General features: G+C 37.5%; 1 protein-coding gene across 1 annotated transcript; it reads right to left on the bottom strand.

The window, feature by feature from the left end:
• Positions 1–231: 231 nt before the first annotated feature.
• LOC308695139 (uncharacterized protein) lies at positions 232–35917 on the bottom strand. Its single transcript, XM_081373125.1, has 9 exons — positions 35734–35917; positions 34160–35364; positions 21621–21869; positions 17862–17984; positions 17205–17796; positions 16677–16881; positions 16027–16105; positions 8115–9352; positions 232–1461 (listed from the first exon to the last, which is right to left on the bottom strand). The coding sequence occupies exons 1-8, from the start codon at positions 35789–35791 to the stop codon at positions 8453–8455; spliced, it is 3411 nt and encodes a 1136-aa protein (XP_081229251.1). The 5' UTR covers positions 35792–35917; the 3' UTR covers positions 232–1461; positions 8115–8452.
• Between the last annotated feature and the right edge of the window lie 25031 nt (positions 35918–60948).

The raw sequence follows: 60948 nt of genomic DNA, 5'->3' as shown, positions 1-60948 counted from the left end.
TTCCGATACTTCAAAAAATTCCACGATACGATTCGATTCGATTCAGGGCTATATTGATCGATATTTAGATTATGTTCACACAACCAGTTACGTTTTTGTTAACTCACAAATGCAATCAAAATATATAACATGAACGTTTAGTTAAACTCTTTGAAAATTGCACACCCTCTCCCAATTGGGACATTTATAACAGAAGTGGTCATTTGCAAGTACTCCGTTCTTGTTCATTTTCATAAATCATGTTTTTTATTATTGTGCATCCAAGTAATATCAATCAAACTGCAGCTGGGTTGTTTTGATAATAATAATAACTTAAAACTTTTTTTTTTTTTTTTTTAGCAGAGCAGATACATTCACATTTCATCTTTCTGAGTCAAACAAAACCAAGTAATTGCTATGATAAATAATACAACACTCGGTTAATCTTCATAACGTTAATCTCCTCAGCTGACATAGACGCCTAACAAACTTTGTTGTTGTGATAAAGTACACGCAATACAGAGAGCTTTTCCCTCACCACTAAACGAGCTGCTTTAGTAAGGTTCCGTGAAAATGTTTCAGGTTTTATTTTCCTTTTAGGCTATGCCCTGAAGAAGATATCACGAGTTCATTGAAATTATCCATCCTCGATCACTTTTAGTCAGCTTTGACGAAACTCCTCTTAGCCAGCGCGTCTTTTCAAAGTGACATCTGACCTGAGTACTGCGCGCTGAGTCGCTAAAACGGACTTATCGTGTTGTGTTCACCAACAAGGGTGCGAGTGCTTGTCTGTTTCTGCTGTAAAACATAAACTCGCGATGCCTTGACAGCGGACAATACCGGCTTTTTTGAAAAAAAAAAACTTGTTTAGGGTTCAGTCAGTCTTTTCAGGCGTCTTTTTCAGATGAGGAGATTAACGTTAGCCTACACACCGGCAGGCAGTTGGTGAGTAAACGAAAATGTGCGCTTTGGCGGAAGGATGCTACGTGAGAATGTGGAGAGTGTCAAAATAAAGGTGTGTATCGATATTTTAAGTGTGGAATCGATGCATCATATCGTTAAGACGTTATATCGATGCATCGATCCATATCGATGTATCGTTACACCCCTACATATTATGGTAGCCCTGTTTGTGCTAAATAGAGTGTAATTACACCTTTGCCATTAATATGTTTATAAGCAACTGAAAAAAGCACAACAGGGCATGTCAGAACATCTCAAGGACCCCAAAAACACCTCAGACCCCAGAGGGTTAATGTCATGATGATGATTTGTGTTTTAAAACACTAGTTTGGTAATGAAACAATGTAAATCTGGTGAACATCAGTATGTTCTTCATCATGATGAATGAATGAGGAATCAAGAATAAACACTCTTTAATAAACTCAAACTTTGTTCTTCAGTATCATGATGTTTCATTCTGCAGGTTCTGGATCACTGGCGTTCTCTCCGTCCTCTCCTTCCAGATGCTTTCTGGCAGTTCTGCTAAAAACAAACAAGTTTAATTTCTAACCGACATGCTACGAGAGGAATAATCAATATTTCAGACACTGAACTAAGTACTAAGGCTAATCACACGTTAGAAAAAAAGTGACCGTGATCATGTAATTTAAGATTCTCAGGTTTTGTCGAAGCCACAACAATACAACAAACAAAACAAACTTAAACTACCTAGTAATGTAACAACTAATTGATGAAATTGCTGCAGGAAAGTGCTTCATATTCAGCGATTCAAATAAACTCATAAAACATAGTTTAACACATCATACAGATGCATGTGATGTTTACTCTGATGTGGTATTCCCTTTGTGTAACTTATTAACCTTTATTTAACCAGGCAAACCACTGAAGAACAAGCTCTTATTTTCACCAACAGCTTGACAGGAGAGTTAAAATCTCATGAAAGACATTCAAACATAAGTTACAATACGCACACATACAAATTCATTTAAAACATTTACAAGCTGTGATAAAAACACTCACTAGTAGTTTTATTAAATGCAGAGATTGAAATAAATTATTGCAATTTCAATGACTTTTGTAGCACATTCTTATATTTAATGGTTATATCCTTATCAGTAAATGTTAGAAAGTCGTGTGTGCATTTCCATTGTCCTTCAATGCTTGTCCCGAGAGCAAGTGAGTCTCTGTTCAACTTTACAGAACGAGCTCCAGGACCTCAAGTTGATGAAGAGCAATAATTCTGACTAAAATATACATTTGTTTATTCTACAGTACATTAATCTACATTGTTCATAGAAGATTAACATGAAGGATTTAAAACCTACATTTAAACAGAAACTGTAACTAATGTGTCATATAAACAGAGATGAGTTCTCTTACGAGAGGTCTCTCGTACTGCGTAAGTAGCTTATGCTAGGGGAAAACCTCTTTTCCACAAGATATTGAAGGCAAAAAATTATCCTATAATTTTGTATTATTGCAAAACGCGTTGCGGCAGCATGCAGTCATGGGCGAGACAGCTCGCGCGCCCATTGGCTGCTCTGCGGCAACTGCATCAGCCTACCGAGCGAGGCCTGAAGTGACGTCATGCCAATGAGGGCGCTCCGCGCCCTCTGTGTCACGTCCCGCCTAGGGCTGCAGCTATCGATAATTTTTGTAATCGCTTAATCTAGCACTTAATCGATCGATTAATCGAGTAATCGGATAAAACATTTTTGTGTGTTTTTAAACAACCAAAACAAATAATGCATAACGAAAATGATGTGGCTGAAAAACTCCAACATTTGGCTTCAAAACTAAGCCTATTTATTGTAATTTTTACCCATTTAGCTTTTATAAGTGCCAGAGCCAATAATTATATAACAATACAGTTAAGTCAACTTTATACTGTAAAACATGTATAACATGTAAAACTATGAATACAAACTTAAATAGTAAAGGCCATTTGGTCTTAGTTTTGTCTTCTTAATATAACATTACAAAAAAAGGATTGCACCTTCTGCAAATTACCCACCGGAGAACAAAAATAAATGAAATGAATATAAAATATCAAGCCAAACAGGTACACAATGTATACAATTTATATAAAAAAATAAGTGTAGCTTTGAAAAGGGGAATGTTTTATTGCAAATATGCATTTTGTTAAATAGAAAAAGAACAGCATTTTGTTTTTCACTTAAGCTAGTTGAAATATATTAGCACGTTTTGTAGTATTATATTTTTTTGTTAATTTAAAATGTTCTATGCTCAATTACTTTGGTGGCCGATTATGTCTTCCCCAAAAGGACGAGTGGATTTGGAGAAGCAGGCTGGTGGAGAGTTTCATTTTTTTGTTGTTGTCTGTAACTATTTGGTAGACGTGACATAGCCTACAAACAAGGTCTCGCAAAGACTGCAATACAATATTTGTTCCTCCATCACGTCTCTGTGTATACAGTGAATGCATGCTGAAATTATTGTTGCGTTGCTACATAAAAGTTTAAGCATATGTGATGCATTGCCGCAATTGGTCTGACTGACGCGTGAGAGAGACGAGGGTGCGTGTGTGTGTGTGTGTGTGTGTGTGAGTGTGTGTGTGAGAAGGGGTTCTTTCTTTAGGCTATACGTTTACTTAAAAACATCAAAGCTAAACATCATATCTAGTCAAACCGCATCACGACATCACTACAAATACAGTATGGGATTAAAATCAGCGAACATCAATGTATAGGCTTAGGCACGGGCGGAAATATTGGCGCTGGGTCAAAAAAAGTGCGGGGGACAGAATCGTTACCTTGTTTCAGCGACGCTAAAAGGAAGCGATCCCAAACTTTAGACATTCTCTGCCGTTTATGGACATCTCTCTGCCATCGCGCCAAATAAATTAAAAATGTATCACGCCCTATGGTGTGCTTCCTGAACATTGAACAACGGTCCGTGTGAAATCAGATGCATGCGCGTATAGTGCGCGTCATAGGAATTTAACGAGGCTTCGAGGCAGAGTTTTTGCCTCGAGGAATTTTTGTAATCAAGTAAATCGAGTAACTCGATGAATCGTTGCAGCCCTAGTCCCGCCGAAACGGACGTGGCTTAGTCCTATAAAAGGAGGCTCGGGCAGCTGATCCCTGATTTTTCATCTCTTCAGCGAAGCTCACGCATCGTTGGATCCCGAGAGAAGCCGCGAAGGGGGGCTGTACAGCAGATACTTCCTGGTTCCGAAAAAAGACGGGGGTCTCAGACACATACTGGATCTAAGACAGTTGAACAAAGCATTGGCAAAACGCATTTTTAAAATGCTCACAAAAAGAAAACTCCCCATGCAAATTCGCCGAGGAGACTGGTTTATGTCGATAGATCTGAAGGACGCGTATTTTCAAATACAGATAGCGTCAAGTCACAGGCGATACTTGAGATTCGCCTTCGAGGGCCAGGCTTATCAGTACACAGTCCTAACGTTCGGTTTGTCCCTAGCACCCCGTACATTTACGAGGTGCATGGACGCAGCGCTCGCACCCCTCAGACTCCGAGGCATGCGAGTGCTGAACTATTTGGACGATTGACTGATTCTAGCTCAATCACGCTCAGAGCTCGAAGAGCACAGGACCATTTTACTCGATCACCTCGAGAATCTAGGTCTCAGAGTCAACTGGGTGAAGAGTTCTCTGAACCCCAGTCAGACGATATCTTTTCTGGGCACAGTTCTGGTTAAAAGCGCGGGTCACGCGCAGAGCGTGGCCATCCGGTCAGCTTCGTCTCAAGGTCGATCAGATTTGCGTTTCAGCTCTGAAACCTTGGAAAGCAAACGACTGGTACCAATCAGTTGTAAGCCTGGGGATTTCCTCGAGGGTGAAAGTGGTGTCGACGGATGCCTCCACTTCGGGATGGGGAGCGTTGCTCGAGGGCAGACCATTCTTCGGCCAGTGGTCAGAACGGGAAAAGCTTCAACATATCAACTGCCTGGAAATGTTGCCAGTAGACAACGCGCTGACGCGTTTTTGTCCTCAGATAAAGGGCCACCACGTCTTAGTCCACTCGGACAACATGTCAGTGGTGTCCTACATAAATCGCCAAGGCGGTCTCAGATCCCGAAATTTATACAGGCTGGCGGAATGCCTCCTGGTATGTGCTCAGCGCAACCTGCGCTCGCTGAGAGCAGTGCACGTGCCTGGGCTACAGAATTTGGGGCCAGACAGACTGTCCAGGAACAACATTCCGGCAAGCGAATGGTCTCTACACCCACAAACAGTCGAACTGTTGTGGGTGAGATTCAGCAGAGCGAAAGTGTACCTGTTCGCGTCTCACGAAAACACTCACTGCCCTGTGTTCTTCTCCAAGAGCAAGAGCGCGCTGGCCCAAGTGTGGCCGCGCTGCCCGCTCTATGCTTTTCCCCCCGTCTCTCTCCTGCCTCAGGTGATAGAACAGATCAGGGAAGTGAGATGCTCAGTGCTGCTCGTAGCGCCGCTCTGGAAGAACCAACTGTGGTTCCCAGTTCTGATGCAGCTAGCGGACACTGCCCCATGGCCAGTGCCATTGAGGAGGGACTTCCTCTCTCAGGCCAAGGGTTCGATTTGGCATCCTCACCCGGAGTTGTGGTCCCTTCATATATGGGCGCTCAGTGGCTCAAGAGTCATACTCAAACCTAGGCATGGTTACGTTCCAAAATCCCTCAACATGCCGTTACGGGCTCAGGTCATTTCCCTGTCCGCCCTACCGGTCTCTGACAAGGAAGGGGACGCAAGCTTTCTTTGCCCAGTTAGGGCGCTAAGAACTTATGTGTCTCGCTCATCTGTTTTCAGACCGATAGAGCAGCTGTTTGTTTCGTTCAGCAGACGTTCCAAGGGACTGGCTGTTTTAAACAGAGCCTATCCAGATGTATAGTTGACGCCATAGCGCTGGCGTACACTGCCAAGGGCTTACAGTGCCCGTGGGGTGTCAGAGCGCACTCCACGAGAGGTGTGGCCTCTTCGTGGGCTTGGTCTAGCGGGATTTCCTTGCAAGACATATGTATGGCGGCGGGCTGGGCCTCACCGTCTACATTTATAAGGTTCTATAACCAAGCTGGCTGTCGGTATAGACGAATCAGTGCTGTCTGTTTAGCTGATTCAGGACACTGAGGTCGCTGAGCGCTGCGTGCCGCCGACTGTTTATACTATGGGCAGCATTGCATAAGACCCGCATTTCCCGCATCAGTTCAGGCCAGTTCCGCCCTGTCTGTGTGATGTCACGTTAAACGTTTGCGTCTATGACGCTGCTGCATATGGATAGAGTGATTCCCCCTCCTCTTCCAGGACTCTCTGCGAGTTCCCCTGGTGATTGTGCACTGTAAGTCCTGGGCTTCGCCTTCAGGTTTATTAGTGTTAGATCCCAGCACGCACAGCGTTTTGCATTGGGTCCCCTAGCGTAAGCTACTTATGCAGTACGAGAGACCTCTCATAAGAGAACGTACTCGGTTACTAACGTAACCTCGGTTCTCTCTAGAAGAGGGAACGAGTACTGCGTATCTTGCCGTGCATGCAACACACTCTGGTTCGCTTCGGCGATGAAAAACCAGGGATCAGCTGCCCCGAGCCTTTCTTTTATAGGACTAAGCCATGCCCGTTTCGGCGGGACGTGACGCCTCGCTCGGTAGGCTGATGCAGTTGCCGCAGAGCAGCTAATGGGCGCGCGAGCTGTCTCGCCCATGACTGCATGCTGCCGCAACGCATTTTGCAATAATACAAAATTATTGGATACTTTATTGGCTTCAATATCTCGTGGAAAAGAGGTTTTCCCCTAACGTAAGCTACTTACGCAGTACTCGTTCCCTCTTCTAGAGAGAACCGAGGTTACGTTAGTAACCGAGTACGTTCTAAAACATTATCAATAATTCTAATAACATGCCAGATGAGATGGACTTTGTAATTGCGATGATGTATTTGTTGTTTTGTTTACTTTTCTGAAAATACATACATATATATTACAGCGAATATTCCAGAATATTCCATTCTCTTTACTCTTCAGTATTACACATAAGTATTTTAAAACTGTTTTAAATCTTCGGTCTACTGTTTTCCTACACTTTGAAACTTTTAGTTTTACAAATGGGGACAATCTTTTAAGGATGAACAAATCATGGTTTTGGTCATCACATTAAAAATAACATTAAAACTGGATAATATTTAAAAAAAAAATTGAAGTGCTGGAAAAAGTGTGAAGGACTTCAAAGTCCTTGATCAGTGCTTGGATTTTACTATCAAAAGAATGTACAAACCCTGAAATGAATAATGTAAAAACTTTTGTCTATTTCTGCCACAATACCATGGTTACAGTTAGCTTTACTACATTAAATCCATAGGGAATATTTGTGATTTGTGGAATTAAGCCTTATAACTTTGTTCATGGCACAATGTTTCACAATGAGAGAATTGAAAATAACCAGTATGCATAAGCAATCCAAAGTGTCAAAATACTGTATGAAACAAAGCACCATTATGTGAGGTTTGACCAATAGAGAATACATGTCTAACTGTGCCAGGGTCACCAGGCGTGACAGAGGGGAAGAGATAGATTTGAGGGTACTTGATGATATGAAAAAGGTATAAAAAATGAGTGAAGGAATGAAAATTATAACTTCAGAATGACATCTGGCTTCTCCTCTATTGTTTGTACGATAAATTTAATTCTTAAATTTAAAAACCTGGAACCTCGACTCTGAGAAACTTCTTTAAGACCTGAACCAAAAAGAACTTTGAATTTGCCACAACAGTTTGTTTATCCTGGTTTCCAAGTCAGTGCCCATAATTTACTCACTCTCAAGTCATCCTAGGTGTGTATGACATTCTTCTTTTAGTCAAATACAAACGGAGTAATATAAAAAAACAATCTCCAGGCTCTTCCAAGCTTTAAAATTGATTATAATTAATTTACATTTACTTGCAGTCTAGAGCCCTGTTTAGTGCTTTTTTCTGCTTTCACATGAGCACCACCTACTGTCAGAGATCAATTTTTTTTTTTTTGCATTGATCTGAACTGACAAATTACAGATTCCTGTTGGTTGAACACAAGTTAATAGATATCAATCAATCAACAAAATGTCCTGTGCTCACCACACACCGGCTATAGGTGGAGAGGAGAGATTTGGCTATAGAGTTAAGGGTTGGCTAACTTACACAGAAGAGACTTTGTTGCTCAGCACATGAACATAAACTACTTACTGTGATTTCAGTGTTGATGTGGTTTCTCCACTGCATGGATCTTCATGTGACGCTTCAGGTGAGTTTGAATAGAGAAACTCTTTCCACACTGATCACACGTGTGTGGCTTCTCTCTGCTGTGGATCCTCTCATGTGTTTTCAGACTTCTTGACTGACTGTATCTCTTGCCACAGTGTGAACACTTGTAAGGTTTTTTTCCAGTGTGAATTCTCTGGTGCAGTTTTAAATGTTGAGCTGTAATAAAAGTCTTTTCACACTCAAAGCACATGTACTCTCTCACAACAGTGTGAAAATTTCTCATGTGTATGTAAAGTTTGCAGCTGTGAAAAACTCTTTCCTCACACAGAACATGAATGTGGCTTCTCCTTCGAATGAACTCTCAGGTGTGACTTCAGGTCTGATGCCCTAAGAAATGTTTTGCCACACTGATCACATGAGAATGGCTTCTCTCCGGTGTGGATCATCATGTGTCTTTTAAGGTATGAAGATTGACTGAAATCTTTCCCACATTTATTACACTTAAACGACTTCTCTCCAGTGTGGATCATCTCATGTGTTTTCAGATTTGCTAACTGAATAAATCTCTTGTCACAGTGTGAACACTTGTAAGGTTTTTCTCCAGTGTGAATCCTCTCATGTGTTTTCAGACTTTCTGATCGAGTGAATCTCTTGACACAGTGTGAACACTTGTAAGGTTTTTCTCCAGTGTGAATACTCTCATGCCGTTTTAACTTGTCCGCTGTAATAAAAGTCTTCTCACACTCAAAGCACATGTACTCTCTCACACCAGTATGAATTTTCTCATGTCTATGTAAAGTTTGCCGCAGTGAAAAACTCTTTCCACACACAGAACATGAATGCGGCTTCTCCTTCGTATGAACTCTCAGGTGTTCCCTCAGGTTTGATGCCCAGAAAAATGTTTTGCCGCATTGATCACATGAGAACGGCTTCTCTCCAGTGTGGATCCTCATGTGATGCGCAAGATTTAGTTTACATGAGAATCTCTTTTCACACTGATCACATGAGAACGGCTTCTCTCCTGTATGAACTCTCAAGTGACGCTCAAGACCATCTTTGCGTGTGAAACTATTTCCACACTGAGTGCAGAATTTCTTGGCTCCTGTTTTCTTTAAAAATGTTTTTTTAGTGTTTGAGCGACTCAAAGGTTTTTCTCCAGGTTTGACATGATGTTCCTCCTCCACTTCACTCAGTTCTTCACTCTCCTCGCTCTCTTCCATCAGGTCTGACATGAAAGAAAAATGTATTAAATAAAATTGTCAGTACATCAAAATAATTCCTTGAGAGAAATATAAAGTGAAAGGACATGAAAGTGAGCCCTGATGTAATGGTAGAAAGTAGACAACTGTTATAAAATATTATAATAATTTGATGCCTTTTTATAAATTGATTATTTAACTTTTCATGAATGAGGTAAATTTATCTGACACACTCAGTGCTGATTCATCAACACTGTTATCAACGTTACTGTAAGAAGAATCTTCTAAAATTCTGGTAACGTTGTTGCAAATTGGGAACCAGATGTAAAATAAAACAGTTAAATTAATATTAGCTTGATCTGATGTTGACAATCAATATAAACATTTCTCAAACCTCCCTTTACTGAACATTTGTTGAAGAAAAAACCCCGAACATTCTGTACCGTTTCATAGTTTAACTGTTTATCTAAAAGTGATGAAGTGCTTGAATGTTTCTAACATGAATGTTCTTCAGCATCATGAATGAATGAAGAATAAACACCAACCTCTTTGTTCTTCAGGATCTTCAGTGTGTTTCATTCTGCAGGGTTCTGGATCACTCATGTTCTCACTGTCCTCTTTAATAAACTCAGTCTTTGCAGATTTCAGCTCTTCCTGATGCTTTGATGCTCGTCTTCACTTGTAGCTGATGGGAATTTACAGCATTTATTAGATAATTGATGGGGGAGGAGCTTCACTGACCATGTGACTGATGTGGGAGGAGCTTTGCCAATGATGTGACTGCTGTGGGAGGAGCTTCACCGATGATGTGCTAGTCTGGGAGGAGCTTCATTGATGATGCAATTGGTGTGGGAGGAGCTGATCTGCCCAAAATCTAAATCAGTTAACGAATCTATATCTAATCTATATCTATATCAGTTACTGAGTTTTTTATACTAAATGACACTTCTATGCAACAAATAAATGGAACTTCTAAAATATTATGATCATTTGCAGAATGCATTTTTATAAATTGATTATATGTCCTTGAAACTTTCCATGAATGAGGTAAATTTATCTTACAATTATTATTTTTTAAAACATTATCGAATCTGAATCCATGCATGAATCCCATTGTTACAATACTGCCATATTTTGACACCAACCTTGATATTGATATTTATTTTACTAAAAACGTTTTGAATTATTAATGGCCGTTCACACTTTTCCTTGCACTGACTTCCATTCATACGCATGTGAAAGTGGTATCACCTCTATGCACGGGATGGGCTCTGGAACCACACTCCTCGAGAGAGGATGGACTCTTCACCACTCTGGAGTTGCCCATGGTGAGAGGCGGCAGGCTGTTGTTGGTTTGCTTATAGCCCCCAGCTCAGCCACCATGTGGTGGAGTTCACCCCGGTGAACGAGAGGGTCGCTGGTTGGCTTGTGGGACTCCTGAGGCAGCTGATGGGTACCGACAGGCCAAGTGGACTGCAGCCCGGGTGGTTGTGAAGGCAAAAACCCAGCGCCTGGGAGGAGCTCGGTGAGGCCATGGAGAAGGATTATCGGCTGGCCTCGAAGGAATTCTGGCAAACCGTCTAGCGCCTCAGGAGGGGGAACCAGTGCCCTACCAACGCTGTCTACAGTGGAGGTGGGCAGCTGTTGACCTCAACTGGGGATGTCGTTGGACGGTGGAAGGAATACTTTGAGGATCTCCTCAATCCTGCCGTCACATCTTCCTTTGAGGAAGCAGAGGCTGAGGGCTCAGAGGTGGACTCATCCATCACCTGGGCTGAAGTCACAGAGGTAGTCAAGAAACTCCTCGGTGGCAAGGGGGTGGATGAGATTCGCCCTGAGTACATCAAGTCTCTGGATGTTGTGGGGCTGTCTTGGCTGACACGCCTCTGCAGCGTCACATGGTGGTCAGGGACAAAGTGCCTTTGGACTGGCAGACCGGGGTGGTTGTCCCTCTCTTTAATAAGGGGGACCAGAGGGTGTGTTCCAACTACAGGGGGATCACACTTCTCAGTCTCCCTGGGAAAGTCTATGCCAGGGTACTGAGAGGAGAATCCGGCCGATAGTAGAACCTTGTATACAGGAGGAACAGTGCGGTTTTCGTTTAGGCCGTGGAACACTGGATCAGCTCTATACCCTCTACAGGGTGCTGGCGGGTTCATGGGAGTTTGCCCAACCAATCCACATGTGCTTTGTAGATTTGGAGAAGGCATTCGACTGTGTCTCTCACGGCATCTTGTGGAGGGTGCTCTGGGAGTAAGGGGTCCGGGGTTCTTTACTAAGGGCTGTCCGGTCCCTGTATGACCGGAGCAGGAGCTTGGTTTGCATTGTCAGCAGTAAGTCAGACTTCTTCCCAGTGCATGTTGGACTCCGGCAGGGCTGCCCTTTGTTGCCGGTTCTGTTTATAATTTTTATGGACAGAATTTCGTCTCTGCTCTTTGCGGATGATGTTGTCGTGTTGGCCCCATCAGACCTGAGGGTTGTTCCATAAAAGACGCTTAGAAAAGCGGGGATTAAACTTCAAAACCGGACATGAATGAGCCTAACAAATAAGTTGGGGCTAAAGTGGTTCCATAAAAGGTAATTGAAGTTCACGCAATCTCACTAATTTGATCCAGGTTTATCAAGTCTAGATAATTGCGTGTGCACGCGTTTCTGAAGCAGCCCTACAGGTCGATCGTGGATCAAATCGATCCACCATCAAACAGCTTATATTTTGTGCTGTTTTATGCGGTTGTGACATGTTTTTTTCCCCTCAGTGCAAAACTTACATTTTACAGTTATATTTTCCATCTGTAAATGTTAGAAAGTCATGCAAATGTATCCATTTTACTGCTAATCTTCATATTGAATGAGCGCTGCTGCGCGCATGCGCACCAAATAGGAGTGCAATAATTCTGACTAAAATATACATTTTGCTTGGAAAATTAACATGCGATATTTTATATAACACTAGAAATATCTTCTAATTATAATAATTAATCTTCTAGCGAACAGAAGTACTTCAGTGAACAGAAGTAGCCTAATTCAGGGAAGATTATTTTTTTAAGAAACTAAATATATAAGATACAAATTATAGTTTTGGGTATATCTATGCTACTTAATAAAGATGATGTATACTTATCTAGAATGCTGAGAATTACAGCTGCAATAATGTTTTGGAGAGAGCAAGAATCCCCAGTTTTAAATGAGTGGTTAGATTTAGTTTCTAAAGTAGCCTACATTATGGATAGGATAACATGAAATTAAGAGCAAATGTATACATTTTGAAAAGATATGTGCAACTCTAAAATCAAAGAATATTCCATAAAATAAAGGAATATATATTAGCCTACATTAACTATATTTTTATATAAGGGTAGTTGACGTGACGTGGCTTTTTCACCGTCACAGAAGATAAAAAATAATCTATTTCACATTTTCATCATTTAGAATACTATAAATGGTTAAACATTTTCTTGTTTTACATGAATTTGTTGTTTGAATACCTGAGTTATTTTTTATTTTTTTACAAGCATTGCTATACATTTAAAATTAGTTTAATATTTTATATCTATTAAAATTGCAGCTTAATAACATTTAGATTTTTAAATCAATTTAATCAAACACTGGTGAAACAACCACTTATGTCTGTAATGGTGACTTGATAGCTAGGACTGTAACTGTAGCTAGTTGAGAATGGGTGACCACTGTGGTGCATCGGTAAGATTAAGAATGCAATCGAATGCTCTAATGCTCTTCAATGGATTTATTCATAGATGCCACCTACGTCACTACAAATAGAACGCCGCCATATTTGCGACCGACTCGCCCGGTATGGCTGCCCAAACTGCCCATTTGAATGAGAGAGAGAGACAGAGATACCTGGAGAAAATTTCTATTTTAGGCTCCGATCCTTATTTTTTACCCCCAGTTTTCTTTAGTCCATTATTATCTGCCCCAGGCTTGCCCCAATTGGCCTTTCATGATATAGAAATACTTAAGTCATAGAGCTTCATGGCACGAGTTCATGAGAGTCGAGGCGATGTCAAGAATGAATCTATGAATCCGCAGCTGTTCGGCTGGCATGAATGAATCTATCTAATCCGTCCATCAGCACAGCCAGAGACATCAGCCGAATATCATAAAAGACTGCCATATCTGTCCGAAAGAACAGATGTTCAATTACAGAGAGAAGGTTTAATACACACAAATATCAAAATGAAAGAATCTTTCGAGTCGAATCTTTTTGAATGATTCGGCTGCGATTAAAAGCTATCAAGAGGTAATAAGCTCAGTGATTATAATATAACGACTTAAATTGCAGTTTGTTCGTCACATAAAGCTATCATATGAATAAATAACGATATAACGGACGAGTCGTATTAGATCACTTTTATGATACTTTTGTGATGGTTTTTTTTTTTTGTCTTTTATTATTATGATTATTTGCGTGACAGCCCCCAGTAGGCTAATGTTACTCATTCACTTCCATTACATCGACAAGAAGAGTCTCCATTAGGCTACATATTAAAAAAATTCCCTTTGTCTTCCACGGAAAGTAAACTTAAGGATTTGCACATGAAGGTGAGTAAATGACGGCAGAATTATCATTTTTGGAAGAACTAGTCCTTTAATATGCATTTCAAGGCTGAGATTATGCATCGTCTGCAGAGCTAACGTTAACGTTACTTACACAAAATAACATATAAAGCGCATGTGACGAAGACAATATCTTTATGAACTTCAGAAAAATATTTATTAGATTTAGGTAGGTATTAACTAACAGACAGACAGACAGACAGTTATTTTCAAAACAACCCCAAATCTTACTAACTTACCATGATAAAGTGCATTTAAACAGATCCAACAATAAAATGAAGACAAAACATTATCTGTCGATTTCTGTCTATAATGTTGGCCACTGAGAGTATAGGATGGAAATATAATTAACCACAAACCAACATGAGACTTCAAGTCTTTTAAATAAATTATTTTCTCTTCTCTCTTCTTTTGGTATAGAATAAAATACCAGTTCAGGGTTCCTCTTTCGGCTGTTGTTGCAGCCAACTGCACTACATATGGCATTACTTGAGACCACCGTGGTCGCAAAGATGGTGGCGCAAAGCTACAGTGACGTCATGTGAATCGAATGAATTGACAGCCAGCAGATGATTATCTGTCTTCGTGAGTGTACAGTATGTGTGGTTCTACAATAAACAATACAAAGGAAAATATCAGCATGCAAGTAAACGACAGTGCTGACATGATGCAACAAGTAGCCTAAAGCTAATAAATGCCAATTAGAACAACTTTCCCTTCAAGTAACTTTAGCTGCTTATATCAAATAACCAAATAATACCAGATAACACTAGCTCCTTATTAAATTAAAGAACAGCCTTTTACTGCTGGGTCAGTTCAGCCACCCAAAAACATAGTTCTCTATTACACAACCATTGTAAACACTCTAATAATAACTGTACAATGTTAGGTGAGTACACACATAAACAAAGTAGTGTAACACTAGTAGCCTAATAGGTATTAGCATAATGCTAGCGAACTTTATGCTAACATACTGCATTTAACTGAGTATCCCAGAATAGACAACACTCATAAAAAAAACTAAGGCACCAAAATACACATATGTAAGTTACACCAGGGTACTCACATGTCTCTGAACGCACACATGCACAGATAACGACACAGACGACAACTATGCACTTCAGAAATATCTACGATGTGCTGCCCGTGGTCACTCTCACTACTAACTCAAAACGAAACATTTCTTCTTCTTCTGTTAAGTTTTATGACAGTTTACAAGTGTATTACCGCCATCTACTGGACTGAGGTGCAATCGAATGGATGTCATTAACACACACACACACACACACACACACACACACACACACACACACACACACACACACACACCCACACCCACACCCACCCACACACACACACACACCCACCCACTCCCACACACACAAAAATCAAATCCTATTTGCTAGTTGTGTTTCTTTGATAAATGTTATCATAGCATTAGTGATGTTTTTTGGTCTAGGCTCACATAATACAGTTTCTAAAGAAAATGTGTTATTTACTGCATTCACTTCCCTCTTCAGTTTCTCTCTGTCTGTATTTAAACTAGTATATTCTCAGTCTTGTAAACCAAACATACACACACACACACACACACATATATATATATATATATATATATATATATATATATATATATATATATATATATATATATATATATATATCATCCTTTATCAAAAAAAGAAAATAAATAATATATATTTATGCATATTATGAAATATTATCAAATATATTGTATAAATTGTATATTGCGAGACTAACTAAACAACCCCCCATCTAAAAAATGTTTTTTTTATGGTGAAATTTCTTTTATATTGGGGACCCCCATAAAACTTGATTCAGTTCGACCACTGGGTAAATTTATCTTCCAATTATTATTTTTAAAACATCCCGAATCCCATGTTTCTTTAGCAAGAAATATTAAATATATTTGATAAATGAATATATGATAATATACATATGATAATATATATATATATATATATATATATATATATATATATATATATATATATATATATATATGATAAATATACAATACTGCCATATTTTGATACCAACTTTGAGATTGATATTTATTTTACTGAAAACTTTTTGAATTATTAATGGCCGTTTACACTAGACTTTTCCTTCCACTGACTACCATTCATACGCATGTGAAAGTGGGACACCAGAAACAAGCTCAAGTGAACAACCCTGTGAGAAATAACACAAGTGTTATTGTTGTAGAGTGGATTGTTTTTTTTTTTTTTTATTAATTTTAATTATTGGTTACATGTTGAATTTATGTTTGTAAAAAAGCTGCAGCAGAGTTTGACGTCATTTCATGACCATTGCAGTGTGTGTAGAAATTTCACATGTTAAAAGAGTGGCCATGGCTTTATCTAGTTTTAAATTCATAATTTTTATCAGATCCTACATGTTTCACTCAACCCTGTTACTCCTGACATGATTTTCCTTATTTTATAAACAGAGCATTTCTTAATTTTTTTTTTTACACAAACAGTACAGTGCTGATTCATCAACCCAACGTTACTCTAAGAAGAATCTTTATAACTATGAATAACATGATATTTGACAAATACAACTTTATCAGATAGATAGATAGATAGATAGATAGATAGATAGATAGATAGATAGATAGATAGATCTTTATTGTCCCCTGGGGGAAATTCTTTTTCACAAACACTGTCAGATACAAACAACATGGACAAATACACACACAACACATCTGCAGCTTCCCCGCTTCCACCGCAAAGTCCTGTACCTGCGGCCTGAGGGCAGCAGACAGAAGTGGCTGTGGAGGGGATGATCTGGGTCTCTACTGACAGTCCGGGCCATGCGTGCGTTGGCTTTATTGTTTTGGTGGGCGAGGTCTATAATAGGCAGGCTGATGATGTTTATTTCTATTGGTGATGGATGGCATATTATAGTAACAGGGGGAGCAGTAAAGAAGGATGGGTTGGATGATGCTGGTGTATAACAGTAAGAGATGTTTAGGGGTGACACAGAGGGCACGGAGCTTGCGGAGAAGGTAAAGTTTCTGCTGGGAACGTTTATGAGTATTGATAACATGTTGCTCAAAGGTAAGTTTATTATCCAGAATGAGTCCAAGGTATTTGAAGTGGTTGACACGTTCAACTATTTTGTTGTAAATGATAGTAGGTGCCAGATCCGGGGTGTGGGCTTGGGTGTGGATGAGTAGCTCCTTGGTCTAAATTTAGCTCCAGGAAGTTATCGGAGCACCACATAGTGAAGTGGGTGACAGACTGGTGGTAAGCAGTTATGGAGTTACTGTCCTTGAAAAATGCCAGAATGGCAGTGTCATCTGAGTATTTGAAATATGTGGTGACAGGGAAAGGGCTGGTACAATCATTGGAATAGAGTGTATACAGGAAGGGGCTAAGTACACACCCCTGGGGAGCGCCGGTGTTGGTGATTATGGTGGATGAGGTGACTGATCCGATTCTGACAGCTTGTGGTCTATTGCTGAGAAAGTTGTGAATCCAGTGAATGAAGAGTTGGGACAGATTGAGGGTTTGGAGCTTCCTGATCATTTGGTGCCGTTGTATTGTATTGAAGGCTGAGCTGAAGTCGATGAAGAGGATAGATGCAAAGGTACCAGGTGGCTCAAGATGTTGCAGAAGGGGGTGGAGGAGACATGCCACGGCATCCTCCGTTCCCCGCTTAGCCTTATAGGCAAATTGATATGGGTCCAGCAGAGGTCTAACAGCAGGGAGGATGGAGTGAAGGATGAGCTTTTCCAGGCACTTCATCATGATGGAGGTAAGTGCAATTGGTCTGTAGTGATGTGTCTCAGATGGACGGGGCTTCTTTGGGACCGGGATGATCGTGGAGGTTTTCCAGGCTGTGGGGATGTGTGCCGACTTGAGAGAGTCCCAGAAAATAGTGTTGGTATTGGGGACAGCTCCATAGCACACAGCTTAAGCACCCTGGCTGGAATGCCATCTGGACCCGATGCCTTGCCCATTTTACACCTGCTCAACTGCTGGCGTACATCCTCCACTGTAAACGGAGGCCGAGATGGGGGGTCTAGTGGCAGGGCACTGAGCAGCTCATCACAGAGAGCAGAGTGGTCAACGGTATCAAAGCGTGTAAAGAAAGAGTTCAGAGAGTCAGCAGAAGTGGCAGGATTAGTTGTTATGCTGTGCCCGGTGTTAGATGCTTTACCAGTAAGAACTTTAATTTTCTGGTAAGCCTGTCTGGTGTTCATACAGCTGAACTCCTGTTCAATCTTGTCTTTATACCTAAGTTTGGCCTTGGTTATGTCATTTTTAATCTGTCCGTTTAGTGCAGGGTTCACCAATCTCGGTCCTGGAGGGCCGCGGTCCCTGCAGAGTTTAGCTCCAACCAGCTCCAACACACCTGTTTGAAAGTTTCTAGTATGCCTAGTGAGACCTTGATTAGCTGGTTCAGGTGTGTTTAATTGGGGTTGGAGCTAAACTCTGCAGGACACCGGCCCTCCAGGACCGAGATTGGTGAACCCTGGTTTAGTGTGTTGACAGTGTTCCAGTCCTCACGCTGGAAGGCTTTGAGCCTTTCTTTCATTGTAATTTTAATATGTGATGTGATCCAGGGATTGGAGTTGGGGTACTTCTTAAATGTCCTTGTGGGTATGGTAGATGATATGCAGAATTTTAAGTAATCTGTGATTACCAAAGTCCTGTGCTCCAAGTCTCCTTGAAAAATATCCCAATCAGTGCACGCTAAAGATCCCTGCAGCAGTGCAATTGCATCCTCCGACCAGATTGCGGCGTTATGGATGGTGGGTTTAGCGCGTTTCAGTTCCGACTTGTAAAGCGGAAGCAATAACATTGTGGTCAGAGTAGGGGTGTGCGATATGACGATTTTTGATCGTGGGCGATTAAAATGTCTCCACGATCTGCTTTTGAAGAAATATCGTAGAATCGTGCATTATATCTGTTCTGGCGCCTCTGTCCCAACATACCGAACAACGCAACGTATATTCACATAAAATGTTAACGCAGCGGAACAGGAGACTGCAGTTCACAAAAGTTCATAATTTGCATGTGCGTTAATGCCTTGTCTGTTAAACATTTAATTCGCGTGCTGATGCGCTGTTCTAACGTATGCGTTTCTCAGCGCGTAGCCTAAGTTACATGTGAAGCTCACATGCACTAAAAGCCTGTCTACCAGTGCCTGGATACTGGACTAAGTTAAGTTATCTTTCGAGTCTTATTGTGCTTATAGTATACTGTTAAATACACACAAGGTTTACATAAACAAAGTCGGTTATGTCTAAAGTGAAAGCAAACTTGAGAAAATTGAGAGAAAATCTGCTTGTCAAATGCGTGTATGTATATTAGACGCGTCGCGCGCAGCTCTAAAGAGACAGTAGCAATAGTAAACACGCTGCCGCTTGTCCTTAAAGGGATAGTTCACCCAAAAATAAAAAAAATCTCATCATTTACGAACTCTAATGTTGTTTCAAACCTGTATTAATTTCCTTCTAATATTTTCTAATATTTTTCTAATATTAATATTTTGAAGAATGAACTATCCAAACTGTAGCTGGTCCCCATTGACTTCCATAGGAGAAAAATATACTATGGTAGTCACCGGGGTACATCAACTGTTGGTCATTCTTCCAAATAACTTTTATTTTCAACAAAAGAAAGAAACTTATTCAAGTTTAAAACAACTTGAGAGAGTAAATTATGATAATTTGAATTTTTAGGAGAACTATCCCTTTAATGTTAATAAAACAACAAAATGCAAAGAGAAAATCACTCAAATCACTTGACTGATAACTTTAATAGTAGCTTTAATAAGTATCAATGTATAATTTATACAGTGAAGTCTGTTTTGTTTTATTTTCATATTTGTTCATTTAATTACTTCAATGCTACTGTTAAATACACATATACTGTAGCTGAAAACATAAAGCACTGTTTAGCCTATTTAATTTGTATATTAAGTTGTGTATATGTAATGTGTATCTTTAATCTTAATATTTGCTAACAAAGAAAATAATGACAAATATTTTTAGCTTTGCCCCTGTCTGCCATTTTTCTATTTTGTTACCTAAAGCTTTGTTTTTAAAATATGGATATTAGTTTGGCTGTAATTCTCAGTCACAAAATAGTAAAACCAACATAAAAAGAATCGTGATAAAATCGTTAATCGTGATTTTCCTGAAAAAAATCGTGATATGATATTTTTGCCATATCGCCCACCCCTAGGTCAGAGTACCCGAGTGGAGGATATGCTTGGACACCAAACGCATCAGAGATGTTTCCGTAACATAAATCCAGGGTGTTGTGCTTCCTCGTGGGAATGTCCACATACTGGTGCAAAGATGGCATAACACAGTCCAATCTACAGTTGTTAAAATCACCCATTATGAAGAGCGGAGCATCCGGATACTTAGCCATCATAGAGCTAGCATCCTCTGCTAGTAGCTCCGCTGCCAACCGGGTGTTAGCATTTGGGGAGATATAAACACAGCTGATCACCATGCACGGGAATTCCCTCGGGAGGTAGAAAGGCCGTAGAGACAGAGTAAACAATTCTACATCGGGTGTGCAGATTGTGCGGTGAGTCTTGATGTTAACACACCATCGCTTATTAACGAAGATGCAGACACCACCACCTTTAGGCAAGGCAAGGCAAGGCAAGGCAAGTTTATTTATATAGCACATTTCATACACAACGGTAATTCAAAGTGCTTTACATACTATTAAAAATAATCAGAAGAAATAAGAATATACAAAACAGTTTAAAATAAAGAAACAAGAAAGAACTTAAAATAATTAAAACAGTTTAGAATAAAGACTAAAATAAGACACAGTATAAACAGTCGGACAAACAGTGACAGTGCTCATTCATTAAATGCAAAGTTAAACAGATGTGTTTTGAGTCTGGATTTGAAAGTGACTACTGTAGGAGCACATCTGATCTCCTCTGGAAGCTGGTTCCAGCTGTGGCTGGCATAATAGCTAAAAGCAGACTCTCCTTGCTTAGAGTGAACCCTTGGTATTTCTAGCTGATGTGATCCTAATGATCTGAGTAATCTGTTGGGTTTGTATTCCGTGAGCATATCTGCAATGTATTGAGGTCCTAGGCCATTGAATGATTTATATACTAGTAATAATACTTTAAAATCAATCCTATAAGTAACTGGCAGCCAGTGTAATGACCTGAGTACTGGTGTGATATGATCATATTTTCTGGTTCTGCTAAGAATCCTGGCGGCAGCGTTCTGTATGAGCTGCAAATGTCGTATGGTCTTTTTGGGAAGGCCAGTGAGGAGTCCATTACAATAATCCACCCCGCTGGTGATGAAAGCATGCACTAGTTTTTCTAAGTCTTGACTGGAAACAAAGCATCTAATTCTTGCAATATTTTTCAGATGATAGTATGCTGATTTAGTTATTGCTTTGACATGACTATTGAAACTAAGGTCTGACTCTAGTGTCACACCAAGATTCTTGACCTGATTTTTAGTTTTTTGACCCCTAGAGTGAAGGTATGCGTTCACCTTGAGAACCTCATCTTTGTTTCCAAACACAATGATTTCAGTTTTGTCTTTGTTTAACTGTAGAAAGTTTTGGCACATCCAGCTGTTGACTTCATCAATGCATTGAAGCAGAGAGTCAACAGAGACTTTAGTTTTACCAGACTTGCTTGTCCTGTCAGCCCGCAGGATGGTAAAGTTATCAAGACTGACCTCAGAGTCCGTTATGGTCCCGTCCAGCCAGGTTTCTGTCAGGGCGATGACACAGGCATCCCTGAAGGTCCTGTCAAACTGGCACTTGGCATGCAGCAGATCCATTTTGTTTCGGAGGGAGCGGACGTTTGCCAAAACAATGGTGGGGAGTGGGGGTCGGAAGGGACGTTTCCTCAGCCTGGTACGTACCCCACCTCTCCTTCCCCGTTTTCTTGGTCGGAGTTCGCGTGGTAGGTTCACTTTTGGCTTCTGGAGGCAGAGCGAGGAGGAGCGTAGTTGGAGAAGCTCATCACGGCCATAGGTGAGTGGAACATAGTCGCTGATTCCTGGTCGTAAAGCTTCGCAATTATCCAGTAGCCATATGATTAACAATGTCAAAACAATAATCCTGCCCAGGTCAAGCTTTTTGCCTGAGCTGCTTAACATAGGGACACGAGACATGACAAAACACGACGGAAAACAAACAAACAAAAGACTGACAGGCTGTGTCGTCGCAGCTGAGCGTGCGCCGTGTAACTTGGTGTTTACTGATTATTCCTAAAAAAAAACTGTTTTGTAAACTATATTGAAAATAACTAAAATTCTGGTAATGTTGTTGCAAAATTGCAAATTGGGAACCAGATATAAAATAAATGTACAATAAAACAGTTAAAATAGTATTAACTTGATCTGATGTTGACAATCAAAAGTCAATAAAAATTTCTCAAACTCCCTTTACTGAACATCTGTTGAAGAAAAACCCAGAACATGGCGTACCGTTTCATAGTGTAACTGTTTATCTAAATGTGATGAATTGCTTGAATGTTTCTAACATGAATGTTCTTCAGCATCATGAATGAATGAAGAATAAACACCAACCTCTTTGTTCTTCAGGATCTTCAGTGTGTTTCATTCTGCAGGGTTCTGGATCACTCATGTTCTCACTGTCCTCTTTAATAAACTCAGTCTTTGCAGATTTCAGCTCTTCCTGATGCTCTGATGCTCGTCTTCACTTGCAGCTGATGGGAATTTACAGCATTTATTGCTGAACTCCTCACATGGTCAGTGAAGCTCCAGGAACTTCACTGATGATGCAATTTGTGTGTGAGGATCTGATCTGCTGATCTGGGGCCTGTACCATGAAGGTAGCTGAACAAACTCGGGGTTACAGGATTAGTTTTGAGTTGACAAAACCAAACCGAAGCAATCAGGCTTTATTGGTACCATGATGCAGCTCATCAACTTTCTCTGTCAACTCAGGCTTTGATCCTCAAGCTATGATTACTCCACGCGCGCGTGCACATAAAAGAGTGACGTCGACACTGAACAACCAATCGCGGGTAGAGCGAGAGCGATATATTTTTACGCGGAGGAGCAAGAGATAATCATTCATAATTATGATGAATTTAAATATGTATTTCAAACTCGAAACAATACGGTCTCTGCTGCCAAAGCAAGAGAAGACTGTTGGAGAAACATTGCTGATTGTTAATGTGTAAGTTAAACAAATACGTTCTACATGTAAAATGTATGTGTATATACAGTGTTCGAATTGTGTCAAAGCTCTTGGGGGGTCCCCAAGAGGTCCCTCTTGGGGAGACTTGGGATGTCTGAAACAATGATTACCAAATTCCCCTCTCATGTTGCTCCACATAACCACTTAAAATGATAAAAAAAATCGAACCCAGAGTCCAATTATTATGGACGTTATCTGATATTAAGCGTTTCTGCTTCACATTTTCAGCAGGGCAGCGGAGCGGCTGTGAGTTGACTCCACGCGGTTCTCATGGGCGTGAAAAAGCTTTACGTGGTTTAATGTACCTAAACAACCATCACCAAATTTCTCTCTCATATTGCTCCTCATGTTTATGAAATGTTATGATATATGTGTGATATATATGTGTTTTTTAGCTCTTTTGTTTGAAATGGAAAAAATCTAGCTGCTATCTGAAAAAAAAGAAAAAAAAAAAGGTTCGACTAGTCGACTACGGCAAAATCTAACGAATCAGATTCGACTATGAAAATCCTTAGTCGAAAACAGCCCTAGTGTCTACAGATATAAACAAGTTAAATTTAAGACTTTTTAAGACCTTTTTAATGCCACTTTGAATGAAATTTAAGACCAAAACCTGTGATGGAAATACACATTATATTGCATACGTATATGTAATATTTAACCTAAGTAATTGAAATAATTTAATATTAACTACTTGTTTATTGAACTAAAATCAATGTAACATTTGCAATTGTGAGAATATTCAGCAAAATAGCTCCCGTCATGTTATGTTACTTAAATAAAATAAATTAAAAAATCAACATTTTGAATTTTTACCTCAGTATGTTTCTTCTGTGAGTTTTTTTATGTGTGCCATTATGCTCATTTCATTTGTTTTGATTTCTTACTATAAAATCTATCACAGAGACAAGCAGCGCGACCCTCAACAGCGTTACCAGAAATAGCCTACATTATCATTATCAATAGCTGTTTATGTAATAAGTCAAGTCAAGTCAACTTTATTTATATAGCGCTTTTCACAATACAGATTGTATCAAAGCAGCTTCACAGTATTAAATAAAAAAGTACATCAGTGTTTGTTTCTGGTGTAAAACATCCACGTTTGGTAATGCTGATCAATAGCACTGTTGAATCGATTAATCAAATTAAGTATCCCCAACTGAGCAAGCCAAAGGCAACAGTGGCAAGGAACCGAAAAACTCCATCAGGTGACCTAATGGAGAATAAAAAACCTTGGGAGAACCCAGGCTCAGTCGGGGGCCAGTTCTCCTCTGGCGTTTATGAAGTAGAGACCGGATTAAACTGTAAGATTAAAAATGTTATATAAATGCCTGGCTGAAGAGATGCGTCTTTAATCTAGTTTTAAACTGGGAGAGCGAGTCTGAGCAACGAACAGTATCAGGAACTATTCCAGAGTTTTGGAGCTAAATGTGAAAATGCTCTCCCTCCTTTGGTGGATCTGGATATCCTAGGTATGACCAAAAGCCTCGAATTTAGTGACCTTAAAGAGCGCGATAGATTATAGGGCGATAGAAGATCCGTTAAATAGACTGGAGCTAAGCCGTTTAGGGCTTTATTAGTCAGTAGCAATACCTTGTAATTAATACAGAACTTTATAGGTAACCAATGTAGTGATGATAAAATCGGTGTTATATGATCATATTTTCTTGATCTAGTAAGAACTCTAGCGGCGGCATTTTGGACTAACTGTAGCTTGTTTATTGAGGATGCAGGACAACCAGCTAATAAAGCATTACAGTAATCTAGTCTCAAGGTCATGAATGCATGAACTAACTTTTCTGCATCAGAAACTGATAGCATATTACGTAGCTTAGCAATGTTTCTAAGGTGGAAAAAGGCTGTTCTTGTAACATATGAAATATGATTTTCAAAAGACAAGTTGCGGTCTAATATAACACCCAGGTCTTTTACTGTAGAGGATAAAGTAACAGGACACCCTACTATGTTAAAGTTGTATTGTGAGAGGTTTTGTGGGTGGTTTTTTGAACCGATGATTAGTACCTCTGTCTTATCTGGATTTAATAAAAGAAAATTGCGCGTCATCCAATCTTTTATATTTTTAACACACTCTGTCAATTTGGATAATTTAGCTTTTTCATCCGGCCGTGATGAAATATATAGTTGAGTGTCATCAGCATAACAATGGAAACTAATTCCATGTTTCCTTATAATATTTCCAAGTGGCAGCATATATATTGAGAATAATAGAGGGCCTAACACAGATCCTTGCGGCACTCCATAGTTTACTCGATTTTTCTCCGTTTAAATAGACAAAATGGTAGCGGTCAGATAGGTATGATCTGAACCAGCTTAATGCTTGTCCTTGAACACCGGTATAGTTTTGTAGTCGATCTAAGAGTATTGTGTGATCTATAGTATCGAACGCAGCACTAAGATCAAGTAAAACTAGTATTGAGATACAGCCTTGGTCAGAAGCTAAGAGTAAATCATTTGTGATTTTAACGAGCGCAGTTTCAGTGCTATGGTGCGGCCTGAACCCAGACTGAAACTTTTCATAGGTGTCATTTTCTTGCAAGAAGAGGCTCTACCACTATAGGTAACACTTCTTTCAATAGTTTAGTTGGTATGGGATCTAATAAACATGTTGTTGTTTTAGAGGAAATGATAAGTTTATTTAACTCTTTTTGTTCTATAGTTGTAAAGCACTGTAATTGTTCTTGCGGGGTGATAGTTGAGGCTGAATTATAAGGCGCGATTGAGGATTGAACGTTTACAATTGTGGATCTGATGTTTTCTATTTTCTCAGTGAAAAAATTCATGAAATCATTACTACTAATAACAGGGTTTTTCCTGGCTCAAAATGAGGCGGAGTGGTAACATCCTAATAATGTATTTTAATAATAAGTTAATTAAATTAATTAAATTAAATTAATTAATTGTAGATCCTCATATAGTTTAATGTATTTCCCACATTATTTTTGTGGGTGGAGCTTGGTACCTCTAGGGGGGTCCTGGGGCATGCCCCCCCGGAAGAAATTTTTTTACATTTTAAAGGGGCATTATGCAAGTCTGAGTGTTTTTTCTCTACGAGCTCCCCCTAGTGTCTGGTAGAATAATGCTTTCAAACACTCTGTCGTAAAAACGAACTGCTGTTCCTCCCCCCTCGCCACGAGCAACCCAGCTGATCAGCTGTCAACCCAGCTGAGCAGAGGAACCGGCTATTTCAAAACCAGTTATGTCTACCGAAAAGCAATACTTTCTTTCCAACTGATGGCGATTTTTTTTTTTTTATTGTGTTGTCATGCATACTAGTATTTTTACCGGGAACGAACGATATGAACGAGGCAAACTACTGCTTTCGTGTTTGTTTGTTTTTGGGAGAATGGGCATGAGCATAAAAAATATATATATCGGAGGCTAATATTTGTCTAAGTTATATTAGCAAGGTCTATAAGTTCATCTGGTAGAATGATGGTTTACCTTTGCTTGTCTAAGAAAAATATCAGAACGTTTTTTCTAGCTCGATCATGATATGTGCAACATTTTGCGCGTCTGATATTGCCTACTATCAGACGCGTTGACTTAGTGACATAAAATAAAAGTGTAAGTTACACAAATAAAACCGACAGAGGAACGGCCAAACAACTACAGAAATCAAACGTGTTTGCTAATGACAATGCTAACATCAAAGTTATAGTATCTAGTGTACTAGTAAGCCCCTAACAGACAGCGATCATAATAAAAACCTTTACAGACAATAGCAAACATCCTGAGGTCACAATTACTTGAAATTTAAATATTAAACACAGTTTAATCCAAAGATACTTAACTTACAAGTGCAACAGCAGGATCAGCATCCGTTTTGCAGGCTTCTGTTTCTCTCAGTTCTCACCATTCTGAAAAAGCCGGTCCGATATATTTACTCGAGTCTGACTTCTTGCTCTGTCAGTCTCCTGTTTCCTCTTTCGTTGGTCCTCCGACAAAGATTTCCTAGCTTTCTGCTTCTTTTTTTACAAGCTCAGCCTCAGCCATAACTCAATCTATCGTTGCCCTTTGCTTATAGCTAGCCCGCCGGTGCTTGAATAGGGGCGTGTACGTGTGCAGTGCCGTCAAGCAATTCGTTACATCGCGAGACCTGATGTCACGCGAGACTTCCTGACACCGACCCGCGTCCCAAAGTTGCAAGTGAGTTTTTTCCGCTCTCGGGCACCAGAGGGGTGCGAAACCACCACCATTCAACCCGAAATAAGTAATATAACCATTCCACTGACTCCGAAGCTGTTCAGTTAAGGTTAAAAAGTTACCTAGTGTCCCTTTAAGTGCACTTTGAGTCACCCGAATCCACTGTTAAAAATAAATAATCCACCCACAAACCACACTTAGATATCTGCATCTGATCATCACATTACAATTATTCAAATTCTTAGTGTTAAGCATGATAATATGGTAACATATCACACTTCAACTTAAACTTAAATTGTCAATGTTTCATTACATCACTGTTTGAAAACACTCATGTTATTAAATGTTTGCTCCATCTTTCATTTCAAATTCTTAAATTTGATCAATATATTAAATTAAAATAATAAGGCACTAGGCTGTTACAAATCTGTTACCAATCAAATTAAATAATTTACATTGAAAAATTATAACTGTATTAAATTAGATTATTTTAAATATTTTTGAATATACAAATAAGGAATGTTGAAAAGAATGATACTTTGAAACTAACCCGCCAGTAGGAGGCGGCAGGCAACCGTCTTCATGAGCGAGTCATTGAGTCATTCATTCAAACGATTCGTTCAAACAGCTGATTTATTCAGAATAAGGCAATTTATGAATGGGTAATTGAATCTTTGACTCAACCGATTCGTTCAAAACGCTGAATCATTCATTAATGAAACACGGCTAAGTGTTGCTGTGAGATGCGCTATGGTTCTGCGTTGATCTTTGTTTGGAACTATTTTCGCTGCTGAAACAGAACAAAAACAGTCATTGCGTCTAAAATGTAAGTGACTTAATTTTAACTATTTGTTTGCTGAACTGTTATGAAATCAGTCTCGGTTTCAATCTTGATGGCATTCAGGAAAACAGCTCTCTGGTCATGTGTAGCCTAGGCTATATATTGTTTCTTAACTATAATATGTTATAAATAACAGCGCGAGCCTCAACAGAGCAACATTGTTACCGTCAGTATTACGTTGGCCTATATTATTATAAACTATACGCTATCAATCGCCACTTACATTAAATGAAATAAAACAGAATCATCCTCACGTTTTCGGTGATTCCCTAGTTATTTTTTATTTTTATATTAAAAATTGTTTTAATCAGGGCGTTTGTCCGGTTGAGCAAGTAGCAGGCCTACAATTATCTCTCACTTTTCCCTTCAAAAAAAGAAGAAAAAACAAAACACGTGTCCCTGACAAGCGTTAATCGACCCCTGATGTTTAATAAAATCTGAATCATTCTCGCGATTAGATGCTTCACTGGTTATTTGACGGACATTAGGTCCGTCAGACTGGAGAAATTTTAGCGGTTATGTGACCAGAAATATTTAAGACCTATCGAATCTGAATTTAAGACATTTTAATACTTTTTAAGGCCTTTTATTAGGAAAACTTTATTTAAGACTTTTTAAGACTTTTTAAGGACCCGCGGCCACCCTGTAAATAGTACAATCTTAAAGGGGTCATATAATGGTACATGCACTTTTACAAGTTGATTGTACTGAAATGTGTGTTGGCAGTGCCTGTACACAACCATCATAAAATGATAAAAATCCATCCAAATCTTCTTATATGTTTCCCCCTCTCCTGAATCAAGCTGTTCGATTTTGTGACGTCACAAAATCGACGCCCCTCCCACGATGGTTGATTGACAGCAGCGTTTCAACACAGACCCGCCCTCACGCCAACCGGCGTGTTCATCGCTGATAGCTGGAGCACTGAGTAGAATGGCTTCTAAGCGATTGTGGTGTTCTTGGGTGTAATAACGAACACAGCAGTCATTTTGATGTTCCTAAATCCGAACCGCTGAAGACGCAGTGTCTGAGTTTGTTTTCGAAGGGAATTCCCCACAACGTCAATGCTTTCATGTTTGCGCGAATCATTTCACCAGACTGCTTTACAAACGATGGTCAGTATAAAGCTATTTTACTAAGAAGCTGCTCCTGAAAAAAGGATCGTACCAACAATTCGTGTTCCTGCTGCACCTCCAGAAGAACTGAAGTGAATGTAACGTTTTATTAATCTTTATATTAATCTTTGCAAATCGCTTGCTGCACGCTTCACGATGAATGCGGCTATTTTTACACTCGGTACATTACGGCATGTTTTCTATGTACGACGTTCTCAATATAATTCATAATCCCATGTTTGTAATAAACAACGAATTGGTTATTGTGTTACAAACGGTGTACGCACAGAACAGAGGGGCGGGGCGAGCTAAGCTCATTATCATTTAAAGACGCATGCACTGAAACGGCGTGCTGAAAACAGCTGTTTTTGACCAGGTAAAAGGAGTGTTTTCTTACAATACTAATGAGAATTTTTAATTAAAGTATATTACAAACTTTTAATTTATACCCCAAAGAATCATATTAGCTTGAACAAAAATTACATTATATGACCTCTTTAAATCCTGGGCGCGAAGCGCGCCAGTGTGTTCACAAACGCCGCGTCACCAACACCGACACTTTCCACGCACACTATAGGATGAAGGCAACAAATACGTCATGCAGGTCGGACCCCACACATAGCTGCTTGCTCTATTTGCCGGGAAAATAACCTGGAGAAAGTTACCGATATTATAGTAATGGACAAAGTGTGTGAGTGGCAACAATTTTTATTTGCTTTGTTGAAAAGCGTAGTGGTTATTGATGTCCCGATCAGGTTTTTTTGCCCTCGAGTCCGAGTCATTTGATTTTGAGTATCTGCCGATACCGAGTCCCGATCCGATACTTAATACATAAAAAAAAGAATAAAGAAGAGCGAAAAAACAGATCCAGGATGTTCCTTATTTTTTATTTAATTCACCTTATTTTAACATTCAACAACTCTGTTAACAAACAGAGCACTTCTGTGAGGTAGCTTGAACAATCAAGTAATAAATAAATTCTTCACTTTTGGACTTTAGTGCAACAGTAAATATAAAAAAGTCTAATATATAAACAAATAGCACCTCAACTTAAAATACCCGGCAGGCATGTGAACAAATAAAAAATAAAAGTGCTACAGTGTTTGCAAAGCCAGTAATGTGCTTTTAGGAACTGCACTCCTAACTCTTACACCGGTTTCACACTGCACTGTTAGCAGAGCGTGCAGTGCGTATTTTTTTCGCCGCCCATGTTAACAGATTAAACCAGGCTTTAGAGCATTCACACCGCACGCAGAGGCGGCGCGGCAGTGCGTAGCAGAGCAGAGCAGCAGTGCCGCGATCGTTTCGGCGCCGAGTCTATTTTTGCTGCGCCGCTTTTGCTGAATTAAAGTGACAATACATTGATCATGGCCAAAATACACCGCAGTTTTATCCAAAAAGTGCATTGATGATATCTATTGTGTTTTAAACAGTCAATCAAATGACCAACAGCAATTTAAAAAGAAAACAAATGTCCAAAAACAAACTTGTTGCCATGACAATAAAAACAAAGATGAACAAAAAGTTATATGAAATTATTAATAAAATAAGCTTCTTGACAAGTCTTTATTCTTAAATGTATTTGAAAACGAAAAAAGCAATGCCAACTTATCCATTATAGAGTAGCCTACTCTGTCTGTAACCTGCCCTACACAACCCGCGGTTCAGCCGCGCGTGACAAAAGCTGCCAGTGTGAAAGCAAAACGCGCGTGTCCTGCCCCTGCCCTGCTCACCATACGCACTGCTCCTGCGCTGCTTACACTCTGCTAACGCGTGCAGTGTGAAACCGGCGTAACTCTGTGCCACCGCATAACTATAGATGTGTTAAAAAATAATGAGAATATATATACATATATATCCGAGTCCTGATCGGGAGGTAACGTCCGATTCCGATCGAGTCTGAAAACACGTGATCGGGCCCGATTTCCGATCACGTGATCGGATCGGGACATATAAAAAACTGGGTTATTATTGTATAGCCTATGTGTTAAAAATAGTACAAAATGATGCTGCATTGCTGTAGGCTAACGTTACTCAAAGACAATAAAGGCCAATGTCATGTAACATAGTTATACTGGTGGTTGTATGGAATATTTTTACAAAGGTTTAAAGGAAATAAAGTTAATATTACTGGCATATAAACACAGTTAATGTACACAGTTTGTTTTTATTTGTTAATGTATCAAATGCAGTTACTCAGATCATTTAATTGGTTTTTACTTACATTTACTCAGTTAATATATAGTGCATGTAATTGATTTCACTGCTTAAAAATGTTTAACCAAACAAAAAAAATTTAGTAAATCATATTAAAAGTTTTTAGAGTGCATCACCACCAGAGTTCATATACAAAAACATATTACAGCCAATTTTCAACATTTTAATCACTGTTCTAGAAACATATTTGACTCAACTTTGTTCATTTGCAATAATATGTTATGATTTGTTCACAAACAACAGGCCCAGACAGTTCACAATTAATGTAAATACACGGTCTTACAAAGTCATTGCTTTATAACTGCTCTTTCAAATCCTGTAGGAAAATGAACAGTCTTCATAAAGGTCAGTGATACTCTGACAGTAATCCTCGAACCGGCTTCTGCACTGTACAATTTACAAATCTGCAAACTGCATATAAGTGAATCAGATGTTGGTCATCAAAACATGAAATCTGTATGAAACACATAAACAAATGACAAAAAATGTGTATAAATTCTATATGACTTTAATTTGACTAGCACATGATTCAATATTAGAACTTTAAACGATTTATATATGAATTTTATATGGAGTTTTATATATTTCTCCTAATACCATACACATTTGCATACTTTTGTCATGTAAAACTCATAAGACTTTTAACAGTATTCATATATAACGCAAACATCCCCTACAAGTTGTATGTGTGCTATTTAGTATGAAATGGGCCATAATCGGTCTGATTTTGTATAGGACATATATTGGCCTTACATGAAACACAGAAGGTAATTCTGGCCGATTTAAGTAAGGAAGATATATGGTTGCTGTTTATGAACCATGCAGGTTTTTTTCATATGGGTCTTTCCACACTGATCACACGTGTGTGGTTTCTCTCCAGTGTGGATCCTCTTATGTGTTTTCAGATTTGTTAACTGACTGAATCTCTTGTCACAGTAGCCACGTTTCCATTAAAGATTTGCGCAAAACTTTTGCGATTTTTTCTACATATCGATAAAAAAACTATTGCGAAATGATGGCGTTTCCATTAAGCGATGTTATGCGACTAAAACGTCATTTTTTCCTCTCGCGATTAGTCATTCCAAAAAACATGGCAACGGACGTTGGTAAGTTTATATATATATCACAGCCACGTACCTCACTAGACATTATTATTAATGGAAGGAAACAGACGTGTTATCCAAGCATTAATGTTCAGTAAAGTTATACTGTGTCTGTGAGCAGCACATATGAGGTGTTTCTGGGTTTTTCTCACTCATTTCTGCTCCGAGGTCTCTATTGTGGCATTTCTTTGAGGTTTAGAATCCAGTATTTCTGGATCAAGAAGTCCATCTCGTATTCTGTCCAAACACACCGCGCCTTCTAAGTCAGGTGACCTGTACATGCGCAAAAACTGTTTCCATTGCAGTTTTGCGAAATATTTCTTTTTCGAATTGCCTGAAAAACCAGCTCATGTAAGCGTAAAAACTTTTTTGCGATAACTGGGAGTTTTTGCGAAAATTACGTGTTTCCATTAGGGCTGCAACAAACGATTATTTTGATAATCGATTAATCTAACGATTATTAGAACGATTAATCGACTAATCGTTGATTATTTCGCAGACTAATCAGTAAGTTTGGAACGATTATTCAGCCTTTTCAATTAGTTAAAACACTGAGTTATACATATTCTAACTATAATATATAAAAAAAGAAAATCACTTCAGCTTTTGAAATGGTTGGTTTAATGAACTTTGAGCCAACTAAACATTCTCTTTAAGTTTTCAGATTTCTGTCCAACTCAAATCACACACAAATGCAAAAAGCATTGGTTAAATATTCGGTTCTCTTTCAATAGAAAAAAATAAACAAAACAAAAAATTATCAGCTGCATTACAGACAAACTTAAACTGCAAATAATATTATACGAACACAATTTAAAAAAAATTGACAGCTGAGCTGACAGAGACATTCTCATTCACCTTTTAATTTACAGTATAAAAAATAACTGACATGATATTCTTCATAACATCTCTTTTTGTAAGTCTTCATGAATATGGAACAAAATACAGGCAAGTGATAAGACTGTAATAACTAATAGTTACAATAATAAAAACAGCCCTGACTCCTAAGCTCGATCAAGCTTTATTCTATGCAAAAATAATCATCACATTACTGTAATTATATTATTATTGTTAATATTATTGCTATTATTAGTAGTATTGCATTCTCTATATTTATTTAGTTATTTACGTTAGCTCCAGCTGGAGAACATTCACCTCTCACCGGCTCGTCTCGTGACGGTTTTTCCTCTTTAAGTGCTTTATCATGCATGTTGTGCTCCCGTGAAAAGCAAGTTACGCCTTGCATGTATTGCACACGACAGCATTCTTGGTTTGAAGTTTTGTGAAACTTTTACACACCTAGCTAGTTCGGATTCGTTTGCACTCCGTCATAATTCGCGCTGTGTTTTCTTCTACCGCAATAGCATTTGTAACGGCTGCATTACACTCTAGCGCTACAGCGCCGTAGCGGTCAAGTCGCGATATTGCAGGCCCTTACATTAGGTCACGTGGGATCAAACGACTACTCGACAACAAAGATATTTGTCGACAATTTTTTATTGTCGACAATGTCGACTAATCGTTTCAGCCCTAGTTTCCATTGGGCGTATTTACAATTCGCAATTTCAATTTGCGCAATTTGAAGGTTAATGGAAACGCGGCTACTGTGAACACTTGTAAGGTTTTTCTCCAGTGTGAATTCTCTGGTGCTTTTTTAAACTGCCCGCTGTAGTAAAAGTCTTCTCACACTCAAAGCACACGTACTCTCTCACACCAGTGTGAATTTTCTCATGTCTATGTAAATTACACTGCACTGAAAAACTCTTTCCACACACAGAACATGAGTGTGGCTTCTCTTTCGTATGAACTGTCAGGTGTGACTTCAGGACTGATGCACAGATAAATGTTTTGCCGCATTGATCACATGAAAACGGCTTCTCTCCGGTGTGGATCATCATGTGTCGCTTCAGAGCACTTATAAAAGCAAAACTCTGTCCACACTGATCACACCTGTGCGGCTTCTCTCCAGTGTGGATCAAGATTTCATGTGATCTCAGAGATGATGTTCGACTGAATCTCTTGTCACAGTGTGAACACTTGTAAGGTTTTTCTCCAGTGTGAATTCTCTGGTGCCGTTTTAAACTGTCCGCTGCAGTAAAAGTCTTCTCACACTCAAAGCACATGTACTCTCTCACACCAGTGTGAGTTTTCTGATGTGCATGTAAAGTTTGCAGCCGTGAAAAACTCTTTCCACACACAGAACATGAATGCGGCTTCTCCTTTGTATGAACTATCAGGTGTTTCTTCAGGTCTGATGCTCTAATAAATGTTTTGCCGCATTGATCACATGAGAACGGCTTCTCTCCGGTGTGGATCCTCATGTGTTCTTTAAGGTTTGATGATTGCGTGAAACTCTTCCCGCATTGATCACATGTGAACGGCTTCTCTCCAGTGTGGATCATCATGTGAACATCAAGATTATCTTTACGTGTGAAACTCTTTCCACAGTGATCACATGAGAACGGCTTCTCTCCTGTATGAACTCTCATGTGGCGCTCAAGACGATCTCTGCGTGTGTAACTCTTTCCACACTGAGTGCAGGTGAAAGATTTCTTGGCTTTTCTTTTCTTTAAAAATGTCTTTTTAGTCTTTGAGCGACTCAAAGGTTTTTCTCCAGGTTTGACATGATGTTCTTCACTCTCCTCCTCCACTTCACTCAGTTCTTCTCTCTCCTCCACTTCACTCAGTTCTTCACTCTCCTCCTCCACTTCACTCAGTTCTTCACTCTCCTCCTTCACTTCACTCAGTTCTTCTCTCTCCTCCTCCACTTCACTCAGTTCTTCTCTCTCCTCCTTCCCTTCCATCAGGTCTGACATGAAAGAAAAATGTATTAAATAAAATTTTCAGTACATCAAAATAATTAATTGAAAGAAATATAAATTGAAAGTGAGCCCTAAATAGTAGAAAGTAGACAACTGTTATAAAAAATTATGATAATTTGATGCCTTTTTATAAATTGATTATTTATCAGTAAAAAATAGTATTAGCTTGATCTGATGTTGATAATCAATATAAAAATGTCTCAAACCTCCCTTTACTGACCATTTGTTGAAGAAAAACCCAGAACATTCTGTACCATTTCATAGTTGAACTGTTTATCTAAAAGTGATGAAGTGCTTGAATGTTTCTAACATGAATGTTCTTCAGCATCATGAATGAATGAAGAATAAACACAAACCTCTTGGTTCTTCAGGATCTTCAGTGTGTTTCATTCTGCAGGGTTCTGGATCACTCATGTTCTCACTGTCCTCTTTAATAAACTCAGTCTTTGCAGATTTCAGCTCTTCCTGATGCTCTGATGCTCGTCTTCACTTGTAGCTGATGGGAATTTACAGCATTTAATGGAGAATTTATGTGGGAGGAGCTTCACTGACCATGTGACTGGTGTGGGAGGAGCTTCATTGATGATGCAATTGGCATGGGAGGAGCTGATCTGCCCAAAATCTAAAATATATCAGTTACTGAGTTTGTTTTTATAGTAAATAAACACTTCTATGCAACAAATAAATGGCACTTCTAAAATATTATGATCATTTGCAGAATGCATTTTTATCAATTGATTATATGTCCTTGAAACTTTCCTTGAATGAGGTAAATTTATCTTCCAATTATTATTTTTAAAACATTATCGAACCTGAATCCAGGGACAAATCCCATTGTTGCCATATTTTGACACCAATTTTGAGATTGATATTTATTTTACTAAAAACGTTTTGAATTATTAATGGACGTTCACAGTAGACTTTTCCTTACACAGACTTCCATTCATACGCATGTGAAAGAGAGACACCAGAAACACAAGCTCAAGTGAATAACCCTGTGAGAAATAACAACTAATTCATTATTTGTATTGCTTATTCTAACATTATTCTGCTTCTTCATTAAAATGCAGGTATCTAGAAATAAAAAAAAGAATATAACAAATTTAAATTCTTCCTAATATGAATAATGGTAATAAAAACAGTTAAAGGTCCTGTTCTTCATCATTCCATGTTTCAAACTTTAGTTAGTGTGTAATGTTGCTGTTAGAGTATAAATAATACCTGTAAAATTATAAAGCTCAAAGTTCAATGCCAAGCGAGATATTTTATTTAACAGAAGTCTCCTTTCAAAGACTACAGCGAACGGTCGGTTTGGACTACATCCCTCTACTTCCTGCTTTAATGATGTCACTAAAACAGTTTTTTTGACTAACCTCCGCCCACAGGTTCAGGTTCAGGTTCAGGTTTATTGATATAGCCCATTTCATACACAGAACGGTAACCCAATGTGCTTCACATCATCATAACAATACAAACATAATTAAAACAAGTTAAAAGAAAATACAAGTTCAGTCAGTCAAAAAAAAAAAAAAAAAAAAAAAAAAAAACATCAAGTACAAAACCCCCCAATTAGTAAAAGGCATCAGAGAAAAGTTTAGTTTTTAGCCTAGATTTAAAAACAGAGATAGAAGGAGAGGTCTTAATATGCATTGGAAGAAGGTTCCAAAGACGAGCCGCATAACAGCTAAAAGCTGCCTCTCCTTGCTTAGTACGAGCACTGGATTGTACCAATTGAAATTTTCCTGCAGATCTTAGTGATCTTATAGGGCTATAAGTTTCAAACATTTCTGTTATATAGAGAGGTCCTTGGCCATTTAATGATTTAAAAAGGAGAAGAAGGACTTTAAAATCAATTCTATAAGTCACTGGTAACCAGTGTAGAGATTTTAAAATAGGAGTAATATGTTCTCTTCTTTTGGTTCTAGTCAATAGCCTTGCTGCTGCATTTTGAATTATTTGAAGAGGTTTTATTGTTTTTTTAGGAAGCCCAGTGAAGAGACCATTGCAGTAATCAACCCTGCTGGTAATAAAAGCATGAATAAGCTTTTCTAAATCCACTGTTAGTATGAAGTTTTTAACCTTTGCGATGTTTTTTAAATGAAAAAAAGCTGATTTTGTGACTGCCTTCATGTGGCTTTTAAAGCTTAGGTCGCTATCAATAATTACCCCTAGGTTCTTAACGGTTTCTGCTACCTCAAAACCTTTTGATTCCAGTAGGGTGGCAGTCTTTAATCTCTGATCCTTTCTCCCGAAGATGATTACTTCAGTTTTATCTGTATTTAATTTAAGAAGATTTTTAGACATCCACAGGAATACACAAAAAAGGGGGCGTGGTCTTGTTGCGCTCCCACGGAGAAGAGGAAGAGTTGCGTTTGTAGAGTGTGTTTGTCATACTAATGAATCATTACTAAACCATTTTATATGTACTCGCGTGTTAAATATGCGTTGTTGAGACGTTTTAGACAATAAAGCACAACTTGATTCTTGATTCTACTTAATGTTTCTGTTCATTCCTCATAAAAAAAGGATTAATTTTAATTAAATGCATATGCTTGTAAATTTTAAGAAATAAATTATTGTAATGCATGGCAACGATTTTTTTAACATAACATGGCAACTTTTCAGGCTATATTCATGGTGAAAATAAAGTGTATTTATATAAAATTGTTTGGATGAAAATTTCAAAAGAACTATACACAACAAAAACTTTTAATTAGGAGGTGTTAAAGTACTTTTTGTATTTCTCTGCAGCAGAAGTTTTCAATCTTCGTTGGCATTTTTTCAGTTACCAGATGTACACCTATAAAACATATATTAGGCTACTAATCAAAACTCGTGCTCACGTGTAACTAAGGCAGGAATAAACAATGCACTTATTTAAAAAATTCAACAACACCATCGTTAATTCGACAGATGGACAAAACCATATACCACAAGCTTTTATAACTATTTGTTACATTTAAGATTACAATTTAACCAATTCAAGGTAACAGCTAACCGTAAAAGTATGACAACTTTTAAATAAACTGATTACCATTGTGAAACATCCTGCAAAAGTCGTGCTTGAACAGGTTCTAATTTATCCTGTTCATCTACGTTCTCCAGGTCTGATTCCGGCTCAAATTGATATGGTAATATTGAAGGCATGTTTATAATAACACTGAGCGCATGCATTTGCGTTATGGTAAGAGGCGTGACCGTTCCGGCAATGTGCGCTAAGTTGCTGTCCAATCTAGGGCTGTCGCGGTGAAGGATTTTCCCTTGCGGTAATTTTGAGTGGCTCAATAGCGCGATATGCTGTTTTACCGCATTTATTAATTTATTTTGATTTATTTTAGGGATGCACCGAATATTCGGCCACCGAAAATTTTCGGTTTTCGGCCGAAAGACTTTTATCACCGAAACAATACGGCCGAAATGTTGTGATGACGCAAACAGCAGACACCGCGACCTGCACGTGCTTGTCTGAAGCAACATTACACATCTGCGGTGTGGACGTATTTAAATATATCTAAGAGTGACCCACGGACAGCGATTTTCAAAACACAGACATCCCAACAATGCACTTTGTTTTTATGAGAGAACATTTCATTTTTAAACCTTTCTCCAGGCCAGTAGGCTTTTACATTATTATTTAATGTACACATGAGTGGGGTCAAGTTAAACATTTAATTTTATACTTTGCAAATGCTAAATAAATATTTGCATAAAATTTTAATGGATTTATTCTTTGAAACTTTAATATTAATTTATGCAATTGCAATGCCTTGATTTTAGTAAACTTAGTACACAGTCATAGCCATAAATGCAATGGTACTAACAATAATTGGCATAATTTCTTTCGGTGTTTCGGTTTTCGGCCTTGGTCTCCTCTTTTTCGGTTTTCGGTTTCGGCCAAGAATTTTCATTTCGGTGCATCCCTAATTTATTTATATTTATTTGTTGCTATATAAATAATCAGCATGCACAAAAACGAGTACATTTTCAGTAACCAATAAACCGAAACAAAACAGCGTCTCTCCGCATTGAAATCCTGTCACTCAGCGTGCCGTTCTTACGGCAACGGACCGACTGTCTTTGAGTGAGTCATAAACCATTCATTAACAACACGTTCAAAAACGCTGATTGATTCATTAAAAGATAGTAATGAAACAAGGTTAATTATTTTTAACTTTGAGCTCCACTTTTCAAGGCTCAGCTGACCAGCAATGCGTTGCATGGGTAACGCTGAAGTAGTCGATTGCCGAGTTCACCCGCGTGATCATAGGTAACTAAACCTATGCGCGTGAACTCGGCAATCGACTACTTTGGACTTCAACCGAAAAACAGGATGTAAACACAGGTATTTGCGCTGGCTTAAATAACATCATTTTTATACATATCTTTTACATCTACTGCAGTCAGATCCACTCGTGTTCACTCAGAAGGAATCACTCACATTTTCTGTGCACTTGTAATGACACATCAAGGATGTTAAGAGGCTAAAAGCAGGTTTAAAACTTGCCCCATTGAAGTCAACAGGGTGCAAATTTTAAAAATAGAATAACTCGGTGTAGGTAACACTGATTTTTGTCATTGTTCTCTGTATTGACAGCACTCCAAATGTACAAAAAAATGAGCTCAATGTTAAAATTGACCGGAGTTCTCCTTTAATAGAGACAAATGGCATTGATTCAATGCGTGACTCACTGAGTTTTGTTTCCCGCAACCGCGAGTTCCTCGCGCTGTGGATGCTGACCAGCGCTGTCACTGATGCCATTCGTGGTAAATACCCTTTATTTTAAACGTTAAAAGGATGACAGGACAAATATTTAACTTTCCTTGGCCACGGCAACCTTTTCACGAATATGACTTGTGACTTGACCTCAAAGACAGACGCAGGTAATCGCACGCGCTCAGTCGATCGCTCTCATTCACTGTCTGTTTAGAGCAAATCCACGAAGATCTTTACAAATCACCATGATAAAACCATGATCGCCGCGTCTTATTATCATTATTAACGTATTTAACATTCAATACACATGCACGAAGTTTAAAACAAGGAGGGAATAGCCTTATGAAAAAGAAAACAAGCGAATATCGCGGTTGCTGCGGTTACTTGAATTCCTCTGCGGTTGGCTTGTCATTAGCGCGGTACTGCGATATTGCGGTTATCGCGACAGCCCTAGTCCAATCACAACACAGGAACCACTGGCACAATTACGTATCTCTGAAGGAGGGACTTTATAGAACAAGGAAGTCATCAGCCCGTTTTCGGACAGTGAAAACAGCGGTATACAGATAAGTAAATTGTGTGAAAAATACTGTGTTTTTATACACGCGAAACATGAACATGTTATATATTGCACACTGTAAGTTATCAAAGCTTAAAAAAAACAGGAAAAACGGGACCTTTAAAATCATAAACAGAAATAAATGTATAGTAACCATCAAATTCCCTTCAGTCTGTTGACACCAATGAAATGAGCTTTAAGTGTCAATTCACAGGAGATCTGAGGACATCAGCATAATAAATGAGGTGTAAACAGAAACTATTGTCATGAAATAAAGAGTGTTTTCAGCAGATCTGTTAATATTGATGAGCCTCAGACTATCAACACTCATTCAACAAGCCATTCAGGATCATCAGCAGATCATCTCACTTTATTCTGAGTGTTTGCTGTTAGAAACACATTATGAGTCAGGATACATGATAAAAGCCTGTAAAACTGCTCTATTAAAAGACGATACTGTTAGCCTATTTCTCACAGTATGGCATGGATAAAACATCAATAACACAAAAAAATGACACTCATCTTCATCAACCACTGCAGATAAATAATTACAGCAGCATAATGTCCAGATCAATCTAAATATAGTTTGATCTTATAGGCTAATAACTACATTAATTACTACACAGTAAATTTAAAATCTGGAAATCAACACCAATATACTTAATTTCAACACTTTAAAAGTGTAAATATGGGAACAACCCTCAAAATGTTAATTCAACACTTTCAAAAGTGTTGCCTCTCACAACACCGACACAGAATTACAACATGAACACTAAGAGAGTAAAATATGAACACCTATTCTGCATTTCCTACTTTAAAGAACTGTAAAATACACTGACAAATCATGTAATCTGAAAAAATAAATTCACTTTGAAATAAACACATCACTCTCTATTACTCTTTCAAAACAATCCAGAAATTTAAATTGTAACCTTAGTCTGGGATCATGAAAGTGGTTTTCTCAAAGTAGTCATTAAAATAATTATGCAACGATACCATTTTTTTCAGAATCGATCCGATCCGATACCAAAAATTCTGAGTATATATTTTATATGTGCAGAAACTGAACATTAGCAGATAAAGATCACCACAAAGCACTATTTTTCCAAGAGTAAAACACTTCATATTTATTAGTATTGATTTAATGTCTCACGTGGCTCATTATAGGCTCAATGTAAAGCATTTAGCAGTATCTTTTCCTTTAATAAAATGCATTGCTATGCATTTAAAATTAGTTTAAAATTCTATATCTATAACATTTTGATTATTTTAAATCATTTTAATCAAACACTGGTGAACCAACCACTTATGTCTGTAATGGTGATAGCTAGGACTGTAACTGTAGTTGAGAATAGGTGACCACTGTGGTGCATTGGTAAGAATGTAATCGAATGCTCTAATGCTCTTCAATGGATTTATTGACAGCCAGCAGATGATTATCTGTCTTCCTGAGTGTACAGTATGTGTGGTGCTACAATAAACAATACAAAGAAAAATATCAGCATACAAGTAAACGACAGTGCTGACATGATGCAACAAGTAAAGCTAATAAATGCTAATTAGAACAACTTTCCCTTCAAGTAACTTTAGCTGCTTTTATAAAAAAAAAATAATAATATACCAGATAACACACATAGCTCCTTATTAAATTAAAGAACAGCCTTTTACTGCTGGGTCTCAGTTCAGCAACCCAAAAACATAGTTCTCTATTACACAACCATTGTAAAAACTCTTATAATAACTATACAATGTCAGGTGAGTACACACATAAACTAGGCATTAGCATAATGCTAGCGAACTTTGTAAACATTTACACCAGGGTACTCACATGTCTCTGAACGCACACATGCACAGATAACGACACAGACGACAACTATGCACTTCAGAAATATCTACGATGTGCTGCCCGTGGTCTTCTTCTTCTTCTTCTTCTTGTTTTTTTTTTTTTTTTTTACGGCGGATCGCAGACATATTTGTGCATTACCGCCACCTATGGACCATTGACATTTCCTTACCAACATAAATTCCTTTATTTACCCGCACAGAGGCTTCATCGAATTTCATCCGGCGCTGCGTGTTCAGCTCCTCCGTCCACTCTCAGCCCCCATGACAGATAAAATAAATAAATAAATAAATAAATAAATAAATAAATAAATAAATAAATAAATAAATAAATAAATAAATAAATAAAATACCCCTAATTTAAATATGCTTATTTAACCCAGTATTTCCCAAATATATATCAATAAATTTATTATACTCCTATCTGACTTTAATACATTTAAAATTGTAAACTTAACTCCTATATTATTTAATTTCTCCTTCAACTCTTTCCTTTCAACATTAGGGGAGAGCGGGGCACAAAGTAACGCTTTTTGTCTTTCTCAGTTTGTGTAAATCTACTTATGGTTCAGAGTATTTTTTTCCCCACATTAATTTCCCACATGTCTACTACAATTATGTGTTTTTGTTTTATTAATACAGTATATACTTTTTTCCTGGATATACCCCGAAAGAATGGAAGTGGAATGTGACAACATGCCCCATAGGTGGGGTACATTGTAACATGTGTGGGGCACATTGTAACATGACATATGACAGCTTAAAATGTTATCTGATCTAATTAAAAAAATATACAAAACAAACTAAAATATTTTCTAAATAAAACACAATTAAAAAACTTTTTCATATAAAATAATGGCAATTTTTAATAATTAAATATAAACTAATTTTTGAGTTTTGACTACGAACACATGAAAACACAGCTATACAAGATAGTTCAAAACTAATAAATAATTAGTAATTTCTGAACATTGACTCTCATTCTTTATTCACCTTTTTCTCACGTTTTCTCAATAAAATTAATACAAGTATAGAATATAATAGCATATTTCTAATAGGGGCACATTGTAACGCATTGTTACAACATGCCCCCGCCTGCACAACTGGGATTTAAACCCGGCTAGTGTCTTCTGCTAGTTAGCGAAGCATTAAATAACTATCTCAACTGTTAAATAACATCTTGGAGATTAAAATAATATCAGATTTGTCTTATTTTAAATAAACACAAAAAATAGAGATGAAAAATTAACTTAAGTAAGAAATTTACTTTTGCTATGGTTTAATAAATGTCTATGGATATCTTCCAAAAAAAAAAAAAATTTAGCGGATTTTTTTTTTCTATATAGTGCTGATATGACAACTAGTACATACACAAAGTTTCGTCATCCAAGCATGTGCGGAAGTATTTAAAACAAGCGCGTTACAACTAACCCCGCGTTAGGTTGTGCCCCGCGCTCCCCTATATATCCTACACTTTATTAATACGCTCAATTGTTTCATTAACTTCACATACCTCACATAAACCTGTTGGATGCTTATTTTTTTTAAGTGCAGTGTGTTATTCAATCTTGTATGCCCCAATCTTAATCTTGTAATCATATTCTCTTCATACCTTCTCCTGATATTCTTCCCTTACCCACTGTTGACTGTATTTGATGCATATGTCTACCTTTTATTTCATTATCCCAATATAGCTGCCATTTTTTCATAATATTCTTTTTAATAATTGACTTAATTTCTGATATCTACTATTTCTCGTTCTATTGCCTTTCTTGCTAATGCATCAGCCTCCTCATTACCTCTCAACCCAATATTTGCAGGAACCCACAAAAACTGTACTTCTAAACTAGCTTGTTTGATTGAATATAATTCTTGAATTATCTCTATTACCATATCCTGTCTTGTTTCTGACTTCATCTCCTTCAAACTTATTAGAGCTGAACTACAATCTGAACAAATTACTGCCTTAGATATGTTAACTTCCCTAATCCACCTTATTGCCATATAATTATTGCAAACATCTCTCCAGTATACACCGATAAACAATCTGATATCCTTTTATTCTTATACACTTTAAACTTTGGAATAATAAATGCTGAACCCACATGATCAGTTTTTGAATCTTTTGATGCATCTGTAAAAATGTGCATATATTCCCCATATCTTGACCCAATATACTCCCTTACATTATATACTTCTGTTTCATATGAACCTTCCTTTTGTCTTTTTCCTAATAAACTTAAATCTACTTCTGGTTGGGGCAAAACCCATAATGGTACTGGAGATAAAGGAATTATTGGAGCACATCCAACCTCCTCCCATCTCATATCTCAGCTAATTTCCCGACACTCCATCCAAAACTATTACAATCTCTCTTCTCATGTTCCCAACTAGGACTCATTACTTTTCTTGTTGGATGATCCTCTCTCTGTCGTCTCAAATTTGCCCAATAAGATGCCATTAATTGCTGTCTTCTTATCTGCAAAGGCATTTCACCCATCTCTACCTGAAGAGCTGAAACTGGAGAAGTTGGAAATGCTCCACAGCAAATTCTTAATGCTCGAGATTGAATTCTTTCTATTTTAATCAAATGAGATTCTTCTTCTTCTTCTTCGTCTTCTTCGTCTTCTTCTTCTTCTTCTTCTCTTTCCGGCAGTGTAGACTCTACTGGGCGTATTACTGCCCTCCACAGGTCAACTTATAAACTAAATTCTTAAATACAGTCCTGTCTCATGCAAGAACTGGATGACTGCTTCAGAGATCTGTTTATGCTTGTCACTGTGTCCAAATAAAGAAGTAACAGAAAAGACTTTAAGTCCAAGTTCTGCCAATTTACAAAAAAGAGTTCTCCTTTCTACATTATACTTCCTGCATTCTAAAAAAAACATGTCCTATTGTTTCCACATTCCCACATTCACATAGACCAGAAATGTGCTTTCCTATAATATGCAAAAAATAATTGAACCCACAATGCCCCAACCTCAATCTGCACAATTTAACTGAGTCCCGTAGGGGACGGAAAGGTACAAAAACATTTTTTACTAACTTTTGGTTGAATAGAAAAATAGTGTCTACCCTTGATTTCCTTTTCCCATCCATTCTGCCATTCTTTAATTAAGCATTCTTTAACCCTTTCCCTCAGTTCCACCCTCCCCAAGGGTATATAAATATCTATTTCTCTTCCTAGGCTCTCTGCATTCACTTCCCTCTTCAGTTTCTCTCTTTGTCTGTAAAATCGTATATGCACCATAAAAGAACGTGATCTACATCTTCTCTCACTCCACAATTCTCACATTTCCCTGATGGATGTTTGTGTAAAATGTATAAGCTGTTATTTAAACTAGTATATTCTCAGTCTTGTAAACCAAACCTCTTCCTGTCTGTTTGAATAACTATATTTGCAACTTGAGATATATTTTTGTATTTTGTATAAGTGTCTACCTTTTGTATATTGTATAAGTGTCTACCTTTTGTATCTTTATCCCATTCAGCTTGCCATATTTTATCAACTTTGTGTTTAATGAGTACCTTAACTTCTGATTTACTGAGTGGAATGCTTATTGAACTTCCTCTTCTTTAGTAGCCTCTTTTGCCAGCCTGTCTGCTTCCTCATTACCACCAACTCCTTTATGGGCAGGGACCCATACAAACTGCATTAATATTCCCTGTTGACTAATTGCAAATATGATATTATTAATTTCATTCAATAAGTCCTGTCGGCATGATGATTCTCCATTTTGAATGGAAGTGAGAGATGACATATCAGAACAAATAGCTGCCTTAGGGGGCCTAACTTCTTCTATCCAATGCAATGCAATATTAATGGCTGTCATTTCTGCTGCAAATATGGACAAATGATCTGATGTTCTTTTTTTTAATTGAGATTTTATAATCAGGGATGTAAGCTGCAATACCCGTTTTACCCTCTGGATCTTTAGATGCATCTGTATAAATCTGTGTTGTATTAGTACCTACTTTCTAAATATTGCTCTGATACACTCCTCTATTTTACAACAAAAGTTACGCCAATATTTCTTTTTAGCTTCTTTTATGATTCTTTTAACTTTTGAGTTAGATTTTTTGTATTCCATTAAATTGGTATAGGAATGATTTGATTTAACAATTTTGAAAGCTTTATTTTCAAGGTACCATTCTCTTATTCCTCATCCCAGAAGATTTGCCAAACACCTCCTCTGCTGTCTTACACAATAGATTTGTAATTATTGAATTTAACTCATCAACATCATTACTCATATCTGACATTATTCCCATCAGCCTAGCACTTGCCGTCATGCAATATAACCCCCAGTTTGCTTCTCTCATTTTCCATCTTGGAAACCAATTCTCTTCAAGGCACATATTTTGATTCCTAATACTTAACCAAATAATATAGTGATCACTGCCAAGAGAATTTTCATTAACCTCCCACTCACTTACCCCTGCTATCTGATTCGATACTATTGTGAGATCTATTGCAGACTCTGTTCCATGAGATGCATCAAACCTAGTGTTCCTTCCATCATTTAAACAAACCAACTTATAATCATCCATAAACTCCTCAATAGAAGGACTTGCTATTTATGTTCGGGGTAACGGGGATCAGCCAATCAGCACTTTCATTTTCGGGTCACCGAGAGGACACTTGTTTGCGCTGAATGATAGGTTTCGTTTTACAGAATCATTAAGCTACATACCGTAGGTATAAATACATTGTCAGTAATGTATTGACATTTCCCATTTCCATCTATCTTAGTACCTCCCCACAAAGTGTTATGTGCATTAAAATCTCCACATATTACTAACTTTCCATTTCCTCCCTCACACATATCATCTAGCATCTCTCTTAAGATTTTTTTACAAGGGTTATAGAAGTTAACAATTTTAGTTTTACTTACCCAAATCTCAACCATAACTGCTTCAATCTCTTTATCTATATTTAAGTTTCTGTAATTAATCCCCTGCTGAATGAATGTGGCCACTCCACCTCCTGCAGTATACATGTCTTTATGTATTGCTGTGTATCCATATATTATGAAATCATCAAGTGATGGCTTTAACCAGGTTTCCTGTATATACAGTAAAATGTTTGGTTTGACATCTTGTTCCACAATAAAGTGTTTTAATTCCTGACCAGCAACTAAAGCAACTAAACTTCCATCATTCCACTGCAGAATAGCTAAAGTCATTATTAACTGCCACATGATGCTTGACTATCAGATATACCATGTTATGAATGAAGTCCACTGATAAATCATGAATATCTAGATACTTTTCGCCTGCTTTTTAATTATTTTAATTCTATCACTTCTACTTGTTACTTGGGCTGAACAATTAACCACTTCCACCATAAAAGCAATGATTTTTTTTTTTTATATCCACAATAAAAGTATCTTCTTCAGATACTTTACAGCATTTCTGAATCGTTTGAGCTTCTATGTTCTTCTTCTATTGGAGTTTTATGGCAGTTGGCAAACCAGCTGAAAGGTGCATTTACCACCACCAACTGGACAGGAGTGTGAAGTGTTATCCGAGTGAAGCAAATAAACTAATAATAATAGAAAAAAAAAAAAAAAAAATATATATATATATATATATATATATATATATATATATATATATATATATATATATATTCTGTTAACCAATCCTGTTCCCCTTACATACCTCATTAAAGCACTATAAACCCTTGTCTCTTTCTGTGCGTTTTGAAATATGATATTTACTGACAATGTATTTATACCTACGGTATGTAGCTTAATGATTCTGTAAAACGAAACCTATCATTCAGCGCAAACAAGTGTCCTCTCGGTGACCCGAAAATGAAAGCGCTGATTGGCTGATCCCCGTTACCCCGAACATAAATAGCAAGTCCTTCTTTACAATGTCTATGGTGTTAACAATATTTGAAGTCAAATTTTGGTTCGTTCTAAAATTAGCAGAGATATGCAACTTTAGATAATAATTAATAAATAAATACATTACTTTAAGGACTCAGTTTCATTGATCATTTAAATTTCATTTTTAAAAGAAATGTTGGTAACGCTTTAGATTACAGCCCGGAAAGTACTGCATAATTAAAATGAAAGTATAGTGTAACTTTCGGTAATTACAGTGTACCTATAAAGTGCGTACGTGTAAGTATAGGGGAATAATATGTAAAGTTTTGGGAATCAAGGGGTAACAACCAGGAAAATAGCTAATTATTTAGGCAAATTATTTAGACTAAGTATTTTAGAATCTTACTTTTGGGAGCAATTTAGCGAGTACATACATTGCACCTTTTTGTAATAATAGTGTATAAAAATACATAAAGGCTTTTTTTAAATTACGGGGTACATATCAGTGCATTTATAAAGTAGGCTAATTTGTTATTATTGCATGTAGTTACAGGTAAAGTATGACATTGCGGGCTGTAAAATTAAAGTGGTGCTTCTTACCCTCTTGTTTCATGTAGTTACAGGGTAAGTACTATAAAAACACATGTACACACACACAATCTGATATCACTCGGAAAACTTTATTTGAAAAAAAACTTATTTCAAAACTTATTTACAGCAATTTGTTTCTCTTGCTTGGTTTCCTCCTCCTCTTGTTCCTCTTTGTCTTTCTTTCTTTCCACTGATGAATCATGAATCTTAAGAAGGAATCCCATGACATGTCTCTTGCTATTCTGTATTATGTGTTAAAAGAAAATACAGAACAGAAATGTCCTCACCATTTACTCATCTTTTACCCTCATGTCAACCGAGTGTAACGGAGGCCAGCTAGTAGTTGCTGTGCGAGTAAACCTCACTCCTCTGATCTCAATAGACGCTCTAGCGACAGATGCTAGAGGCTGCTGGTATTATTAAAGGGGGGGTGAAATGCTCATTTTCACTCAATCTCCTGTTAATCTTGAGTACCTATAGAATAGTATTGCATCCTTCATATCTCCAAAAATTATTTAGTTTTATTATATTTATAAAAGACAGATAGGCTTTACTGAGTCTTTTTCTGGAAAAAAACGAGCGGCTGGGGGCAGGCGAAGCTAAAGCTGTGTGCTAACGTGCCACACTAACAACACAGAGACATTTGAAGCAGTTTTACCAGTTGTACTCACCGCCCGGTTCCAATCACGACCGCAAACCTTTATCATTGTGACTGCTCGATCCTTAAGCATTAGACGATCTGCAAATCCGTTGATCTGGGCTTTGTTTATAAAACAATCATCGTCGAAATGCAGGGAACAAAGTCTTACACAGCGCCGTTGATGCTCTGAAAAAACAAACTCCATCCACTGGTCCCTTAGCGCTGGGTTCTTTGGGAATATGTGCAGGGTTGTCTTGCCCTGGCAACCAAAAACCCACTTCTTTTGGTGACATTGACTTCCCTAAAGCCGAGCATAGCGCTTAGATGAGGTACTGCTTTCGCTCTCTTGCTCTGGTCTACAAGTGCGCGCCCGCGGTTCTTCTGGCAGAAGTGCCCTTAGGACCCATATAAGGAAATTCCGCTACATCTGACGTCACACATACCCATACGCGAAAAAAAACTTTCCGAAACTTGTGACAAACCGGAAGGACAATTTTTGCCACAGAAATACTCCTTCAAATGTACAATTTAATTTTTGAAACTTTGTCCATGTTTAGCATGGGAATCCAACTCTTTAACAGTGTAAAAAAATCAGTATGCATGAAATAGCTTTTCCCTTTAAGTATAACTGTAGTTTTAAATATTCGGTCTACTGTTTTCCTACACTTTTTAGTTTTCCAAATGGTTAAACAATCAATGTTTAGTTTAACAATCTTTTAAGGATGAACAAATCATGGTTTTGGTCATCACATTAAAAATAACATTAAAATTGGATAATATTTAAAAAATTAAAGAGCTGGAAAAAGTGTGAAGGAATTAGTGCTTGAATTTTACTCTCAAAAGGATGTACGAACCCTGAAATGAATCATGTAAAAACATTTGACTATTTCTGCCACAATACCATGGTTATAGTTAACATTACTACATTAAATCCATAGGGAATATTGGTGATTTGTGGACTTAGAAGCCCTATTACTTAAAACTTCATGAACTTGTTCGTTCAAGGCACAAAGTTTCTCCTGGTTTCCAAGTCAGTGCCCATTATTTACTCACCCTCAAGTTATCCTAGGTGTGTATGACATTCTTCTTTTAGACAAATACTATCTGACTGAGTTATATTAAAACAAAATGTCCTGGCTCTTCCAAGCTTTATAATGAATTTCCATTTACTTGCAGTCTAGAGCCCTGTATACTGCTTTATTTCTGCTTTTACATGAGCGCCACCTACTGTCAGAGAGCGCAAGTTAATAGATATCAATCAATCAACAAAGTGTCCTGTGCTCACCACACACCGGCTATACGTGGAGAGGAGAGATATAGAGTGATGTGTGTCTAACTTACACAGAAGAGACTTTGTTGCTCAGCACATGAACATAAACTACTTACTGTGATTTCAGACTGTGTTGATGTGGTTTATCGACTGCATGGATCTTCATGTGTCGCTTCAGGTCACTTTTAACAGAGAAACTCTTTCCACACTGATCACACGTGTGCGGCTTCTCTCCGCTGTGGATCCTCTCATGTCTTTTCAGAGAAGATGAGTGACTGAATCTCTTTTCACAGTGTGAACACTTGTAAGGTTTTTCTCCAGTGTGAATTCTCTTGTGCCGTTTTAAACTCTCCGCTGTAGTAAAAGTCTTCTCACACTCAAAGCACATGTACTCTCTCACACCAGTGTGAATTTTCTCATGTCTATGTAAACTAACCAGCTGTGAAAAACTCTTTCCACACACAGAACATGAATGCGGCTTCTCCTTTGTATGAACTGTCAGGTGTGTCTTCAGGTTTGATGCATAGATAAATGTTTTTCCGCATTGATCACATGAGAACGGCTTCTCTCCGGTGTGGATCCTCATGTGTTCTTTAAGGTTTGAAGATTGACTGAAATCTTTCCCACATTCATCACACTTAAACGGCTTCTCTCCAGTGTGGATCCTCATGTGAATCTCAAGACTTTGTTTGGTTATGAAACTCTTTCCACACTGAGTGCAGGTGAAAGATTTCTTGGCTCTTCTTTTCTTTAAAAATGTCTTTTTAGTCTTTGAGCGACTCAAAGGTTTTTCTCCAGGTTTGACATGAAGTTCCTCCTCCACTTCACTCAGTTCTTCACTCTCCTCGCTCTCTTCCATCAGGTCTGACATGAAAGAAAAATGTATTAAATAAAATTTTCAGTACATCAAAATAATTCATTGAAAGAAATATAAATTGAAAGGACATGAATGTGAGCCCTAAAGTAATAGCAGAAATTAGACAACTATTATAAAATATTATCATAATTTGATGCCTTTTTATTTTATTATTATAAAATATATAATAATTTGATGCCTTTTATTATTTATCAGTTAAAATAGTATTAGCTTGATCTGATGTTGATAATCAATATAAAAATGTCTCAAATGTACCATTTCATAGTTTAACTGTTTATCTAAAAGTGATGAAGTGCTTGAATGTTTCTAACATGAATGTTCTTCAGCATCATGAATGAATGAAGAATAAACACCAACCTCTTTGTTCTTCAGGATCTTCAGTGTGTTTCATTCTGCAGGGTTCTGGATCACTCATGTTCTCACTGTCCTCTTTAATAAACTCAGTCTTTGCAGATTTCAGCTCTTCCTGATGCTCTGATGCTCGTCTTCACTTGTAGCTGATGGGAATTTACAGCATTTATTTGAGAATTGATGTGGGAGGAGCTTCACTGACCACGTGACTGATGTGAGAGGAGCTTCGTTGATGATGCAATTGGTGTTGGAGGAGCTGATCTGCCCAAAATCTAAAATATATCAGTTACTGAGTTTGTTTTTATACTAAATGTCACTTCTATGCAACAAATAAATGGCACTTCTAAAATATAATGATCATTTGCAGAATGCATTTTTATAAATTGATTATATGTCCTTGAAACTTTACATGAATGTGGTAAATATATCTTCCAATTATTATTTCTAAAACATCACCGAATCTTTGAGATTGATATTTATTTTACTAAAAACGTTTTGAATTATCAATGTCTGTTCACACAAGACTTTTCCTTACACTGACTTTCATTCATGCGCATGTGAAAGTGGGACACCAGAAACACAAGCTCAAGTGAATAACCCTGTGAGAAATAATTCATTCATTATTTGTATTGCTAATCCTAACATTATTCTGTTTCTACATTAAAATACAGGTATCTAGAAATAAATAAAAGAATATTTAAATTCTTCCAAATATGAATAATGGTAAGAAAAACAGTTAAAATCATAAACACAGAAATAAATGTACATATAGTAACCAACAATTACCCTCAGTCTGCTGACACCAATGAAATGAGCTTTAAGTGTCAATTCACAGGAGATCTGAAGACATCAGCATAATAAATGAGGTGAAAACAGGAACTATTGTCATGAAATAAAGAGTGTTTTCAGCAGATCTGTTAATATTGATGAGCCTCAGACTATCAACACTCATTCAACAAGCCATTCAGAATCATCAGCAGATCATCTCACTTTATTCTGAGTGTTTGCTGTTAGAAACACATTATTTGAGTCAGGATACATGATAAAAGCCTGTTAAACTGCTCTATTAAAAGACGATACTGTTAGCCTATTGAAAGAAAATACAGTTGCTTCTCACACTATGACATGGATAAAACATCAATAACACAAAACAATGACACTCATCTTCCTCAACCACTACAGATTACAGCAGCATAATGTCCAAATTAATCTAAATATATAGTTTGATCTTATAATAACTACATTAGGCTAATCACTACACAGTAAATTTGAAATCTGGAAATCAACACCAATATACTTAATTTCAACACTTTAAAAGTGTAAATATGGGAACAACCCTCAAAATGTTAGTTCGATACTTTCAAGAGTGTTGCCTCTCACAACACCGACACAGAGTTACAACATGAACACTAAGAGAGTAAAATATGAACACCAATTCTGCATTTCCTACTTTAAAGAACTGTAAAATACACTGACAAATCATGTAATCTGAAAAAAATTAATTCACTTTGAAATAAACATCAATTTATATTACTCTTTCAAAACTATCCAGAAATTTAAATTGTAACCTTAGTCTGGGATCATAAAAGTGGTTTTCTCAAAGTAGAAATTAAAATAATAACATTTTATATGAGCAGAAACTGAAAATGATCAGATAAAGATCACCACAAAGCACTATTGTTCCCAGAGTAAAACACTATTCATATTTAGTATTGATTTAAAGGAGAACTCTGGTCAATTTTAACATTGAGCTATTTTTTTTTTTTGTAAATTTGGAGTGCTGTCCAGAGAACAACGACAAAAATCGGTGTTGCCTACACTGTGTTTTCCTCTTTTTAAAATTTGCACCCTGTTGACTTCAATGGATGATGTGTCATTACAAGTGCCCAGCCATGTGAGTGATTCCTTCAGAGTGAACACGGGTGAATCTGACACCAGTAGATGTGAAAGATATGAATAAAAATTATGTTTATTCAGCCAGCGCTCATACCTGTATTTACATCCTGTTTTCGGTTGAAGTCCACAGTAGTCGATTGTCGAGTTCGGGCGCATGATCATAGGTAACTAAACCTATGCGCGTGAACTCGACAATCGATTACTATGGACTTTGACCGAAAACAGGATGTAAATTTTATTATTTATTTTTATGCTATTGCAGCTTAATAACATTTAGATTTTTAAATCATTTTAATCAAACACTGGTGAAACAACCACTTATGTCTGTAATGGTGACTTGATAGCTAGGACTGTAACTGTAGCTAGTTGAGAATTGGTGACCACTGTGGTGCATCGGTAATAATGTAATCGAATGATCTAATGCTCTTCAATGGATTTATTGACAGCCAGCAGATGATTATCTGTCTTCCTGAGTGTACAGTATGTGTGGTTCTACAATAAACAATACAAAGAAAAATATCAGCATTTATGACAGTGCTGACAATAAGTAAAGCTAATAAATGGTAATTAGAACAACTTTCCCTTCAAGTAACTTTAGCTGCTTATATCAAATAACCAAATAATATACCAGATAGTGTTGTAGTACTCGAGGCCGGTCTTGAGACCACTTTTTGATGGTCTCGGTCTCGGACTCGACCGCATTTGTACTCGGCCTTGTCTCGGTCTCGGACATTGAGGACTCTGGATTTTTTTTCAAGACCAGTCAAGACCATAACTGTGGAAATATCACTAAATTGCCAGTAACACTGCCCATGAAACACGTAGATCAGCGGCCCATTGGTTCTTTTCTTGATTGACACTGGGCTGGGCCAATCACAACTTTAAACGAGTGAGCGAGCGTGCAGCAGTGTCAGTGTGTATCTGTCAAAATATATGGAGAAGAAACGCAAGGAATGTGCAGATAAATAGCGTGAAAAAATAGAACCAGGCCCTTAAAGCAGACGCTGCAAACTGTGTCAAAATATATGTTTTCTGACCTTCGTTAGCTCCAGCGGCAGATGATGATAGTGAGGACGGAGGATCAGGAGAGAGATGAGAAAGTGTAGAGCCTGCGGTAAGCAGAACTAGCCTTCTTTCAAAACACTTAGGCCATGTCATGAGTGTAGATTATTTCCACATCTGCATAGTTGAGAATTACCGCAATGCACTAGAAATCTAATGAGATGCGTTTGTAAACCATGTTTTCCGCCAAAATAAAAGCTTGAGGTTAGTTTGCGTCAAATTAAAAGATCATGTGCTTATCTCTTTCAAGTATAGAAATTGGTACAACACTAATTATGAAAGTTTATTTTATTTTTTAGTGCATTTGTTTTACAAAATATGGCTATTGCTGTCATTGGATTAATATTATAACTATTATGTAGTAGGTGTAATGTAAATAGACACTGTAACTAAAAGAGGTTTGAATTTTTCTTTGTTTAATTTGCACACTGAATATGGGTGAGCTTTTAATTTTGAACTCTCAAAGTGCACCAGATTGATGAATTTAACATTAAAATGCACAAAAAAATTTCTCACGGGGGGCATAGGCCCCCGAACCCCCCTAGAAGGACCAAGGTCACACCACCACAGTTTTAACAAAAATCCTGTAAGAAACGCTTGTATTGCTATGCCAACGCAGCTTATAGCTTGTTTTAGGATTCACCACTGTGGAGTATAGTTTGACTGTATTAATAAATGTCAAATTTTTACTTATTTCATCTGTTAACTCTCACTCGTTCCTATACTCACTCATTACATGGCATTAGTGGTTTTAATGAATAGGAGTTGGTATGCATATAATTAAAGGCGTGCAAAGATGGGTGGTGTTTATGATCATATAGTGGGCCGGTCTGGGCCAAAATGCCCGGGCCGATTTTTTGTCCCAGTCCAGCCCTGCACCCATCCCCGCCCCCTTTCACTCGCACTCCCAAGAAAGTGAGCTGTGGTTGTCAGGGAGCGGGAGAAGAAAAAATTCGGCTACAAAAATCATAAAGAATATATTTGTAAAACAAAATCCAGAAGAAAGCATTCAACTTCTTGTAAATTCTGCAGTGCTTCACTTTCAGAGACGGTGGGGACTAAGTTACGTCAAACTTTCATCGTCACTTGGAAAGGAAGCACAAAGAAAGGTAAGCTAATGTTATGTGTACCCAATAGCTGGGTTAAAAATATTGGGTCGTTCTGTTGGGTTATTCGGCTCATTTATTGGGTTGTTTCTATAACAACGCAGCCCGTTGGGTTAAAATTCAAATTTCAACGGTTGATCCCCGCAGCTAACAGAAGATACACGGGTGAGTTAATATTACACTATACAGTATATTGTATACATGTTTGTTTGTTTTTTCGTTATAAAGTGACTTTAAGCTCTTACATAGTATTATTGCCGCTTTTTTTTAATGTTCAGCCAATTATTTCCATGTTTATATCTCCCATTTGACTGCTTTTTGTCCGCTATCTGCGACTAACGACACCAATATAGCATATAGCCAGCCAATTTTTTAATACTATGTTGTGATACTCTTCCTAACTTTCTATGTTCTTTCCCATTCTTTTTGGGAAAGTTATTCATATTTTCATATATTAACCGACGCGCTCGGCTTCAAGACCCAGCAGAAGCCTGGTCCATCCATCCAGTGTTGCAGTCACTTAACGTTACAGGAAGAAGGTATGATGAGTTATATAAAGGCCTATATTGTAGCGCAAATGTTTACTTGTTTTATCCCAACTACAGTGTGCATTTAAAATACTACGTCCTCTTTTTCCCGGACATGTCCTCTTTTTGGACCTAAAAAAATGCGCCCGGCCGGGACACCATTCATTATGTGCGTTTTTGCATTGCTTTAGATCGCGCCTTCTCGCGCCATTGTTCGGTCGGTCATGTAGTACGTAACGCAAAACATTGGTCAAACTGCACCACGGCTTGTCAACAGTGGCACATGGCTCCTGAACTGCGTTAAAAAAGAGCCCAAATGTAATTTCACAAACTATTTACCGAGACATTTCCTGTGTTCCCGATTAAAAGCCTGAAATATGGACACCCTAATTAAACATTTTATCTATACAACTCTATAAAGATTAAAAGTTAAAAAATATAACTATGACTCAATAAGATAGTAGCCTAAGTTAATAGCCAGTTAAGTTACATAACACTTTTCAGATCTTTTCTATTGTCACTGACAATAGGCTTTATTTTTGTTAATTCACTTTATATTAACTAAACTTTTTTTTACACAGGATGCTATGGATTCATGTAAGGGAAACGCCTCAGAAGTGGAACCTTGAAACATTAATCGACAGATTTGCAGGTGAGAGATAATGTAACAAGCATATAGCAGCATCACTAATATAGTGAAACCTTTTTTGACTTCATGAAAATTAGAACTTAGGCCTAATGAAGGATAATAAATTATTCAAATGACACCTCTCCTTAAAGGAGTAGTCCACCAAAATGTTTTAAATCGGTCATAATTTTCTCACCATGTCCCTTCTAACCTGTATGAATTTCGTTCTTATTTGGAACACAATTCCCAAGAGGTTTTTTTTTTTTTTTACATCAATAAATCCAAAATAAACCAGAACATTTTCACACAGAAATAAAGCCTTGAGTCACAAATGCATTTTGGGACAAACATGCTTGCTCATACATGCACACAAACATGCATTTGTATAGAACAGCCTCAAATGCACATAGAGGGGTGAGACCTAACACCCACACAAACACAAATGCAGTGCACACACATGCATACACAACTTCATTTCTGCTAATTTTGTGTTGGTTTTATATACACATTTTTAAATATTTTTTTCAATTTAAAATTAATTATTTTTTTTCAGCATTTGGTTCATTAAAATAAATATAATTTGACAATCAAAACTCTACATCTTTTCTTTTAGTGGCATTTAAGTTATATTTTTGCAAATTTGTGGTGTTATTGCAAAACCAGACAATTTTAAAACACCTCAAATAATAATTGTTATTTGTTATTTGTCATTTGTTGATACAGCCTGTAGGTACATCATTTATGACAACACGTTTTGGGTAATATTTGATCCATGTGTGCATATTTACCATTTAAAAATATTTTTTAAAGGTTGGAACAAACATCATTTAATATTTGGAGGAGGAGGAGCAACGGAGGCAATTCCCTCATGTCCTGCAGCTTGGGGATAAATTCAACTGCTCACAAGCTTTCGTTATTGTGGGAGGAGCGGCACTAGAGCAAGACAGGCTTTTACAAGCTGTGGATACATGCTTTAAATTATTTTATGTTTTAGACATTGAGTATCCAAAGCCTGCAGCAGCTGTTTGGCAGTTTCTACAACACACAATATTCTGTGCCATGAAGGAGTTCCATCAACTCACTGTCGCCTACTTAGGCAGTTTATAATTGGATAAGCTGGACAAGCTTTGGTTTGTTTTGTTTGTTTATTTTTGTTTTTGTATTCCATGTTTCTTACAAACATAATTGTAATTTTAGCATTAATATTCTATCGCCTTATGAGGCAGTTTATAATTGCATTACTTTTTTAATTTTTATTGAAACAATTTCTTACCTTTAGGAAATACATTAAAACAATTGCAACAATAACTTTTGAATGCAATGTCTAATTGAATGTAAATAAAGAATTGTTAATATACTTAAGTTGTGATTTATTTACATGGCAGCATTTTGACCAAATAACAGATTAGTTTTTTGTAACCCAATTTATTGGGTAAAACTAATTACCTAATTTATTGGGTTAAAATAACCCAACAATAGGTCGGTGCTATATCAACCCACCATTGGGTTAGCTGTTGGGTCGTTTTTAACCCATCTTTTTTAAGTGAGTAAGTGATGTTAGCAAAGCTGGCTAGCTAACGTTAGCAATCTGCCATGTACCAAATTGTTTTACCCCTCACACAAAGAGGTTTAAAACCTCAATATTAGCTATAAATATTAATAGAGATGAGAATTGATACCGGTTCCACTCGAGAACCGGTTCTTATTTTTATGAACCATCAATGTTTGGTTTGACATCTTGTTCCTCGATAAAGTGTTTTAATTTCTGACCATTAGCAACTAAATCATGAATATCTAGATACTTTCGGCTGCTTTTTAATTATTTTAATTCTATCACTTCTACTTGTTACTTGGGCTGAACAATTAACCACTTCCACCATAAAAGCAATGACTTTTTTTTTATCCACAATTAAGTCAGCACAAAAAGTGTCCTCTCGTCTCGGTGACCCCAAAACGAAAGCGCTGATTGGCTGATCCCTGTTACCCCGAACATAAATAGCAAGTCCTTCTTTACAATGTCTATGGTGTTAAACATATTTGAAGTCAAATTTTGGTTTGTTCTAAAATTAGCAGAGATATGCAACTTTAGGTAATAATTAATAAATAAATAAATTACTTTAAAGACTCAGTTTCATTACTGCAAAAGTTAAAATGAAAGTACAGTGTAACTTTCAGTAATTACAGTTTACCTATAATGTACTTAGGTGTAAGTATAGGGGAATAATATGTGAAGTCTTGGGAATAAAGGTTTAACAACCAGGAAAATACTGCGTAATTAAAACAAAATTACAGTGTAACTTTCGGTAATTACAGAGTACCTATAAAGTGCGTACGTGTAAGTATAGGGGAATAATATGTAAAGTTTTGGGAATCAAGGGGTAACAACCAGGAAAATAGCAAACTATTTAGGCAAATTATTTAGACTAAGTATTTTAGAATCTTACTTTTGGGAGCAATTTAACGAGTACATACATGGCACCTTTTTGTAATAATAGTGTATAAAAATACATAAAGGCTTTTTTAAAATGACGGGGTACATATCAGTGCATTTATTAAGTAGGCTAATTTGTTATTATTGCAAAGGTGCACTGATTAAGTTTCAAGGCAAGTAAAACTATTGCAACTTTTTTTTTTTTATGCTGGGAAAATATACTCTTGTTCCATGTAGTTACAGGTAAAGTATGACATTGCGGGCTGTAAATTAAAGTGGTGCTTCTTACCATCTTGTTTCATGAAGTTACAGGGTAAGTACTATAAAAACACATTTACACAAACAACAATCTGATATCACTCGGAAAACTTTATTTGAAAAACAACTTATTTCAAAACGGATTTACAGTAATTTGTTTATCTTGCTTGGTTTCCTCCTCCTCTTGTTCCTCTTTGTCTTTTTCTTTCTTTCCACTGATGAATCATGAATCTTAAGAATGAATCCCATGACATGTCTCTTGCTATTCTGTATTATGTGTTAAAAGAAAATACAGAACAGAAATGTCCTCACCATTTACTCATCTTTTACCCTCATGTCAACCGAGTGTAGTTGCTGTGCGAGTAAACCTCACTCCTCTGATCTCAATAGATGCTCTAGCGACAGATGCTAGAGGCTGCAGTCTTTAGCCTCCTTAGAGCGCCTGACTTTAATGCCGGAGACCCGGGTTCGAGACCCGCATGGAGCAGGGTGTGAAGGACCGGTGATAGGGGTTACACGAGATGTATACGAATTTCCTTCTTCAGATTAACACAAACATAAGTTTTTAGAAAAATAAATAATCTCTGTGAATGCATATAATGCAAGCTCATGTGTTCCTAAAATTTGACAACAACACATACAACAATAACTACAGTAATCCATACGACCCCAATGGATGAATCAATGTCTTCTGAAGTGAAACGATAAGCGTTTGTAATAAAGATACCAAATATTTTACATTTTTAAACTGTAGACTATCGCTTCCGACCAACTGTCACCTGCACGTTCATGAGAGGGTTGAGAAAAGCGTGACGTAAGCGCACCGCAAAACCAAATGTCGAATTATTATTATTTTTTAATGTTTTAATTATTGCTCACAACAAAATACAAACAATAACAGATAATAATAATGAAAAACAAACCATGCAGAAGAACAGAGACACCAGTTCTCGCGCAAGTTTCACATCAAACTCCCGCGAGA

The sequence above is a fragment of the Scardinius erythrophthalmus genome, assembly GCF_964197995.2.
Source record: "Scardinius erythrophthalmus genome assembly, chromosome: 1".
Classification (NCBI taxonomy): Eukaryota; Metazoa; Chordata; class Actinopteri; order Cypriniformes; family Leuciscidae; genus Scardinius; species Scardinius erythrophthalmus.
This window is presented reverse-complemented; position numbering and strand designations above follow the sequence as displayed.

What these genes read in the sequence shown, in the direction of transcription:
- LOC308695139 (XM_081373125.1), bottom strand. Translation starts at nt 35,791, where the DNA reads ATGAGTGATCCAGAACCCTGCAGAATGAAACACACTGAAGATCCTGAA. An exon ending in AACCTTACAAGTGTTCACAG is followed by an intron (nt 21,870 to 34,159) that starts TAGCCGCGTTTC and finishes CTCTGCCTCCAG; the next exon opens with AAGCCAAAAGTGAACCTACC. An exon ending in TCTGGCATTTTTCAAGGACA is followed by an intron (nt 16,882 to 17,204) that starts GTAACTCCATAA and finishes GTTATACACCAG; the next exon opens with CATCATCCAACCCATCCTTC.